The 72,089-nt window shown below is 40.0% G+C and overlaps 1 protein-coding gene across 1 annotated transcript; it reads right to left on the bottom strand.

Moving 5' to 3' along the window:
• Positions 1-42,402: 42,402 nt before the first annotated feature.
• On the bottom strand, positions 42,403-43,023 carry LOC110875660 (DNA-binding protein HEXBP-like). Its single transcript, XM_022123860.1, has one exon. It carries the CDS (start codon positions 43,021-43,023, stop codon positions 42,403-42,405), a length of 621 nt encoding a protein of 206 aa, XP_021979552.1.
• Between the last annotated feature and the right edge of the window lie 29,066 nt (positions 43,024-72,089).

Genomic DNA, 72,089 nt, shown 5'->3' with positions numbered 1-72,089 from the left:
ATCACAGTACACGACAAAGTTGTCGTTACCCTCGGGCAAAGATAAAATAGGTGCATCACAGAGTTTCTGTTTCAAGGTCTGGAAAGCTTCCTCCTGTTTAGATCCCCACTCAAAAGGTTTGTTCTTCTGAGTTAAGGCAGTGAGAGGAACCGCAATCTTGGAGAAGTTTTCAATGAAACGGCGGTAATAACCCACTAGACCAAGAAATGAACGAACCTCGGTAGGAGTAGTAGGAGTATCCCAATCCTTAATCGCACTGATTTTGGCGAGATCTACATGAATACCTTGTTCGTTGACGATGTGCCCCAAAAATTGAACTTCCTTAAGCCAGAATTCGCACTTGGAGAATTTGGCGAAAAGCTGTTCTTTCTTTAGGAGCTCCATTGTAAGACGAAGATGCTGTTCATGATCAGCTCGAGTCTTAGAATAGATCAAAATATCAACAATAAAGACGATGATGAACTTGTCCAAGTAAGGCTTACAAACCCTATTCATCAAGTCCATGAAAACAGCAGGAGCATTAGTTAAACCGAAGGGCATAACTGTGAATTCATAATGACCATAACGTGTACGAAAAGCTGTCTTGGGAATATCTTCTTCGAGAACTCGAAGTTGATGATACCCAGAACGTAGATCAATCTTTGAAAAGCAGGTAGCACCCTGTAGCTGATCAAAGAGATCATCAATGCGAGGTAGGGGATATCGATTCTTGATTGTAAGCTTGTTCAGCTCACGGTAATCGATACACATCCTGAATGATCCATCTTTCTTTTTCACAAATAGGACAGGAGCGCCCCAAGGGGAAAAGCTTGGACGGATAAATCCTTTGTCAGATAGCTCCTGAAGGTGCTTAGATAACTCTTGCATGTTAGACGGTGCAAGACGATAAGGTGACTTAGCAATGGGATTTGCACCAGGCACAAGATCAATGCGGAACTCAACTTGGCGCACAGGGGGTAAACCAGGTAATTCTTCAGGAAATACCTCCGGATAATCCCGAACAACAGGGATATCTTGGATAGTCTTACCCTTGCCTTTATCCTCTACGACATGTGCCAAGAAAGCAACATATTTCTTTCACAGGTATTTGCGGGCTTGGGTAAAAGACATAAGCTTAAGACCACTGACGGGTTTCTCCCCATGAACTTCTAAGATCTCACCAGTCGAAAGCGGTATACGGACCAACTTCTCAAAACATATCACCTCAGCATGGTACTTGGATAACCAATCCATTCCTATTATAACATCAAAGCTCCCGAGTTGCATCGGTGTGAGGTCAATAGGGAAAAGATGGTTATTGAGATTCAACTGGCAATTTCGAAGAACCGAGTCGAGTACAACAGGTTCACCACTAGCTACTTCTACTGTCAATGGCTCTCCTAGTCTTGTTCTAGTTATGGAAAGCAAAGGCTCAAATGCTAAGGATACAAAGCTCTTATCGGCACCCGAATCAAATAGAACAGAAGCAGGATGGTTGTTAACAAGGAATGTACCGTTCACCACTTCGTTATCCGCACACGCCTCGTTTGCATTTAAATTAAAAGCTCTACCACGAGCTGGTGCCTGATTTGCGTTTGCCAACCTCGGGCAGTTATTCCTGTAGTGGGTCAGATCCCCACAGTTGAAACATGAACTAGGCGGAAAGTGAGGTCGTGCAGGATTCTGGGCAGAGTTCTGTGCAACTTGATTCTGAGCTGCCTGATTCTGATTCGGGGCAAAACGGTAGGTGGTGGCAAGATGACCAGACTTGCCACAATTCGTGCAGATGCGGCATTGCGTCTATGGCTGGTGGTGGCTGTTACATCTGTTGCACAGAGGTGCATTCCCAGCATACTTCCTCTTGGCAGCAGGTTGTGCAGCCTGATTCTGTGCTGCCTGATTAGGAGCAGCCTGGTTAGTCCGAGCAGTGATCGCGAAATTCTTGGAAGCCTTACGCTTCCTTGATTTCTTTGAAGACTCAGCAGCCTTCTTGCCCTTACTCTCCTTGGTGCTATCAGACTGTTTCTGCTTATTATCACCCTTCCTGTGGAGTTTACCCTTCTTGATTTGGGATTCAGTAAGGGTAGCAGCTAGCTCAATGGCCTGTCGGACGGTAGTAGGGTGACTGCCAGTGACAATATCCTGAACAGGATCTGGCAAACTGTCTATGTACCTCTCGATTGCCTTATCCAAAGGCGTGACCATTGTAGGACAGATCAAGCTTAACTCCTCATATCTGTCAGTGTAAGCCCGGTGTTCACCACTGACTTGCTTCAGATCATTGAACTCATCTTCTAGTGCCCTCTGCTCATGTCGAGGACAGAATTCTCTCATCATGAGAGCCCTGAGTTCCTCCCAAGTCTGACCCAAAGCTATATCAGCACCTCTATCTCTCATTACCCCATTCCACCAGGTAAGAGCCCTCTTCTGAAATACGCTCGAAGCAAACTCGACCTTACGATTGTTCGGACACTGAACATGGCGAAATGTGCTCTCAAGACTCTCAAACCACTGGAGAAGCCCTGTTGCTCCTTCAGTACCACTAAACTTGAGTGGTTTAGCCGAGTTAAACTGTTTAAAGTTGCACGGAGCAGGTGCATTAACATTGTTATTGGTGGCTTGGTTTATTTGAGTTATGAGACCAGGTAGCATAGCAGCCATCTGCTGTGCTATAATAGCTGCCAGTTCGGCATCAGGTTGAGGAACGTTACGTCGAGGAGGCATTCTAAAAGAGGAAACATGAGAGAAAACGAGTGAGATGATGAGATAACAAATAAAATCGACAAAAAGCAAGGATGGTGGTCCTTTGTTTGTTACCACAAAGCAAACAAACAACACACGGTGACAAATCAAAGTAAATGAGTCATAATAATGTATCGCGAAGACATGCTCGCCTATAAGTGAACACTCACCCCAAGAGTTCCCAGGTAAGAGTGACTGGTCCGATACTGCGGATTTGTACGAACACTCTAGCCTTAGACAAAAAACTCAGGGTACAGGCATTCACTCTTCTAGTTTGCACGTGTTCACATTATTTAGACCCAAACTTTAACGAGATTTTGAAAACTTAGAAGGTACAAGACCAAAAGAAATCATCTAAGGATAGATGATTGATTTCAAAATCATTTTGGAAATTGTGTTCAAGTTTTGGTAATCACCTAAGGATAAGTGACGGGTATTGTTTTAAGATCTAAACACAAGATAACTTGTGTTAGGGTCCTAGAAAGTTATAGTCTAGGTCAAAGCGTTACTAATAACCTAATTCCCAATAACTATTGGCTCTGATACCAACTCTTCTGTCACACCCCGGCCGCGTCAAGACAACAAAACCGCGGCGGAAACGCCGGGGAGTGAGGTGACAGAATTATTGTTTCAACAACCAAGGCAAATAAAGTTTTGTATTATTAAAATTAAAGTTAAATTGTCTTTGAGTTCAACTAAAATAACATAATAACTGTCTTTTAAGTCAATAAGGCCCGAGTCCGCCTAAGTGAAGCACAATCATCACTATGCATTAGCACCTGAAACACATGTAAAAATAGGTACGTCAGCATAAAAATGCCTGTGAGATACATAGGTTTTGTTTATGCAGATTCATGACTTGTATTTGAAAGAAGTGTTTAATAAAATGTAGTAATGAACCTTTTAAAATGTTTTCCTTTGTAAAACCATGTGAAAATCGATATGGAAATCAAATGATAATGAAAGGAGAAATGCATGGTTAAGTGAATAACCAAGTGAAAATGAATTTGTGTAAAACATGTACTTTGTAAAACAATGTCTTGTTTTTGTATAAAATGTTTCATGTCTTGCCCCAAGTGATTTAGATAACGCAACAATGTATAATACGATAAAAGCACTTATATATAGGAAGTACCAGCGGCGTATCCACCATGCTTTTATCATATAACACATAGCCCCGTTACATAAGTCACTTATCAATAACCAACCAAAATGTAATGTTGAATGTCAAAATGTTTATGTATAAACCGTGTATAATGTCATGTGTATAACTGTATCATGTGTAACCAATGTAATGCATAGTAAGTAGGAATTCGTCTACTTAAACTATGTGATGATGCCAATGTAAAACAAATGTCATGTATGGTGAATAACTAGAAGCTACTCAACCCCATAGAAAATGTACAAAACAATGTTTTTGAATAAACCTAAGTTTAAATCAAATGTTATGTTTTGCAAAAAAAATAATGCTTTATGATTACAAACATATATGTAGTGATGTTAATCGCATACATTCAAGCCTTGCGACTGTGGCGACAAACCCTTAAACGAATTAAAGGTTTATCTAAAGTTATGTAGTCGGATTCTGTCATTCCCAACTTCCAAACAAACCTAGGAAGTCGGAAACGGGAGTTGTCAAGTCCTATGGTACCATTACATAAGTCCGAGCGGCGTGATCAATGCTAATGAATGTATTATAGTCCCGATTTAACATACCAAATGTCATAACCAATGTAAGCATGCTATGAAAACCGTGTACTAGGAATGCTAAAAACATGCCTAGTAGAAATGTTCATGTAAAACAATGTGCTAGCATGCTTGACATACATAGCAAAACACAATGGAAACATGTACTATAAGTGTACTACGTGAAACTAGCATGTTTATGTCATAAAAGCATGAAATGCACAAAAGTAACACGTATGTACATGTGTATCACCCCAAAGTATTTGAAAATGGTAAAAGAGGGGAACTATGTACTCACTTGGGATTGCTAATTAGTCTTGAGAATAAGACCAATTTAAGCTCCAAGTATCACGGAATCAACCGGCACCTAGTATAAGTAACTATGTTAATAATCGGCTCCTAAATCGGGAGATAGGATAGAATGAGGTTCTATAAATCAAATGAGTAATTGAAATCATATGGTATGATTTAATAGGCCCTACATTCTGATTGGAAGGTCTAACTAAGTGCTTTTGACCCGTTTCGACACATTATGGTAACATAAGCTACCATAAGGCGTCGTTAGCGTAAAACTATGTTCAGATGGTTATCTATGTGCTATGTCAAGTCTTACATGCCCAATTATCCCTAAACATGCTACTAAATTAGATTATAAGTCAAAAATATGTTCGCATAGTCAAAATACGGATTTATGCTTCAAAAGGGCATTTTGGTCATTTCCTATGGGCATACAAGCTAACAAGCATATGACTAACCAATCCTATGTGATCATAAGGTATAGCCTCTGAGGTTATTCCCTATGTAACTATGATCACTAACTAAGCTTGGTCGGATCCTAAAGATAGACCAAACGGGTCGGGTTCGAAAGTCTAAGCGGTTGTTTAGACCGCTTAACTCACGACCCTAAACAAGCACTAAACTAATAGTGTCGAGTTAAACATGTCAAAACATGTTTAACCTACTAATTTGGTATCAAAACAAAGTGTTTTGATACCCTAAAGTAGTTCCGTTGCAAAATGCGTGCTAAAACGCATTTTGACTGAAACTTTGACTCGACACTACACCTAGCTAACGTGGTAATCAGCGGCTATAATCACGAAGGATTATAACTATCATGATTACAATCACGTTTCAAAGTTCAATTGAACTTTGACTTGACCAATTGATGGTCAAAACCGAAAGTCAAACTGTTGGCCAAACTGTTTGACTTTCTGCACTACATAAGGAAAAAGCAATAAAAAGAATGAAAGAAGCTCACTTAGGGTCCTTGCAATCTTTTCTACAAAGAAGACAAAGTCCCAATCAGCTTGAGAATGCTCCCAAAGCAGATGTGAAGGAGAGAAAAGAAGGAATGAGCAAGGAATGAAGTGAACTTGGATGGCTATTTATACTTGTGGGTGATGAACAAGATCAATCCATGTGTTTGTGTGGCCAAGAAGCATGAAATCCTAGCCATACATTTGTTATGAACTGATTAGAAGCCTTGGTGATCACACAAACTTGCTCAACATTCCAAGAAATTGCACAAACAACCCCTGAAGTTGCAACAGATTGCTGAATTTAAGTTTCTGGAATTGGGCACACTGACACGGCCCACGTAAGATATGGGAGGGGGCTTACGCGGCCCGCCTGACCCCTCCAGTTCAGCACAAGTTTGAATAATGACAGCTTTGGTCCCTGCATGCAATCGAGTCCATTTTTGGCACTTTTGACACCCGTTAAGCCATTTTCTAGGCTCTACAAGGTCAATAAGGTTTAGAGGACTCAAAATATGCTTGGAACACTCTCGGATGTCAGCTCGTTTGGTCGTACGGTCGCGTTGTTCGTTAAATTACGACGAAACTTAAACGGACGTGAAAACGAACCAAATTAAGCGACGAATGGAATTTTTGTATGCCGATCACTAAAATAAAAATATTTTAGTGCGTGCAAAAATTTTGGATGTCCAGATGTGGCCAGAACGTAAGATATGCGCGAAAATGCAAACTTACGCTGTTTTTGACACTTTTAGTCCCGGTAAGATCATATAAGCATATTTTCGCACACCGAACCTATCAAAGCTTATTTCTAAGCCATGTTTAGGTTATATATGGTATGTTTAACTTATGATCAAGTTCCGGACTGTATGTTGTCTTACGAAACGACAGACTTTTGCAAGTTGACGCAAATAGTCCCTGTGAGCGAATAAACTTGTTTTTGCCATACCAAAGCCTTTAAAACTTATTTCTAAGTTACGTAAAGGTTATTTAAGGTATGTTAAGCTTATGATGATGTTCCGGAGTGTTTGTCGCATTATACTGATCGTGTTAACGCATCAGTTTGCGTATAACTTTCCAGAAAGCGATATAGAGTTCAAAATCGATCAAAAATCATCATGGGCATAAAACCAAACATAAATGACAAACATTGGGATCAAAACACACTGTTTTATTAATATTGTATTGTTCAGAGTCTGTATAATGATATCACAAGCAAAGATGTCACAATGAGCATTCATTTTTCTTTGAATAAACCCTGATCTAAACCCCAAACAGGGTCACACACTGTCGAATTGAATTCCAAAATTCTCTTCTCAAAGCAGTTTTCAACCTTTCTTCTTAAATCATTCTTCGATTCTTCTTCATCAAAATGACGAAATCAAAGTCAAAAGCAAAATCAAAATCATCCTCATTTTCTAAAGAGGCCACTCAAATGGCCGAAGAACCCATTGAAATCCCGTACAAATCTCCTCATAATTACTTGGGTCTACTCACAAAACCCACAACCACCAACACCTTCGATTCCATCATCGACACCTTATCTGCATCAAAGTACAAAACTTTGCTAGTAGCAGATGCTCCTATTTATCAACAAACCCAGAGAGAGTTCTGGAAAAATGCTACCCTTGAAAAATAAGGAGACATCGTCATAGCCATTAACTCCTCTATACAGGGTAAAGCGATTCAAATTACTCCACAATCAATCTCAGAAGTCTTTAAACTCGATGATCAGAAAGGTAAAACTTCTTTTTCTAAAACCGAGTTGAAAACTGTTTTCTTGAAAAAGGGGTATGCAGAACAACCAAAAAGAGATACCTTACAAAAAGTTTATTTCCCTTCTGCACCTAGGTTTTTATTTCACACTCTTTTGATGTGTGTTTCAAATAAAACAACTGCATTTAACGAAATACCATTAAAGATTCAATGCCTGGGTTATGCTATTTTAAACAATGAAGATTTTAACTATTCCCAGGAGATCTTTAATGACTTGGTAAAAAATGTTGACAGCAAATCATTTTTGCTCTTTCCAAGGTTTCTAAGCTACTATTTTAAACAAAAATTTGGAAAGGAAAATGAAAATTTGCTCAAACAAGGTGTTTATTTTCAAATAAATGGTTTAAAACCTGAAACATTCTCTAGAATGTTAACACCTTCAAAAACAAAAGCAGGGGTGCCTGAGCAGAATTTAGCAGATAACACTGCTCCTCAGGTATCGGCTGCTGAGCCCACTACTCCAGGTGATCATAGCAGCACAACCACTGTTTTGAAACCCACACCTACCATTACCAAAAAGACCAGAAAGAAAACATCCAGAAAGCCCCCCAAACCCAAATCAAAGGCAACACTGGAAGATGAGATCTCAGAGCCACTGCCAGTGACAACACAAATGTCACCAATAACCACTGCTGCTACTTCCTCACAGCAGATGGAAGAAAGATCTCCACCTTTGCCTCAAACTCCTCCTGCATCCTCACAAAAGGATCAGGTTGTAAACACAGGGACCCCACAATATGAAGCTCTGCATTCAATTGGATCCATCTTCCTTAGTCCTGACCCCAAGGACATATCTCTTTCAACACCTTTATCTTCACCCCTCACATTACCACAATCCATAATACCTTTGTTGCATGCAATTGATATAGCACAGACACAAACCAGATCCTCTCAATCACCTGTCACTGAGGGTATACTCCAACAAGTGACTGGGTCTGATGTTTATACCTCTGCTATCCCAGCAACAACTGAGGAGGTTACACTGCAGGGATTACAAGTAATTCCTGACAGTAGTTCAAGTGGAGCAGCCACTACAAATGTTGAACCCATTGGTTTACATTTGGACAGTAGTTACATTCATAAGACTTCCTTGAAGGCAATTCCTTCCATAGCACCTCTGAGAACCACCAGTGAGTTTGTTATGCCCACTGGTACCTTCAAAAGGCTATCAAGTGCTGAAGGAAGAAGACCCCAGTACCAAGAACAAGGGGCATCAATGAATGGTTTTTGGGATTCATTTCCTAGGTCACACATTGGTACAACCACTGCTGGTGGGGAATCAGATGATCCCATTAACTTGGGTGATGATTTAAAATATCAGGAATAGACGGGCAGAGTTGAAAATCTTGAAACACCAGTTGCTGAAATAAAGGATATGGTGCAACAATTGTTAAAAGCTCAAAAAGCACAATCCACTGCTGTTCCAGATCAAGCACCTGCACAACCTGCACCTACTGCAAATGAGCTATGGAATGTATTTCAACCCCTGCTTGAAAAACAAAAACAAATGGCTGATCAGCAGCATGCAATACATGTACAAATGCTGACAAACATGGTGGAGTCAAGATTTAAAGATACTCAAGCAGATATCAAAGCTATCAAGGCTCACATATAAAGCACCACTGGAAAGGTTCCTCCCACTGTCCTCTTCATGAATAACCCCTTTCCAGATAATGCCAAAAAGGGGGAGAAAATCAAGTGGAAGAAGAAGGGAATTGAGGATGGTGTTTATATTGAACCAGAAAAAGATAGCCAGACTAAAGCTGCCGTATCAACACACACTGTGACAACCCTCACAATTACAGGTTCTGTACAATTATTTAATCTTAATTATGTGCTTGATTACAACGGACAACTCAAACTGCTTTATGATTTCTGCATCATACATACATATGCATCATATGTTATACTGTCACTCCGTATATTACACACAAACTTTAGTGACATACTTGATGCACAAAGCATAGTTAGCACACTGAACGGATAATTCAGAAATATGCTGACAATGCCAGCAATAGACAGACAAAGTCTTTAAGGCCTAGTATGGGCCAGGGATAAGGTACCACACTAGTATGGAGTGTAGGGAAGTGAGGATCATAAAACTGCGTCACTAGGTGCTAGTTACAGTGCTGGGAAGTGCCTAAAACACACTTTAAATGCAGAATTCTACACTCATTAATAAAATTCAGCATTTTAAAACACTAGTAAAGTGCAAAAATATGTCAGAATGGTCCTCTATACTTTCCTAAGTGTCGGGGATTAATTGTGTTACAAAAATATATATAAAAGACGCTTCAAGGAATAATTAAACACTTTAACGGAACAGTATCCAACTGGATAACCGGACATTACCCGGAACACCAAATTTTTGCCAAACACATTGTTTCATTATTTCTTGGCTTGTCGTGATCCCCGAACACCCTAACACTCGCTAAATATCAAAGAAATATCATGTGCAAACATAATACTTGAAAACTAACTATCCATTACCTATTAGTTGAAAAAGTTACAACAACCCCCCTAAACCGATTTCGGTCCCAATGGACCCCACAAATCATCTTAATCATGCTTCCTATCTTCTACTAGATTATGATCTATTATTTTAATAGATTATGGCTTGTGGAAGTAACCAAGATATGTGAAGTAATCTTATAAGAGCATGTCCCCAAGATCACAACCATCATTCCTCATTTCACACTTCCATCTTCACTCTCTCTCCCTCTTTCTCGGCTCACTTCCACCGCCCCCATCACCACCACTTAACCACCATCATCCTCCATCATTCAAGTTCCATTTAAGCTTATAAGGTGATTCAAGGAGGTTGCAAACTTGTGGAGCTTCAAAGGAGCTTTGTTTCTTGCTTCTTCATCATCCTTTCTCATCATCTTCTTCACTAGATTCTACCCTAGCCTTGTGCTAGTAGTAAGTTACTTGTACACCCTTGTTCATCTTGTTTCTTGGTTATAAGTTGTAGTATGTTTAGTATGTTCAAATCACTAAAGAAACAAGAACATTAAAAAAAAGATGAACATGAAACTTTACATGAAGTTCTACATAAAAGATTACTTGAAGATGAATAATGCTACTAGTTGATGTTGTCATGAGTATGTTGTTAGTTTTACGATGATTTTTGGTTTTGTGATGATAATCACCATATGATCTTGTTAAATAATGTTGGGACACGTGATTTAACAAGAAAAGAAAATGGTTATGTGTTATGAAAAATAACCACTTTCTAGTTAGACATGAACTTGATGAAAATGATTTTTCACAAAATATAAATTAACTAGTAAGTTGATGAGTTTGTAAATCCAATAGTTTACAAAGGATTTTTGTAAGAAACCTAGTTAGAAAAGCGGTTTTTGGAAAACCATGACGATTACAAACACTTAAGCTATTTTCAAAGATAAAACAAGTGTGAAGATGTTTTATTTACAAGAAGAGTTCAAGAGTCTATTTTTGTAAAAAATTGTTTACAAGTTGTAAACACCAAATTATTTCATGAGAATGATTTTTAAAGAAATAAATACGTTCCGGAAGGTAACTAAGTCCACTAAAAGTTTTACCAAGTTACTACGCATTTTCGAAGAATATCAAGTTCATGATTAGTGTGAAATACATATATTTTGCTCTTGGTAATGTAAAAATTGTTCAAAGATTGTTGTCGATTGATTTTGAAAAGAAAATGATATGCTTAATAGCATGGACACCTCCGTTTTTAGGGGAAACTCTCGCAAAATTTTCTAAAAATCCCAAGACTTAGAAAATATTTTTCCAAACCAATATTACGAGTATATTTTATGACTTGTGTTTTGAATATAAACTTCGCCATAATTTTTGTAACAAAATAAAAGTATCAGAGGTTGATTTTCGTAATATAAAAATGGACAAGTATATATTAAGAATATATATTTTGCTAAACCGGTTGTGTGATAATTTGTGGACTTGGGAACTAGTTATATTATTTAGAGAAAAATAATATAACTTAACAAAATACCGTTATTGGTATGTTTTGGATGGATAATATTTTGATAACAAGAAATGTGAATTATCACAACGTATAACATATTTTGGGAAACAAGTAGAAAATATATTATTTTGAGAAGAGATACGATATATTTTCCTAGCGTACATGGGAAAAATAGATATTTTTGGGGATAAATAAGTTATTATATTTTTCTAAAGTGGGACTTAGGAATATATAATGGCAGTACTTAAATCACAAAATACATGTATAAATACCCCCATCCTTGGGAAGGAAATACGCGTATAAAATACTTGAGAAATTCGGATACAAAATAGTTTCCTAACTATTATTCCAAAACCCTAACAACAAAACTTAAGTTAAAATAATTATTATTATTTTAACAAGTAGTCAAACTTGGAATAATGTCAAAGTAACGCGACTCAGATTTTAAACCCTAAGCCAAGGCACGACCCATCCGTCTAATAGGCATTAGTACGTGTAGGTCGTTGTGTAGCAGACCGAGTTTGGATTGACGATTCTATTCAGGAGACGCACTTCTGTGAGTTCATGTCCCCCTTTTCTCTTTACTGTTTTCAGTTTTATACTTCGGGGGTGAAATACATGCGACAATTATTACAGACATTTATTTACATGGTATGGTTAGCATAGGGAGGGTTTTTACTACTAGATCATGTGAAGGGTGGGTACAACACTTAAGGCCATCAATCCTTGTTGTTAGGACCGAGGGACATAAGTGATAGATCTATTTGGGTGTAGCGAGCTCACACTCATGAGGCCGGGGCGGCCCATAGAGGTGACTGTGTCTTACAGTCGAAGCCCGGTAACAAATTTGCTAGGTTTGAGTCTTCCTGCACCTTTTCACACATACCAGTGGCTTTGCAACCCATTGGTGATCTCTTTTTTTCCTTATTGCTACATACTAGGGACTTTTATTCATACTTTGAAGGTTTATACATACTCACTTTTACATGAACTCGCTCAACTTTTGTTGATTTTTCAAACTACATGTATTTCAGGAAATTAATGGATCTGGCGAAGTGTGCGACTGTGTCAAGCTACGTGGTGAATAATGATGTCATCCAGGTTTAGGAGGTGTAACCCTTTCCTGGACGGGTTACATGTCTCTAAACCACATTTTTATTTAAGTCTTTTGTGGTGTCATGTGAACACGCTTTGATCATGGCATGTTTGTAACTTGTTTTATGTGTCGACATTTTAAACAATGACGTTGTTGTAACTTTAAATTTAATGAATGGATGATCATCATGTGTTTTATTTTCATATAGCATTGTTATGATTGTTGCTATGGTATTAAGAAGTCACACCAAAATAAACCCACGCTTCCGCAAAAGCCAGGGTGTGACACACACCACTTCACCACACACCACCACAACCACTGCCCTACCACCACCATCATCTATAATCACATCACCACCACCAAAACCAAACTCACCACCATTACCTCCTGCCATAAAGCAGAAGACAACAGATGTTACAACATCTGTTGTAATAACAACAGTGGTTGAAACACTTGTTGTTCAACACCTGTTAGTCAGACACTTTCCACCACTCAAATCATTACCATTTCAACACCTGCTCAAAAGCAGATCAGTAGTTGTAATGACAACAGAGGTTGAGACATCAATTGTTCCAACAGCTGTTAGTCAACAATCCACCACTGCTCTCAACATCTCTACATCACAACCAAAATCCCCTTCACCCAAAAAGCTTTACACAAGGAAAAGAAAATTTCAGAAGAATGCTGATGATATATCAGCACCTATTCCTTTATCCTCTACACCTTACAATGTCATCAATCCACAACCACCCACTCAAATATCCTCCACTAGAATTGAAATATCCACTGGAATTGGAGGCTGTAAATGATGAAATGAAACAATTCTATACAATAGATGATCCTTGGGAAAGAAGATTTCCTTCTCTCATTGGCTTCAGGAATCCATTAAACATGAGTGAGTATCTAAAACTCAAAGCCAGGCAAGCAGATATAAGAACCAGAATTGAATGCAAAGATCAAGGTGATAAAGCCATTTCTAAAAGAATAGAGTTCTTACTCACAAAGGTCAAACAAATGGAAGATTATGCAAAAGACCTGAGCAAAGACATGTCAAAATGCCACCTGATGCTGCCCTACAAAAGGTAATGAGGAAGGAGTTTCTTGAATTCATCATGAAAGAAAAATTTTATCCAGCCAAAGAAGAACAATTCAGTGAATGGCCACTCATTGCACTAAAGCATGAGGTGAACAGAATCAAGAGAATTCAAAATGATCCAAGCAAGAAAAAGACAGCTCCAAACTGGAGTAAATACAAGCAGGCCATTGATAAACTCACTTCAGAATACAAGAGAAAGAAACAGGAGTTAGTGGATGCAAATATGGGAACTGCTAAAGCCATAGCAAAATGGACTAAGCAGTATACAGATGAGGCTTATGAAAGGCTGAAAAGAAGGAAAATAACAGATCCTAATGTACCAAAGAAGCCTGAACAAAAAAAGCCAAAATAGGTCATTGATCCTAAACCACTGTTCACATCAGCAGATACCCCTATCATTGTGATAAACCAAGAAAAAGGGAAACTGCTGAATTGTGAAGAAGAAAAAGAAAAGGAAGCTGAGTACTTTACAGAAGCCATCAAGAAAATGGATCGAAATGAAGATAGCTCAGTGAAACTTTAAAACCTTGTCAAAAAGGTATTGACCAAACCTGCATCACCAAACACTTTAGCAGACATGTCAGCCATTGAGCTTGAACAAAGAAAATGGAAAGAGCTGATTGAACAAGAAGCTGCAGTAGACATAGCTGCAGCAAATGAAATCATAAAAAAAGCCTTCAATCAAATGTCTGCTGAAAACTCAGAAGTAGCAAAAGGTCAGAGTATTGATCATACTGAAAACTCTGAACTATCAAAAGCTCAGAGTGCTGATCATGTTGAAAACTCTGAACCAGCAAATGTACTGAGTACTGATCAACAACCTCTCACAAGGCCACAATCCCCTGACTCATCAGTGAATAAACCTCTCCCAAGAAACCCATTAGGTTCAAAAGTACTAAAATGGATGTCTGATCAAAAGACCCATGTATTGACCCTGATCAGATCTAATGGAGAAGTGAAGCACATATCAAGGAATCAAGCACTAGGCCTGGGTGTTGAAGATCTACAAGATCTCCTTGATCTTACACTGTGTAGGGATGAGGGTGATACAAGTTCTCAGGATTTTGAGCTTCATTTTAAAGAACAAGTTAGGGAACTTCTGATGAGAAATAAAAATCCAGAATAATGAAGGGTTTTGGCATTATATGTTCCTGGGGGAGATTGTTGGGATTGAACCCTACTAAAGGAACAGATAATGAAAGCCAAAACCGGTTCACAACAGTGGATTAGTCATAAGCAGCTGTTTACATTAAGCTTTCCCCTTGACAGTGGTTATCTAGCATCTGATAGATTTCAAAGTACTACTCAATAGAACAACTGCTACTAAAGAACTGATGAAGTTTAAAGGCTGAAGCTCAATCTACTGACGGAATCCAAGCACTGCTGAAGAGTTAAAGCACTGCTCATTCAAGGTCTGATCACCCTTTGAGGAAAGCACTAATGCTCAATCATCAGTGGTTAATCACAACAGTGGAATGAAGAATCAGTGTTTAGAAAGTAATCAGTGCCTGTATGGTCAGTTATTATAGAACAGTAGATAGAGTTTGTTAGTTTGTTAGATGTCGCTTTCATGGTGACGTCAGCTGAGATGCTTCAGTGGTTTGGTTTGCCTATAAATGTAACAGTACCCTGTACTGTTACATTTGATTGACTAAGTGGGTTTTTCTCCTCTAGTCTAATCCTTTCATCTTGTGCAATCAACCATGAGAGCATCAAGCTGGGGGGGAGTTTAGTTTGTAAGCATGCTCTGTAAAACTTTTGCTTTGTATTGTAATCATTCGACTCTATGAAAAACATATGTTTATCAAAACTATCTTCTTCCTGAATTGTGCTTACGAAGTTTGTGTTCATTTCCGCTGCACTTAATGTTAATTTATGCAAACAAGCACAATTATGAGAGCCTCTGATCCAAACACCAAGCATCACGATCAGATATGATATCCAAAGGAACACCATGTCGAGATACAATCTCATCAACATAAATCTTTGCAAGTTTATCAGCAGATAGATCCTCGCGAATCAGAATAAAATGAGCTAGCTTCGTTAATCGATCGATGACAACCCAAATAGCATCAGGACCTTTTGATGTACGCGGTAATTTAGTGATGAGATCCATCGCAATGTTCTCCCACTTCCAAACTGGTATCTCTGGTTGTACAAGCAAACCAGATGGTCGTTGATGTTCAGCCTTGACTTTGAGACAAGTTAGGCATTTCGATACATACAAGGCAATATCCCTCTTCATACCAGGCCACCAGTACTGAGTACGAAGATCCTTGTACATTTTATCAGCACCAGGATGGATAGAATATCGAGACTTATGAGATTCGTCCATTACCAAGGTGCGAAGATTGTCTTGTTTCTGGATCCATAAACGATCCATGAAATAGAGCAACCCATCGTCCTTTGCTTCGAGTTTAAGCTTAAGTTGATGTGGTAATTCCTTACCCATCAAATTTTGTGAAACACAAGATTGTTGAGCTTAAACAACACGAGTTTGAAGATCAGATAGAGTTTGAACAGAATGAAGCTTGACTCGCTCCTTTCGACTAAGCGCATCGGCTACGACATTCGCCTTACCAGGGTGGTAGCGAATCTCACAATCGTAGTCGTTTAAGAGTTCAACCCATCGTCGTTGCCTCATGTTCAGCTCCTTCTGATTAAGAATGTGCTGGAGACTTTTGTGGTCTGTGAAAACCACACACTTCGTGCCATAGAGGTAGTGTCTCTAGATTTTGAGAGCAAAAACCACAGCTCCTAACTCAAGATCATGAGTCGTGTAGTTCTTCTCGTGAACTTTTAACTGTCTAGACACATATGCTATAACTTTACCTCGTTGCATAAGAACACAACTAAGGCCTAAGTTGGACGCATCACAGTAGACAACGAAATCATCGTTTCCCTCGGGCAAAGACAACACAGGAGCATCACATAGCTTTCGCTTTAGCGTTTAAAACGCTTCTTCTTGCTTGGGTCCCCACTCAAAAGGCTTATTCTTCTAAGTCAAAGCAGTGAGTGGAACCATGATCTTCGAGAAATTCGAAATAAACTGTCAATAGTATCCAGCGAGACCAAGAAAAGAACGAACTTCTGTGGGTGTCGTTGGTGTATTCCAATCCTTAATTACGGCAATTTTGGATGGATCCACATGAATACCCTGCTCGTTGACTATATGTCCCAAAAACTGAACTTCTTTAAGCCAAAATTCACACTTGGAGAATTTAGCAAAAAGTTGTTCCTTCTTCAGGAGTTCTAGTGTCAAACGAAGGTGTTGCTCGTGATCGGCTCGAGACTTCGAATAAACAAGAATATCGTCGATAAACACAATGATGAACTTGTCTAAATAAGGCTTACATACCCTTTTCATTAAGTCCGTGAAGATAGCTGGGGCATTCGTCAAACCAAAAGGCATGACAGTGAACTCGTAATGCCCATATCTTGTACGGAATGCAGTTTTGGGAATATCTTCTTCGAGTACACGAAGCTGATGATACCCAGAACGCAGATCAATCTTGGAAAAACAGGTAGCACCTTGCAGCTGATCAAAGAGAACATCGATTCGAGGTAGGGGATATTTATTCTTGATGGTAAGCTTATTAAGCTCACGATAATCGATACACATTCGAAAAGATCCATCTTTCTTTTTCACAAAGAGGACAGGAGCACCCCAGGGCAAAAAGCTCGGACGGATGAATCCTTTATCAGATAACTCTTGAAGCTGTTTCGATAACTCTTGCATCTCAGACGATGCAAGTCGATAAGGTGCTTTTGCAATCGGGTTGGCATTGGGTACAAGGTCAATATGAAACTCGACTTGACGAACTGGAGGCGAACCAGGCAGTTCATCAGGAAACACCTCTGGATAATCTCGAACAATCGGGATATCCTGAATACTCTTGCTCTTGCCTTTCTCCCCAGTGACATGTGCTAGAAAAGCAACATATCCTTTTTGTAAATAACGTTGGGCCTTCGTACACGACATGAGTTTCAAACCACCAGAAGGTTTCTCGCTATGAACTTCCAGAACATCGCCAGATGAAAGAGGAATACGAACAATCTTATCGAAACAAACCACCTCAGCATGATGTTTAGTTAACCAATCCATCCCCACAATAATATCGAAACTCCCAAGTTGCATCGATGTGAGGTCAATAGGAAAAAGATGGTTATCAAGGTTCAACTGACAATCACGAATAACAGAATTGAGAACAAGAGGTTTACCAGTAGTAACTTCGACAGATAAGGGTTTCCTCAGTTTAGTTCTAGGTATCGCAAGTAAAGGCTCAAAAGATAACGAAACAAAACTCCTATCGGCACCAAAATCGAAAAGAACATATGCAAGTTGATTGTTAACAAGAAACATACGTTAACAACCTCGTTGTCAGCTTGAGCCTCGTTTGCATTCTGATTGAATGCTCGTCCACGAGCGGGATTCACATTCGCGTTCGCATTTGCATTCGGATTGACATTTGCATTTACCAACCTCGGGCAGTTGTTGCGGAAATGACCCATTTCTTCGCAATTGTAACACGAACCTGGTTGGAATCTCGCAGCATTCCCCTGAACCTACGCTGGAACCTGAGTAGCTTGATTCTGACCCAGACGACAAATGTTGGCCAGATGCCCAAGTTTACCACACGTAGTACACTGCTTACATGCCTGTTGGGTAGCATGATGACCATTGCACCGAGTGCAGTGAGGTGCAGTACCAGCATGCTGTTTCTTCGTAGGAGGTAGTGCTAGTGGGTTCAGAGGGTTCTGCGCAGTAACTACAAAATTCTGGGAAGCTTTGCGCTTCCTCGACTTTTTAGAAGATTCCCCCTTCTTCTTCTTACCCTTACCCTTTTCTTGTGTGGAATCGGTTGTCTTCTTCTTGTCACCCTTATGGGTCAGTTTACCTTTTCTGACCTGAGACTCGGTCAGAGTAGCTGCTAATTCAATCGCTTGACGAACAGTAGTAGGATTACTGCAAGTCACAATGTCTTGCACAGAATCGGGTAAACCATCGATATACCTCTCCATCGCTTTCTCCAACGGGGTGACCATAGTAGGACAGAACAAACTCAGCTCTTCATAACGATCCGTGTAAGCACGGTGTTCTCCCCCATCTTGTTTCAGATCGTCAAATTCTCGCTCCAAAGCTTGAATCTCGTGACGGGGATAGAACTCTCTCACCATAAGAGCTCGAAGCTCTTCCCATGGTTGTGCCATAGCCACATCGGCACCCCTATCACGCATCACACTGTTCCACCATGTAAGAGCACGCTTCTCGAACACACTTGATGCAAATTCAACCTTACGTTCGGACACTGCACATGTCTGAATGTGCTCTCCAAACTTTCTAACCATTGAAGGAGCGCAGTTGCTCCTTGCAACCCAAAAAACTTCAATGGTTTTGCCGAATTGAAGGTTTTGAAACTACACTGTGCATTATTATTGTTGTATAACTGATGGATCTGGGTTACTACATTCGGAAGTACTGCAGCCATTTGTTGAGCGACAAGGGCTGTGACTTCTTCATTAGTTACAGGTTGTGCATCACGTCGAGGAGGCATTGTCTAAAAAGAACAAGAAAACATGAGAAATGAGTGAGGTCAATAATTGGAAAAATAAAAGAGGTATTGAAAACATCGACAAAACACAAGGAAGGCGATCATTCATTCGTTACCTCGAACAAACAAACGACACGCAGTGACTAATCAAAGTAAATGGGTCAATATAATGTATCACCGAAGACATGCTCGCCGATAAGTGAACACTCACCCCAAGAGTTCCCAGGTAAGAGTGACTGGTCTGATACTGCAGATTTGTACGAACACTCTAGCCTTAGGCAGAAAACTCAGGGTACAGGCATTCACCCTTCTAGTTTGCACGTGTTCACATTATAAGACCCAAACTTTGACGAGATTTTTGAAAACTAAGAGGAATCAAAACTTAGTAATCAATCATCCAGGAATAGATGATTAATTTTCGAAGCGGATTCGGAATTTGTGTTCTCATTGTGGTTATCACCTAAGGATAGGTGACGGTTTTGTTTTAAAATCTAAACGCAAGAAAACTCGCGTTGGGGTCCTAGAAAGTTATAGTCTAGGTCAAAGCATTACTAATAACCTAATTCCCTATAACCATTGGCTCTGATACCAACTCTTCTGTCAAACCCCGACCGCGTTAAAACAACGAAACCACGGCGGAAACATCAGGGAGTGTTGTAACAGAATTATTGTTTCACAACCATGGATACAAAAAGTTTCCTTTTTTTGATTTATTAAATAATGTACATTGTCTTTAAAGCAAAACAAACAAGCTAAACATCGTCTATCATTGTTTTTATGTCACTAAGGCCTCATCCAGATCCTATGTGACTCAAGCATCCTAGCAATCAACATCATGCAACACCACCTGAAACATATGTAAAAACAAAGTCAGCAAAGAAATGCTGACGAGCACATAGGTTTTAGGTGTGACACCCGGCTTTTCAGGCCGAACCGTACAATTATAGCACGTATTGTGAATAGGTAACAGGACTATATTTGACTAATTATAGTGTTTTTATGTGAAATTTAGTGTATTGATAAAATTAAACTTTGATAAAAATTATGTTGGCAACGGTAAGATAGACGCTTATCGCGTAACGGTTAAAATGCGAAACGAACACCAGTGACCACCCGGACAGTGTTAAAATCCTAAAAATAGTCTGTTATGATTAAAATAATAATTTTAATCCTATTCATGAGGAAAATAAATTAAAACGCTAAGAAACCCTATTTTTCGAGTTTAAGCGCGTACCGCGCGATGCAGCACGTATACCGACAAAATACTGTCAACGCAGCCCATCTGTCACACCCTGGCTTTGCGAAAGCGTGGTTAATTTGGTGTGACTTCTTAATACCATAGCTTAATCATAACAAAGCTATATGAATTTAAAAATATGCAAGAATCATCCATTAAGTTTTTAAAAAAAAAAAAAAACCAAATACCATAACATTGTTTCAACGGAAAACACCCTAACAACCATAATCTTGTTCAACAGACAATACAAACTCAAACATATCATAAACACAGTTTAAGGACTGTGACTTGTCCAGGAAAGAGTCAGATTCCCTAAACCCCGGATGATCTTGGGAACTATTGCAGCGGGAAAACGTGCCATACCGTGCCAGATCTTTTAATTCCCTGAAATACATGTAAGTTGAAAAGTCAACAATAATCTTGAGCGAGTTCATGTGTAAGTGAGTAAGTAAACCTTTGTATTTATCAAAAATCCTAGTATGTAGCAAATAAGGAAAAAGAGATCACCAATGGTTTGCAAGGCCATTGATATGTGTGAAATGCAAGTAGGAAGGCTCAAACCTAGCAGATTTATGCGTCGGGTACAAAGTCATCCCAAGGTCCGTTATGCTGGGCCTGGGACTGGGCTCGCTACACCCAAATAGATCTATCGCTCCTGCCCCTCGGTCCTACCCTGAGGACTAATGACCTCAAGTTTCCGCCTACCCATTCACATGATCTAAGTAACAAACCTCCTTACGCTAACCATACCATGTATAAACTTATTCATAATCATAGTAACATGTATTTCACCCCCGCAGTTTAGAAAACTGAAAATAGTTAAGAGAAAAGGGGGACATGAACTCACAGTCAGTGCGTCTCTAACAAGTACTCCGGGTATCTGCTGTGCGACGACCTACATGTACTAATTCTATTAGACAGATGGCCGTGCCTTAGCTTTATAGTATAGGTTTTTGGGAAATAGTTAGACAACTATTTCGTGTTTACATTTTGCATGTACTTGGTAGTTAATCTCCTTCCCAAGGATGGGGGATTTAATACATGTGCGTTCAATTTATAATATTAAGTCTCACTTAATATATCTTCATTCCAAATATAAATATTTTTCTCAAAAATATTATATTTCCATTTCACATAATTTTTCCCCAAAAATAATACATTGATAAAATATACGTTCATAATCATTTCCGTATAATGCGTAAGTTACGTTTTAGTAATCGTGTGGTAATAATAATTACCGTTGTAACTTATATGTTTATCGTGAAAGCGTTTGTATTATTTTGGATCTGTTATCTTTCGAAATATTATTTTTACTCTAAAATAATATTTGGGTATTTTCACAAAATAATCATAAACAGTGTTGTGAAAAATTATATTTACCAAATATATATTTATCACGTTTAGTTTTGTGAAAATCGCACCTCCGAATATTTGTAAATAAAGTCGTGGCGAAATATATTTTGAAAACATGTCGAAAATAATTCTAACACTTGTAAATAATTCTAAGTGTTAGGTTTTAGAAAAATTTCGCCAGAGTTTCCTCTGTAACTGGAGGTGGCCACGCTTTCAAGCGTATCATTTTCTTTTACCAAATCATTTCAACAACTTCTTGATTCAACCAAACAATTTCTGACACATCAAACTAGTCGACAAGCATGTAAATCGCATAATCACATGAACTTGTGGTTTTTCCGAAAACTATAGTGTAGATCCCGTTATATTTTGTGGATCTTTGTATAAAGTAACTCAATCTTGTAAAAACCTCATTTTTAGAATAAATCCATCTTTACAACTTCCCGTCATCTTTCACAAAGATTGTTATTTTGTCGGATCTTTCATTTCACAAGTGTTTATACGCTTGTGGTTTGTAAAAATCACACTTGTTAGTGTGTTATCCGTCTTTTAGAAAGCATGATTTTCTCGACACTTGGTCCTTTGAAAATACCACTTGCAGATACGTAGATCCGCTAGTTTTAAACATTATTTTACAAGTAAAAATACTTTTACACAAGTTCATGTTTCTCGTGTGGTAGAGTTTCACCTTTTAACCCTTGTACCGTCCGAAACAAGCTTATGTCAAGATCCATGATCTTAACCAAACCGGGTTAAATGGTGATCCGAGCTACCACATCATAGATCGGGCCTCAATATTCACAACTTTCAAATACTACAACTTTTACACAAGTATTAAGTTTTTATCCAACAATATTCATGTTTTAGTAGCCTTTAAAGCTTCAAAAGATAAGTTTCCGCATTTTAACCGTTATAAATCTTATTAACCACCTTAGAATGATTCGAGTATGAGTTTCAAGTGTTATACCTCTAGCTCGGGGCTAGGGAAGAATCTATGCGAAAAGGTGGTGGATAAAAGCAAGATATCGAGGTCCTTTGCCTTCCGCTTGCGAGATCCCTAACTCTTGTATGATGTTGAAATGGAGAGATGAGAGCTCGAAAATGGTTGTAGTGAGGGAGGGGGGTTCGGCCGAGAGGAAGCAAGGAGGGAGAGAGTGTGTGTGTGGTGAGTTGTGGAGTGTGAAAGTCTCTAGTGTTTAGTGAGGTACTTATAGACAATTAGAGAAGGTTTAGTCCAATGGATTCAATGTTCCCTAGATATTATGCACAACAATATTTTAATCAAGTCTTGTACTCTTGTTGTCCCCTCTAGTTAGGCCGATTACATGGGGGGGGGTCTTGGTTCGATTTCAAGTAGATAGTTGGAGTTTAGTTACGTTAAACCAAGTTAGATTAGGGGTTAACTTAGTTAGTCACATGTTGTGCTTTAACGCGGGTGTTAGGGTATTCAGGGACCCTAACTGGCTCAGAAAAAGACCAATAATATTATTGTCAATATTTTTATGTTCCGGGTATAGTCCGGTTGTTCGGTTGGATAGTAATCCGTTAAAGTGCTTAAGTAAGCTTTTAAGTGTCGTAAATAATATTTTTAGTGACACAACTCATTCTGCAAAGTGTCAGGAATATTTTCCTCATGTTTTGGCACTTTATTAGTTAGCCAGAAGTTAGTATGTTAATAGAAGTGCTGTGTTTCGTGCTTAGAGTACGTTTTAGGCACATCCAGTCATTATATCTTATTCCTAGAGACGCAATTCTACAACCCTTGTATCCCTACACTCACTATGGGTGTAGTAAAATAATTCTGGCTCATACAGGCCCTTAGAGGCAGTGTCTGCCTGATGCTGGCTTTATCAGCATGTTCAATAGGTTATCCGTTCTAATGCTAATGTGCTTTAGTGCATCATGTTTGTCACTAAGGTTCAACTTGTAAATAATGTAGTAACGGAAATCAAAGTATGATGCAAGAATATACAAGTACTAGAAATCAAGTAGCAGTTCGTCAGCAATTTCAGTTAAGCACAGTAATTAAGCAGCAATTAATTATTAATTAAATCGTACGGATACCTGGTTTAGTGAGGGTTGTCACATTCTCCCCCCGTTAAAGAAATTTCGTCCCGAAATTTTAAGTTCTGCTTGTAGAAGCAGGGTTCTCAGGAAATAGGTGGGGGTATCTCTCTTTCATTCGGTCCTCACGCTCCCAGGTGAATTCAGGACCATGTCTAGCATTCCAACGAACTTTGACGAGTTTGACACTGCTCCGGCGGGTCTTGTTTACTTTCCAATCCGTGACCTCAACAGGTTCTTCAACGAAATGGAGCGTGTCGTCAACATGAATTTCGTCGGTGGGAATGGCAACGGTAACTTGAGTTGGACTCTTCTTCAGATTGGATACATGGAATGTATCTTGAACACCATTCAGTTCAGCAGTTAAATCCAACTTGTAAGCTACTAACCCGATTCTCTCCAAGATCTTGAATGGTCCAATATACCTCGGGTTCAACTTTCCACGTTTCCCAAAGCATGCCACACCCTTCCAGGGTGATACCTTCAACAAAACCATCTCACCAACCTCAAACTCTAGAGGTTTCCTGCTTCGATCCGCGTAGGCTTTCTGCCTGTCACGAGCCGCACTGATGCGATCTCGGATTTGTGCGATCTTGTCGGTGGTTTCCTGGACTACTTCAGGACCAACCAATTGTCTATCATCTGCGTCAGCCCAACAAAGCGGTGATCTGCACTTGCGCCCATATAAAGCTTCGAATGGCGCGGCACCAATACTGGTGTGGTAGCTGTTGTTGTATGAGAACTCAACCAAAGGCAAATGCTTATCCCAGCTACCGCCCAAATCCATCACACATGCTCTCAGCATATCTTCTAATGTCTGTATCGTCCGCTCGCTTTGGCCGTCAGTCTGCGGGTGAAAAGCAGTGCTCAGATTCAACTTTGAGACAAAAGCTTCCTGGAAGGATTGCCATATCCTTGACACGAACCTTCCATCTCTATCAGAGATAATCGAGAGAGGTACTCCATGGCGTGTAACAATCTCTCTCATGTAAATTTCGGCCAGTTTGCTCGTATTATCCTTCTCTCGGATAGGTAGGAAGTGTGCTGACTTCGTTAAGCGGTCCACTATTACCCAAATAGTGTCATGGCCTCTTGGCGTTCTTGGCAACTTCGTAATAAAATCCATAGAGATTTGTTCCCATTTCCACTTGGGAATCTCTGGTTGCTGCAGAAGTCCCGAAGGCTTCTGGTATTCCGCTTTAACCTTAGCGCAAGTTAAGCATTTGCTCACATAAACAGCCACATCGCCTTTCATCCTAGGCCACCAATAATAATCTTTAAGAACCTGGTACATCTTATCCGCTCCAGGATGGATAGAGTACCGCGACTTGTGAGCTTCATCGAAAATAACCTTCCTTAAACCACCAAACAGAGGAACCCAAATCCTTTTCTCAAAACACATCGTTCCTTCCCTGTTTGGTACCAATATCTTCTCCATCCCACGGAGATACTCTTCCTCAAGTTTTTTCCCCTTGAGGGCTTCCTTCTGCGCGGCACGAATGCGCAGAGGAAAGTTGGTTCGAATAACCATCTCCAAAGCCCTAACCCTTATGGGCTTGATCCTCTCTTTTCGACTTAGGGCATCGGCGACCACATTCGCCTTCCCTGGATGATACTTAATCTCGCAGTCGTAGTCATTCAACAGTTCTACCCATCGTCTTTGCCTCATGTTCAACTCCTTCTGGTTGAATATATGTTGAAGGCTCTTGTGATCTGTGAAGATTGTGCACTTCGTACCATAAAGGTAGTGTCTCCAGATCTTTAAAGCAAAAACTATTGCGCTGAGTTCCAAATTGTGTGTGGTATAGTTCTTTTCATGTATCTTCAGTTGGCATGATGCGTAGGCAATAACCTTTTGGCGTTGCATCAACACACAACCCAATCCTTGACGCGATGCGTCGCAGTATACCACAAAATCATCTGTACCCTCTGGTAGGGCTAAGATTGGTGCGTTGCAAAGCTTATCTTTCAATACCCGAAACGCTTCTTCCTGTTTGATTCCCCAATCAAACTTCTTGTCCTTCTGCGTGAGGAGCGTCAATGGTTGAGCGATCTTTGAAAAATCCTCAATGAATCTGCGGTAATAGCCAGCCAAACCCAAGAATTGCCGAATCTCGGTTGGCGTCTTTGGCATTTCCCAATCCTTGATCGCCTCGATCTTGGTGGGATCCACGTGGATTCCATCTCCATTCACCACGTGCCCAAGGAATTGCACTTCTCTTAGCCAAAACTCGCACTTAGAGAATTTGGCGTATAGCTGTTCCTTCTTTAGTAGCTCCAGAATGGCTCTTAAATGCTGCTCGTGCTCAACATTAGTCTTTGAATAAATCAAAATATCATCGATGAACACAATCACGAACTTATCCAAGTACGGATTACAAACTCAATTCATCAAATCCATGAACACTGCAGGTGTGTTTGTCAAACCAAACGGCATAACGAGAAACTCGTAGTGTCCATATCGAGTTCTGAAGGCTGTCTTTGGGATACTCTCCTCCTGTATCCGTAGCTGATGGTATCCAGATCGAAGATTGATCTTTGAATAAAAGCTTGAACCTTGTAGTTGGTCAAACAGATCATCGATTCTTGGCAGGGGATACCTATTCTTGATCGTCAGCTTGTTCAACTCTCTGTAGTCAATGCACATACGGAAACTTCCGTCCTTCTTCTTGACAAACAAAACTGGAGCTCCCCAAGGCGAGAAGCTCGGTCGGATGAATCCCTTGTCTAACAACTCTTGAAGTTGGGTCGACAGTTCCTGCATCTCAGACGGAGCAAGTCTGTATGGTGCCTTAGCCACAGGTGCGGCGCCTGGAACTAAGTCAATGCGGAATTCCACTTGCCTTTGAGGCGGCAAGCCAGGCAAATCTTCTGGGAAGACTTCTGGGTACTCCCTCACGACAGGGATGTCTTCGATCTTCGGTTCTTCAGCTTTCTTATCTACAATGTGTGCCAGAAAGGCAGCACATCCCTTCTGCAAACACTTTCTTGCCTTCAGGCAGCTAATAATCCTCAACGGCATCTCACGCTTCTCTCCGTGAACAACAATGGTCTCACCATCATCGGTCGGGATACGAACGACCTTCTCATGACAAACTATCTCGGCCTTGTTACTCGATAACCAATCCATCCCTACTACCACATCGAAGCTTCCCAACTGGACTGGTAGTAGATCTAGAGCGAACTCACGCTCTCCTAACTCGATTACGCAACCTCGAATCACCTCATTAGCATCTACTAACTTCCCATTCGCCAATTCAATCGAGTATGGAATATCTAACTTACTAGCGGCTAAACCAAGCATATTCTTAAATTCTAACGACACGAAGCTATAATCGGCGCCAGTATCAAATAAAACGGATGCATAGCGTTGGCTTACAAGGAACGTACCAGTGACAACATTGGGATCCTGGCGTGCTTCCCTTGCTTCTATGTTGAAAACCCTTCCGCGGGCTTGGTTCAATTCCGGGAAATTCCTCTTGTAATGCCCAATATCACCGCAGTTGAAACATCCGGGCCTCTGCCCGTTCCCACCATTGTTTCCCGCTTGGTTGTTTCTCTGATTACGATTCATGGCGCCCGCTTGGTTTGCGTTGTTGACCCGAGTTCCATCACCTCCATTGTTCCCTTGGGGGCGATTTCCATTTCCGCCCCGGTTGGTGTTTCTGTTTCCAAATCCTCTCTGGCCTCCCTGGCCAGCAGTGGCCCAACAAGACTCCTTCAGGTGGCCAGTCTTTCCACATGCTTCACAAACCTTCAGCCCACAACGGCCAGAATGATGGCGCTGGCAGTCATTACACTTGGGCTGGGTGCCCATGTATCCCTTTCCTTTCTTCCTACTACCAGTTGTATCCTGTGCTGGTGCGTTTTGCTCTCCTTTCTTAACCACCACCCCGGTGCCCTGCTTGAAGTTTGAAAACTTCCGCTTGTTTCCTCCAGATGACTCCACATGAGTCTCCTTCTTCTTTGGCTCAACTTCATCAAACTTGTTCAAACGAATCGCCTCCTCGGTGAGAGCCACGCTCAAATCAATGGCTTCAGTGATAGTCGCAGGTTTGGAGGAGGTCACCATACTTATGATTTGAGGAGCTAGTCCCCAAATGAAGCGTTCAATTCTCTTGAACTCAGGAGTGACCATGTAAGGTACCACATGCGACAAGTCGTGGAATCTCTGAACATACTCTGCTATCTTTGGGCCTTCCATTTTCAGATGCCAGAACTCGGTCTCCAATCTCTGGATTTCAGCGCGGGAACAGTACTTTTTGCGCATGAGTTCCTTCAATTCGGTCCATGTCAGCGCGTAAGCAGCAGCTTCGCCAAGTGTCTGTACTTGCAAGTTCCACCAGGATAGGGCTCCATCCAAAAATAGCCCAGAGATATAAGTGACTTGCTGATCCAAAGCAAATTTGCTCATGCGAAGAACGGATTCTGTTTTCTCAGCCCAGCGGACAAAAGCGACAGCACCTCCTGTGCCATCAAAGTTTAAGGGCTTGCAGTCCAAGAACTGTTTGTAGGTGCACCCTGCACATACATTATAACATACGATTGGCATTAGCATTCTTGCTAAGGGAATCCATTTAGGTCATGGTATGTCTTAATGACTTAGGGTTACCATGAGGTGGATTGTTGTTGTTGCCAGTGTTGCCAGAGTTGCTTCCACTCATTCCTCCTTGAGAGGCAGCATATTGAGCAATGGCGGCGGCAATGACTTGCTGTAGTTCGGCCTGGGTTGTAGGCATTTGCTGTTGTTGACGTCTTGGCGGCATCTTCTAAAGATGTGTTTACGTCGGTCAGGCCATAGTAAAGCGTACGTATATAGTAATAGTAATAGCACATAACATCTCATGTTATCAATACTTCACAAATACTAATCACACAACATCCCATGTCACAAATATTATACACACAACATCCCATGTCATAAATATTGTACACACAACATCCCATGTCATAAAAATATAAATAAGCAATCAAGCGAATCAAATATGATGAGAATACTGCGATTGCCATATATATCGAGACCACAACGTAAGTGTGTCAGTACATCACTGTGTCATACAATTATCAATCAACTAGGGGCTACATCACCCCTGTCCAAAAGCTATATCAAATCAGTGTCAAATACATCAAATACATCAAGTATGTGTCAAAAGTCAGTATCATCATGTAGTCTCCAAAATGCTATGCAACCAAAAGCAATCGTGGTCCTCTCACCAACGTCTATACAAGCAGCACTGATGAGCTCTATACAGATGGCGGTGGAGGAGGAGGAAAGTAAGTGTAAAGCAAGCGACGTAACTGGAGCCAGTCCTCCTCCATAGCTTGCTGAGTACGGATGACAGAAGCAACCTGCTGCTCTAGTGTAAAGAGACGAGCAGCATAATCTGGGGGTAATGATCGACATGGCTGAAGAGGAGAGTGTATCTGACCATGGCATGAACATGGTGGCAGCTGAGCTCTCTCAAGCTCCTGGAGACGCTGCGTGTGTGACTCGTGCTGATGAACGAAGGACATCATAACGTCCTCTATGGTGTGTCCCACATGAAATGAATGGTAAGGATCAGTAGGTGGCATGACTGGTGGTGCCGACCAAAGCAAAGGCTCACTGGTGGGGTCAAACGGTGCCACATGAACCGGTGTAATAGAGGATGGAACAGATGACATATGGGGCATGAAGGGAATAGACATCGGTACGTGCCCAAAAGGATAGGCTGAAGAACCCTCTCCAGGCCTCGCTGGAGGTACAATCTGAGGAACCTGAAAGGAAAAATCAACATGTCGTGAAACAGGGATCTGAGGGGGCAAAGGTGGAACATCCTCATCAGCAGGTATCCAACCGTGTTGTGCATGCTCATCCGGTGGATCCATGTGGTCTGCAAACAGTGCGTGCTCAGGCTCAAGTGGAACGGGATCAAATGGGGGAGCAACAATAGGATCAACTGGTGCAATGTGCTCAACAGGTATATCAACAATAGGTGGGGGAACAACAGGATCGACAGCAACAACGGCATGATCGCCCTCCAAATGATCATCAACGGGCGGGTCAGCTAGAACAGGCTCAACTTGGATGCCAGCATGTACGGGGTCATGCTCGGGCATAGGATCTAGAGCAGCTGCCTGCTCAGGAGCCAAGGCAGGCTCATGGTCATCAAAAGCCATCTCGAAATCGAACTCGGGATCAATAGGATCGACTGGATCAGCGGGATCCTCCATGGGCTGGTCCATCGGGATAAACTCAATATCATGATCCGGGTCGAATCCCGGAGGAAAGATGGGATCAGAATCCTCTATGTCATCATGGTCAAATGCAAAGCTAGGAATAGGTGCGGCAGAGGATGCCTGGTCAGGATCCGAATCGTGTGCAAAGTGCTGTGCGCTCACCTCGTGAGAAGGTGCGGATGCCACAGACTCAAAGGAGTCTGGGACCGGTGAATGTGCGGGTGAGTCCTCGGCAGGGGCATCAGCGATCATCAGAAGATCGCCAGCAGGAAGTAGGGCTGCGTCCGGGATCTCATCCTCGATAGGCTCATCCTCAAACAGATCGATATCGTCGTCAGCCTCGGCGTCAAGTAGTAAGTCATATGCAGGATAAACGGCTAAAGGTATAGGAGCCGGAATCACTACTAGGGGTAGGTACTCAGCAGGAGGGCCATCTGCAGGCTCATCAGCACCCTCGGGTAGTGCGAAGGGCTGGAAATCGTCGTCGTCCGTGCTGGTGGAATCAGATGTATGCACCTCATGCTCCGAAGATGGGAGGTCATCAGATACGATAGGCCTGGGTCCGGTGGTGTCCGAGTCACCAGTACCGGCTGAGTCCATGAGTCTGTAACATAGACACAAGTATGCACAAATAATCAGTCATTCAATCAAATAATCACATAAGTTACCAAGTAAGATATCACATAATTCTCCTAGTCCCACTAGCCTCCCAGCCTCCCAGACTGCTCTTCCTAGTCCCACTAGCCAATTCTCCCAGCCTTCCAGACTGACTCCCTAGTCCCACTAGCCAATTCTCTCAGCCTCCCAGACTGACTCCCTAGTCCCACTAGCCAATTCTCCCAGCCTCCCAGACTGACTCCCTAGTCCCACTAGACAACTACCTCGACCTATTAGATCGAGCCTCGGCCTCCCAGACCGAGCCTCAGCCTCCCAGACTGAGCCTAAAAATAATAAATAAAATGTGCTCAACATTTGTTTGTAAAAATGTTTTGGATCTGGACTTAAGTGGTATGCAGTAAAAATGTTTTCGTGAGAGCCCTAGTGATCATAGTCTAGACTCGAGAAGGAATCCTAGTTCGCTATGATCAGAGCTCTGATGCCAAGCTGTCACACCCTAGCTTTGCGGAAGTGTGGTTAATTTGGTGTGACTTCTTAATACCATAGCTTAATCATAACAAAGCTATATGAATTTAAAAATATGCAAGAATCATCCATTAAGTTTAAAAAAAAAAAAACCAAATACCATAACATTGTTTTAACGGAAAACACCCTAACAACCATAATCTTGTTCAACAGACAATACAAACTCAAACATATCATAAACACAGTTTAAGGACTGTGACTTGTCCAGGAAAGAGTCACATTCCCTAAACCCCGGATGATCTTGGGAACTAGTGCAGCGGGAAAACGTGCCATACCGTGCCAGATCTTTTAATTCCCTGAAATACATGTAAGTTGAAAAGTCAACAATAATGTTGAGCGAGTTCATGTGTAAGTGAGTAAGTAAACATTTGTATTTATCAAAAATCCTGGTATGTAGCAAATAAGGAAAAAGAGATCACCAATGGTTTGCAAGGCCATTGATATGTGTGAAATGCAAGTAGGAAGGCTCAAACCTAGCAGATTTATGCGTCGGGTACAAAGTCATCCCAAGGTTCGTTATGTTGGGCCTGGGACTGGGCTCGCTACACCCAAATAGATCTATCACTCCTGCCCCTCGGTCCTACCCTGAGGACTAATGACCTCAAGTTTCCGCCTACCCATTCACATGATCTAAGTAACAAACCTCCTTACGCTAACCATACCATGTATAAACTTATTCATAATCATAGTAACATGTATTTCACCCCCGCAGTTTAGAAAACTGAAAATAGTTAAGAGAAAAGGGGGACATGAACTCACAGTCAGTGCGTCTCTACCAAGTACTCCGGGTATCTGCTGTGCGACGACCTACATGTACTAATTCTATTAGACAGATGGCCGTGCCTTAGCTTTATAGTTTAGGTTTTTGGGAAATAGTTAGACAACTATTTCGTGTTTACATTTTGCATGTACTTGGTAGTTAATCTCCTTCCCAAGGATGGGGGATTTAATACATGTGCGTTCAATTTATAATATTAAGTCTCACTTAATATATCTTCATTCCAAATATAAATATTTTTCTCAAAAATATTATATTTCCATTTCACATAATTTTTCCCCAAAAATAATACATTGATAAAATATACGTTCATAATCATTTCCGTATAATGCGTAAGTTACGTTTTAGTAATCGTGTGGTAATAATAATTACCGTTGTAACTTATATGTTTATCATGAAAGCGTTTGTATTATTTTGGATCTGTTATCTTTCGAAATATTATTTTTACTCTAAAATAATATTTGTGTATTTTCACAAAATAATCATAAACAGTGTTGTGAAAAATTATATTTACCAAATATATATTTATCACGTTTAGTTTTGTGAAAATCCCACCTCCGAATATTTGTAAATAAAGTCGTGGCGAAATATATTTTGAAAACATGTCGAAAATAATTCGAACACTTGTAAATAATTCTAAGTGTTAGGTTTTAGAAAAGTTTCGCCAGAGTTTCCTCTGTAACTGGAGGTGGCCACGCTTTCAAGCGTATCATTCTCTTTTACCAAATCATTTCAAGAACTTCTTGATTCAACCAAACAATTTCTGACACATCAAACTAGTCGACAAGCATGTAAATCGCATAATCACATGAACTTGTGGTTTTTCCGAAAACTATAGTGTAGATCCCGTTATATTTTGTGGATCTTTGTATAAAGTAACTCAATCTTGTAAAAACCTCGTTTTTAGAATAAATCCATCTTTACAACTTCCCATCATCTTTCACAAAGATTGTTATTTTGTCGGATCTTTCATTTCACAAGTGTTTATACGCTTGTGGTTTGTAAAAATCACACTTGTTAGTGTGTTATCCGTCTTTTAGAAAACATGATTTTCTCGACACTTGGTCCTTTGAAAATACCACTTGCAGATACGTAGATCCGCTAGTTTTAAACACTATTTTACAAGTAAAAATACTTTTACACAAGTTCATGTTTCTCGTGTGGTAGAGTTTCACCTTTTAACCCTTGTACCGTCCGAAACAAGCTTATGTCAAGATCCATGATCTTAACCAAACCGGGTTAAATGGTGATCCGAGCTACCACATCATAGATCGGGCCTCAATATTCACAACTTTCAAATACTACAACTTTTACACAAGTATTAAGTTTTTATCCAACAATATTCATGTTTTAGTAGCCTTTAAAGCTTCAAAAGATAAGTTTCCGCATTTTAACCGTTATAAATCTTATTAACCACCTTAGAATGATTCGAGTATTAGTTTCAAGTGTTATACCTCTAGCTCGGGGCTAGGGAAGAATCTATGCGAAAAGGTGGTGGATAAAAGCAAGATATCGAGGTCCTTTGCCTTCCGCTTGCGAGATCCCTAACTCTTGTATGATGTTGAAATGGAGAGATGAGAGCTCGAAAATGGTTGTAGTGAGGGAGGGGGTTCGGCCGAGAGGAAGCAAGGAGGGAGAGAGTGTGTGTATGGTGAGTTGTGGAGTGTGAAAGTCTCTAGTGTTTAGTGAGGTACTTATAGACAATTAGGGAAGGTTTAGTCCAATGGATTCAATGTTCCCTAGATATTATGCACAACAATATTTTAATCAAGTCTTGTACTCTTGTTGTCCCCTCTAGTTACGCCGATTACATGGGGGGGGTCTTGGTTCGATTTCAAGTAGATAGTTGGAGTTTAGTTACGTTAAACCAAGTTAGATTAGGGGTTAACTTAGTTAGTCACATGTTGTGCTTTAACGCGGGTGTTAGGGTATTCAGGGACCCTAACTGGCTCAGAAAAAGACCAATAATATTATTGTCAATATTTTTATGTTCCGGGTATAGTCCGGTTGTTCGGTTGGATAGTAATCCGTTAAAGTGCTTAAGTAAGCTTTTAAGTGTCGTAAATAATATTTTTAGTGACACAACTCATTCTGCAAAGTGTCAGGAATATTTTCCTCATGTTTTGGCACTTTATTAGTTAGCCAGAAGCTAGTATGTTAATAAAAGTGTTGTGTTTCGTGCTTAGAGTATGTTTTAGGCACATCCAGTCATTATATCTTATTCCTAGAGACGCAATTCTGCAACCCTTGTATCCCTACACTCACTATGGGTGTAGTAAAATAATTCTGGCTCATACAGGCCCTTAGAGGCAGTGTCTGCCTGATGCTGGCTTTATCAGCATGTTCAATAGGTTATCCGTTCTAATGCTACTGTGCTTTAGTGCATCATGTTTGTCACTAAGGTTCAACTTGTAAATAATGTAGTGACGGAAATCAAAGTATGATGCAGGAATACACAAGTACTAGAAATCAAGTAGCAGTTCGTCAGCAATTTCAGTTAAGCACAGTAATTAAGCAGCAATTAATTATTAATTAAATCGTACGGATACCTGGTTTAGTGAGGGTTGTCACACCGTCAAGACAACTGAAAATCATTTTAGGAATAATTTGATAAGTTTATTCTTATAGAATGACAACAATAAATAAAAACACTTAAATTCCTATTTTTGCGATTTTTAACGTGTACCGCGCAGCACAACGCGCATACTACCAAATACCGACAACGTAGCCAGTCGAGGCAATTGGTAATTATTTCAGTAATAATTTTAAGTGATTATTTTTATAGAATGATAAAAATAATTTAAAACGCATTAAAACGGGATTAAAATGCTAAATAAAATACCCGGTATCCAGTAAAATACAAGTTTATACTCTAATTTACATACATATATGTATGTATATATGATGAATGTGAGTGGGGTGAGAGGTGGCGGCCCATAGGGGCGCCCATCTATTCTTGATTCTTCCAATGTGACACTTGTAGGAACTAGAGAAATATGTGTAATGATTATAACTTTACATACCATCCATAATCACACCATAATCCAAGAAATATTTTCAAAAATCACTCTCTCTTCCTCTCTCATACACTGGGCTGAACACCCCTCTAAACAACCACATTCAACAATTTCAAACTATTTTCATGAAGATTCAAGGTTCTTTCAAGGTAATTTCAAGATAAAAAGGGTGTTTGGAAGTGATTTCTGTGACACCTGTGTCACTTCAACCATCAAACAAATACCGAACCAATGAAATATTGTATTTCATACTTGGGATTTGTAAAAATATGTGTATCATTTGCACATATCAATTCTTGTTCAATTTCGGGCTCTAAATCGCTTTCTAGAAGGTTATACGCGTACTGATGCGTAAATATAACTAGTTTAATGCAGCAAACACTCCGGAATAGTGACATAGGCTTAACATACCCTAAATAACCTTTACATAACTTAGAAATAGGTTTTGGAAGGTTTGGTGTGCCGAAATCAAGTTTATTCGCTTACAGGGACTAAATATGACAAACTGCGAAAGTATGCCAATTTGAACTGTAACGAACATTCCGGAACATGATCATAAGTTAAACACACCATAAATGTCCTTTACATAGCTTAGAAATAGGCTTTGAGGTGTTCGGTGTGCTAAAATAAACTTTCTAGTCATTCAGGGACTAAAAGCGTCAAAAAATGCATAAGTTTGCATTTTCGCGCATATCTTACGTTCTGAATACATCCGGACATCCAAAAATTTATGTAAGCATTAAAATATTTTATTTTAGTGTTTGGCATAAGAAAAATCCATTCGTCGCACAATTTAGATCGTTTTTCGCGCTTATGCGCATTCCGTCGTAATTAAGCAAACATCGCGATCGTACGACCAAACGAACCGACATCCGGCATATTTTTGAGCATGTTTCATGTCCATAATGTTTAGGCATCATTTTAGGGCCTTAAAGTTGGCTTATCGGGCTTTAAACGTGTCAAAAATGGACTGAAACATGTGCAGGGACCTATTCTGCCAATTCTGTTTGAAACTGCAGAAGGGAGGCTAGGTGTGACGCGAGGGTACCTAGGCGTCACGCGAGGCCCCCATCTGGGTAGAAAGTGGTTTCCAGCTATTTTCCAGCTTTTTTCCACCTTTGCACATGGTTTTTTGGGTTTTTATGGGCTGGTTTGGAGGCTCCAATGGTTTTCTAAAACTATGGGCTCGATGTGTACGGCTAGGATTGAATCTCGGATAACGAGGAACGATCTTAACGGTTCTACTACACCTATAAATACCCCTCACCATTCACATGCAAAACCCACTTGATTTCTTGAGATTTCTCTATGTTGGAATGCTAAACCACTTCATACCTGAGAATACTTGGGAAATCAAAGCTTGCGGGGACCCTTTGTAAGTATTCCTTCGTTCTTTTCATTCGTTTTTATCGTAAAAGTCAAACTGCGTTTGACTTTCTGCATTGACCAGTTTATGGTCAATGCAAAGTTCGTTTGAACTTCATAACGTGAGCGTAATCACCATGGTTATAGTCCCTAGTGACTATACCTACTGATTACCACGTTATCTAGGCTCAGTGACGAGTCGTAGTTTCGGCCAAAATGCGTTTTCTCGCGTAGTTTGTAACCAAACTACTCTAGGGTATTAAAACCATTTGTTTTAATACCAAACCTGTTTTCTAACTTTACTAAACATGTTCTAGCATGTTTAGCTCGTCACTTTTAGATTTGTGCTTGTCTAGGGTCGTAAGGTAAGCAATCTAAACAATCGCTTATACTTTCGAACCCGACCCATTTGGTCGATCTTTAGGATCCAACCAAATACTTTAGGTGACCATAGTTGTATAGGGAATAACCTTCCGAGGTTATACCTTATGGTCACGTCGTTTAAGTAGTTGTATGATAAGTAGTTCCTATGCCTTAGGAAAATTACCAAAATACCCTTTTTACGCATAAATTCATTTTAAGCATATGTAACCTAAATTTTGACATCTAAACTGATTAGGTAACTATATTAGACATGTTAAGGCATATGTTACTTTTCATAGGACTAGTTAAACGGTCTGAATGCGTTTTACGCAAACCACGCGTTAAAGTAGCATAAGCTACCTAAACGGGTCGTAATGGGTCGTAAGCACTTAGGTTAGGTTTCGTTTTAGTAGGTAGGCTTTGTTAAACCATATTACATAAAGTTCCCACACTTATTTGGTTTACGAACCCTTGTACTACCCGATCCTCCGATAGGTCCGGTTATTTATGTAGTTATCTATATAGGGTGCCGTTTGATTCCGTGATCCCTCTAGCTTTGCTTGGTTGTTGTTCAAGACTTCTAAGCACCCTCAAATGAGTACATAGTCCCCTCTTTTACCATTTTTCAAATGTTTTGGGGTGAAACACATGTGCCTACTTGTTACTTTCGTGCTTTCCATGTTTTCATATCATATACTTGCTATGTTCGCTAGTACACTATTAGTACATGATTTCATTATGTTTTTGCTATGTATGTCCTTTGTTGCATACTTAGTACATTTGATTTACATTACATTTCACGCTATGTATGTCCATTTAGTGCATACCTAGTGCATTGTTTTACATCACATGCTATGTATGTTCATCATACTTAGTACTTTCACATCACATCACATGCTTACATTTGGTATAACATTTGGTTTGTTTAACGGTTCTTTATTACATTCATTAACATTAGCTACGCCGCTCGGTAGTAAGTAATGGTACCATAGAACTTGACAAATCCCGTTCCTAAAATCCTAGGTTTGTTTGGATGGATGGAATGACCGAATCCGAATACATTTCTTTTAATAACTTTTACTCTAAGGTTATCCTGCTGTCTCAAGGCTTGAATGTATGCGTTTCACAATACCACATAAGTGTTTGTATCAGTATATCATGCATTTCCACAAAACATAACTTTGATTTAAACTAAGTTTTACCTCAATACTTTGTTTTGTGCATTTTACCTATGGTTTAGTTAATGCATTTCACTAGCCATACTTCTGATTTATTTTACAAAACATAACTTTTGATTTATTTCAAATACTTGTTTTGTTCATTTTTACTCATGGTTTAAGTAGTCTCATTTTTACTTACCATATATAACTTTTGTTTACACATTACATGACTTACGCTTAACTTGGGTAATTGACTTTTGGTTTAAACATGAACATTATACATTGGTGGTTTGATTGGGTAAAGTGATTTAAGTAACGAGGCGTGTGTAATATGATACAAGCATGGTGGATACGCCGCTGGTACTTCCTATATATAAGTGTTTGTATGATATTACATATCGCAGCGTTGTTTAAATCATTTCAGTTTAGACATATAACATATTTTTCACAAGACATTGTTTTACAAACAACTTATTTTATACAAACTCATTTTTACTTGGTTATTCATTTAACCTTACATTACTCTTTTACATATCATCTACCTTATTATCGCTTTTCAAACATTTTATAAATGCAAACACTTAAACTGGATTCATGACAAGTTTTCATTAAACGTTTTCTTAAACCTAAGTCATGAATCCTATTTTCACAAAACCTATGTACTCGCCGGCATTTTTATGCTGATATATTTTCACATGTGTTTCAGGTACAATAGTTGATGAAATTTGATGATGATATTGATGCATGCTCACGTAGGATTGGACGAGGCCTTAGTGACATTAAAAGATGCAAGACTAGTTAAATTTTGTATTACTTCTTTGTTTGTTAAGACATTGTAACTCTTAAATCAATAAAACAACATTTCAATTTCCCATGTGTTATGAAACAATGATTCTGTTACAACACTCCCCGACGATTCTGCCAAGTTTTGTTGTTTTACTTGGTCGGGGTGTGACAATTTCAAGCAAGAACAACCTCCATCTCATCATCTATTCTCAAAAACCCATCTAAAATCTTGAAGGTATAAAGTTCATTTCACAAATCTTGTTTTGATTCTTGATGATCTAAAATAATGATGGAAGTTTCTCTTGTTTTTAGATTTAAACACTAACTTGAAAACAAACGACAAATGGGTTTTTAAAGAGATTTAAAAATGGATGTATGTACATATGTGTGTGGCCGTAACTTGTATATATATATGGGCATTTAGTTGTGTTTTGATTTTGTTAAATGATTCTTACTTGATTTGATTATGAAAAGATGATTACATGCATGTGTTGTAAAAGAGTCATAAAAGAAAGTTCTTGAAAAGGTTCCATGATGTGAAGTAGATGTGTTAAAAAGTGAGGTTTTGGAAGTTTATGCATGTGTATATGTGTGTATGTCGTGTATGTATGTATGTATATGTAAGTGTATACACTAAAATTTTGTCATATGTAAATAAAGATAGAATGATGCATTTATGTGAAATGATCTAATGATTGTGAGATGAACATGTTATGATTTATAAGAACATGAAGTAAATGTATCCTTAGATGCATTTAAGGTTATGTAAGATGATGATGATATGATATATATGCATTAAGTGCTTGTACATAGTCATGCATGTGGGTGTATGTACATAAAATGATGGATAAATGATGTTAAGATAAAAATAGTTTTAGATCAGATTATAAACTTTAAAATAAAGTTATTTTGAAGTGTTTAATGATATGTAACTTTGTCATAATGTCTGCTAGTTTTGTAAGTGGTACTTGGTGCATTAAAAGTTGAAAAATATGTGAAACCGCATGAGTTATGTGACTTAAATAAAAACTGCACTAATCTGAATATAATCACTATCTTAATCATTAAATAACATGTATTGTGTTAAAATATCAAGTCATTTCGAGTTGGGATGGTTACGGTAACATTTAACGCAAAACTATGCGTTAAAACGGTCAAAACTCGGCTTTTCGGATGATTTTTATAAAACAGATTTAGATCAGTAAATAAACTAATATTTTTAGTTTAAAAATAAGTATTTCAACTAATTTCAAGCTTACTTGGTGTTCGGTTTGTCATACGTGACTTCCGACGCCCAAAAACGTTACCGAATCGCTAACATACGCATTTTTCAGTGAACATTAGTATGGGTGAATTTTGAGTAAATCTTTTGTGATAAAATGTGATAAGTGATTTTGACATATAAATGTGATAATATGTGAAGTGTAAAGCTAATAATAGGAAATTTAGATTCTTGCATGTATGCACGTACGTATTGTGCGGTAAAAACGGTAAAAGTGCGTTAAATGTGTAACTTATTTGTCGAGCATGAAATTTGATATATATAGGATATTTCATGTGTATTAGCTTTGAAAATGACAAAGTAGATAAATTAACAAGATTTCGTGAGTCTCGGTGTTAAATTATATGAACGTTTGTGTTTAAATACTATGACGTGTAAATCGTAGGTATATCACGTATAAACGGGAGAGTTAAGGGAATTACACAATAATGGTCACCAATAAAATCGTTCAGAACGCAAAATCATAATAAATATATAAATATATATGGACTCATATATACATATATTTTATCGAGCCAACATAATAAAAAATGACAACTTTTTGAGAAAATCTCAAAGTTATGTGATAATTCTAAGAAACTAAGAAACTTAGGATTTTTGTGATTAAATGTTGTTTTGATTTAGAATTGTTCCCATATTAGGATGTATATAATCAAATTCTGGGATTGCGGTATTAAAATACGCACCCAAAGGTGAGTGTCACTAAACCCCTCTTTTTACTGTTTTATATATATTTTGGGGGTGGAACACGTTGTTAAAAATGTTTAATAATGTTTTCGAAATAAAACATACCTTTTAATATAAAATATATATATTTTCGCTGAAAATATATGAATTTGATAAGTCACACGTTTCGGAGTAAAACGATTTTGAAGAATGAATATAGTAAGTGTGGTATTTCTTAAGAGAAATGAGACCGTACGAAATGGCAATGAATTCCGGACTGAATCTCAACACTTGAGTGCCAGGGGAATTCGTAAGTCGTAGTATATTAAATTGTCATATTAGTAGGATATATATATATTGTACGTGAGGCAGACATCTTATTGTTCTTCGAGAAAGAACCCTGCGCCCATGATGTCGTTTAATCAGTTAAGTATGGTACACAAGGAATTGTTGGTAGATCTATCGGGTTGACAACCCCATCGTGACCGGTCCCCCCGAGTCAATGTCAAACGACGAATTAAGATTCTGTTTATTGTCTAGCATTGATTATCCCTACATGGTTAATATATAGTTCGTATATTAGAGAACTTGGCATACAGCTTTTCTTCCTTCAGCAACTCCCAATTCTTTATTGCTTCGATCTTAGATGGATCTACATGTATACCTTTCTCATTTATGACATGTCCGAGAAAATGAACTTCTCGAATCCAAAACTCACATTTAGAGAACTTGGCATACAGCTTCTCTTCCTTCAGCAACTCCAAAATTAACCTCAAATGATGCTCATGATCTTCTTTGGTTCGTGAATAAATAATTATATCGTCGATGAATACTATCACGAATTTGTCCAAGGAGGGTTTGCATACCCTGTTCATGAGATCCATGAACACAGCTGGCGCATTAGTTAGACCGAAGGGCATGACCTGGAATTCATAATGGCCTTGTCGTGTTTGAAAGGCTGTCTTTGGAATGTCTTCGACAACAACATTCAACTGATGATAGCCTGAACGCAGATCTATCTTCGAGTAGTAGCTGGATCCCTGAAGCTGGTCAAACAAATCATCAATCCTCGGAAAAGGATACCGATTCTTGATAGTTAACTTGTTCAGCTCCCTGTAATCTATACACATCCTAAAGGATCCATCTTTCTTCTTCACGAACAGAACAGGCGCACTCCAAGGAAAAAAACTCGGTCGAATGAAACCTTTGTCTAGTAGCTCTTGAAGTTGGTTCGACATTTCTTTCATTTTAGATGGTGCTAATCTATAAGGAGATTTTGCAATTGGTGCAGCACCAGGTACCAGATCGATTCGGAACTCGATCTGTCTCGCAGGGGGTAATCCAGGTAATTCTTCAGGAAAAACTTCTGGATAATCACGAACAATAGGAATCTCCTCGATCTTCCTACATTCAGCCTTTGTATCCATCACGTTAACTAAGAATGCAGGATAACCTTTCCGCAACATCTTGTGCATTTTCGTAACACTGACAACACTCGACACACGACTCGAACGATCTCCCTAGATAACTATCACTTCACCACCATCGGAACGAGGTATCTGCACTTGCTTCTTCGAGCAAACAATCTCTGCTTTGTTCTTGGACAGTCAGTCCATTCCCACAGCTACGTCGAAGCTTCCCAATTCCACTGGTAGTAAATCAGTACTATATTTACGATCGCCTAACTGAATACTACAGTCGCGTACGACTTCGCTAGTCTCTATCAGTTTACCATTTGCTAGTTCTATCGAGTACTTCTTATTCAGCTTACTTGTAGGTGAACACAAGAATGGTTCAAAGTTTTTCGAGACAAAACTCAAGTCACCCCAGTATCAAAAAGTACAAACGCAGAATGGTTATTGATCAAAAACATACCAGTGACAACAGCAGGATCGTCACGTGCCTTCCCAGCGTTTAGCTCGAACGCTCTACCTCTGGCATTCTGACCTCCCGCCTTAGGACAATCCTTCTTGAAATGTCCTTGTTCCCCGCAATGGAAGCATCCTTCAAGCTTCGTTCCCTCCGTAGTATATTTGGCAAAGCATTCGTGGGTAGCATGCCCATCTCGTCCGCATCGGTTACATTTCTTCTGTCCTTCTTCGCGAGTCTTTCTCTCAGACCCACCTCGACTATCTCTGGTGCCATCCCTTCTAGTACCACTAGTACTTGCTGCATATGCCTTCTTCGAACTACGTTTCCTGTCGCGCTTCTCTTCAGTTTCCTTCCTCGAGCTCTCGGACTTGCGCTTCTTCGTAACTTCTATCTTGGTCTCAGAACACCCCGACCGTTCAGATTTCGTGTCTGCTTTAGCCTTGCCCGATAACTTCCCGGTTTCCTCCTTTTTATCAAGACTACCTTTGCGAGCAGCGTCATCGGCTAATGATTTTGTCAATATAGTAGCCTCTAGATAGGTGGTAGGTTTCGCGGATGTAACCATACTGCGAATTCGTGGCGACAATCCCTAGATATACCTCTCTACCTTTACATATTCAGGAGTAACCATTCGTGCAACTAACCTCACCAAGTCGTTAAAACGAGAGGTGTAAGCTCTGACATTCAGACCTTCCATGGTTAGGTTCCAGAAGTCTGTCTCGATTTTCTGAATTTCACTGCGCGGGCAGTACTCTTTCAGGAGCATCTCTTTAAGTTTGTTCAAGGTCAGACCGTAGGCAGCGTCTTCACCCAAAATTTGAACTTGCGAGTTCCACCAGGACAGTGCTTCATCAAGAAAAGAGCAAGAAGCATATCTCACCCATTGATCAGCAGCACAACCACTGATTGCCATGATAGATTCCATCTTCTCAATCCATCGGGTGATATCTAAGGGTCCTTCAGCACTGGTAAATGATCGTGGGTTACAGCCTTGGAAGGTTTTATATGTACATCCGTGCGCTACTCAATAATGTTAATAGAAATCAGGAATTCATTCCAATGATAACATAACATATGAACTACTAAAACTTTCCGATCACATTTTACCTGGAGGATTTCCATTATGTGCCCCACCAAAACCTTGCCCGTGTGCACCACGTCCACGTCCCTGACCATCATTTTGGTTAACATTGAGCTGTTCCATGGCAGTATTAACGTGTTGGGCTATGAGTTGAGCCAACTCTTCCGGTGTGGTAGGTAATCTAGTACCCTGTCTAGCTTTTGGCGGCATTTCGTCGTTTCTATTATCATAACAATAATATCCACATAAGACGATAACCAAAAATAATTCAATCATTAAATGTTAGTGGACCAAACATTGCGCATGTACAATATCCACATTTTAATGAGAAAATTTTAAACCAAAAGTACATCATTGGTATTTATTATAGAAATTATTTAAACTCGTTTTTAGTACAAAGACTATTCTTGGCATGTCTACATCGACACCCATAAACAAGTTCGCACAAAATTCCCAAATAATATCCAAAATGAAACTGGCACGCAGGCCGCAAACAAAAATAACATCAAAAAGAAATGTCTAACAGTACAACCCATCAAGCAACAAAACAAACAAATGGACAAACAACTATCATCGTTGCCTCAAACCTAAATCCACTACCCTCCAATGCATACCATCTCTCGCGTTGTCGTCTATAACCTTCAACTCCTCGTGGTCGTCCATCTGTCCCTCAAGATACTTTACCTTTCCTTTGGCTATGTCTAGGTCTTTGCGCAAGGCAGCAAGCTGTCGATCACAATGGCAATATCGATCTACTCTATCTCCAGCAGGCCTAATCCTCTTCCTACGACGATAATAAACTTACAGCGGCTTAGAAGAAGTGCGTGACTCTAAAACAGGCAAAGAAGGCTCAGACAAAACAAGCGGAGGGATCTCAGTAGCAGGCTCAATCGCTGCAGCAGGTGGGACGACTGATGGCTCTAAGGATCGAGTCGTGACGATAGTGGCGTCCACCACTGGTGTGATGCTAGAAGATCCTCCGACAGTAGGGACACTCCTGATCACGTCATCGATAACTGGTACAGTGCCAGATGATCGTCCCGTCTCATGGATTGAGAGAGGTACATCATCATCATCATCATCATCATCTATCCACCCGTTGCTAGTGAAAGCGCATCGGTGGTCTCCCTGGCTGGAAAAAGCAGCAGGATTGACGTGGAAAGATGAGGTAAGATCGGTAGTACCAACCATCTGTGGAGTCGTGATAGGTGTCTCTGGCAGCGTAGGTCTGGGTGAAGTCTCGAAATCTGGCTCGTAACCTGAGTCGTGGATCTTGATGACCTCGTGTTCGTGCGACATCTGTGACACACATATAACCGTACAAGTAAGTGCGTAATCAACATAAACAGTAACAAATAAGGTCAAATAAACAGAAAATCACGTATGCACATAAAACACATAATGGTTTTCATACATGATAAAATACTTTCTATATTTATTTAAAAAAAAATCTTGGCTTAGAGAATTTTGGACTTTACATTTCAAAATTCTCCGGTTGAAGTCTAGTGTTTTCCCTAAAACATCTAGTTCACTAACAACCAATGGCTCTGATACCAACTTCTGTCACACCCCAAAAACGTTGCAGGGGAATATAAAACATAGTGGTGACGGAAGTTGGTGCCCATTTATACCTTGTCGGACGATGCACTCATTTGTTGGACATTTTGACATGTTTTAAAACATAAGTAATAAACATTACATATTAAAGGTCACGACACAACCACATAAGTTAAGTTGTTTTGATCCTCGCGGATCTTATTATAAACGTCCCAGATAGTTTAAAAGTTGTCCAACATATTTAAACATAACAACATGCATCATCAAACACAAGATACGCCATGATTTCCCGAAGCCGAACTCAAGTACCTGTAGAACACGTTAAAATCAAGTGTCAACACAAAGGAAGGTGAGTTCACATATTCGTTTATTAACAAATTTTATTCCAAGGAAAACTTTCTGTTTAGGTGTTTATTTGAAAACATCCATATAATTTTTTGAAAGTCCATTTTACTTCCTAAATAAAATCCATGGGCCTTCCGTCGCAGTTTCAAGAACCCGACAATATTGTTACTACCCAGGTTTTGTATATTAAATTATCGCGTTAATTTTCAGACTCGTAAAGTTAGCTAGACGATACGAACTATATATTAACCAGGCAGGGATAATCAATGCTAGACAATAAACAGAATCAAAATTCGTCGCTTGACTTGACCCGGGGCGATCGGTCACGACGGGGTTGTCAACCCGATAGATCTACCAACAATTCCTCGCGTACATTACTTAAATGATTAAACGACATCATGGGCGCAAGGTTCTTTCTGGAAGAACAACATGATGTCTGCCTCACGTACAATATATATATATATATATATATATATATATATATATCCTATCAATATGACAATTTAATACACGATGTTGTACGAATCCCCTGATCCCCTCCCTTGAGATCAGGCCGGCATTCGTCCCAACTTTACGGTCTATTTCTCTTCGGAAACACCGTACCAACTACATGGTCGTTTTTCCCCCAAACACCGTGCATAATCCCGTTTCTACCCGAAACGTATTTATTCTCCAAAACCATTTCATCCCGAAATATATATAATTCCCAAAAATCCATATATTTTCAATGAAAATATATAATTTATATCAAAAGGTATGTTTTATTTCCAAAAACATTAATAAACCCTTTTTAGCGTGTTCTACCCTCAAAATATATATAAAACAGTAAAAAAGAGGGGTTTAGTGACACTCACCTTTGGGTGCGTATTTTTAAATAGCGCAATCCCAGAGATTGATTTCTACACGTCCTATTATATATATATATATAGGAATGATTTTAAATCAATAACACAAAAATCCTAAGTTTCTCTGTTTTCTTAGAATTATCATATAACTTTAGGATTATGTTGGCTCGTTAATATATACATGGGTTCATATATATATATATATATATATATATATATATATATATATATATATATATATATATATATATATATATATTATGATTTTGCGACTTGAACGATTTTATTGGTGACCATTGTTGTGTAAATCCGTTAATTCTCTCCCGTTTATACGCAATATATCTATGATTTGCGCGTCGTAATATATATACATAAAAGTTCATATAATTTAACACCGTAACATGTGAAATATTGTTAACTTATCTATTTTGTCATTTTTAAAGCAATTATACATAAAATATCTCATATGTAGCAAATTTCATGCTCGACAAACAAGTTACACATTTAACGCAATTTTTACCGTTTCTAACGCACAAAACGCACAAGTATACATGCATAGTCTAAATTTCCCACTATTAAGTTAACACTTAACATTTTATCACATTTACCTGTTTAAATAACTTAACATATTTTATCATATATGGTTCACTCAAAATTTACCCATACTAGTGTTTATCGAAAAAATGCGTATTTTAGCGATTCGGTAAGGTTTTCGGGCGTCGGAAGTCACGTATGACCAACCAAACACCAAGTAAACTTAAAATTAGTTAAAATACTTATTTTTAAACTAAAAACATTAGTTTATTTACTGATCTAAATCAGTTTTACAAAAATCACTCGAAAAGCCGATTTTTGACCGTTTTAACGCATAGTTTTGCGTTAAACGTTACTATAACCATCCCAACTCGAAACAATTCGATATTTTAACACAATACATGTTATTTAATGATTAAAATAATAGTTATAATCAGATTAATGCAGTTTTTGTATATGTCACATAAATCATGCGATTTCACTTATTTTACAACTTTTAATGCACAATGTACAACATGCAAAGCTAGCAAACATTATGACAAAGTTATAAGTCACTAAACACTTTAAAAGAACTTCATTTTAGTGTTTATAATCTGCTCATAACTGATTTTTACTCAATCACACTCAAATCATCTTTTTAAGATCATATATCATCATGCATGTCTAAGTATATGCATCTAGTATGCTCATATCATAATTTTATCATCTAATATGATCTTAATACATCAAAATCTCACTAACATCTTATTCTTTCAAATATCATACATAACACCTTAGATCCTCCAATCATTTATGTTCATTCGTACTCAAATCTTTCACTTTTATCATTACACATCAACTTTAACACACATGCATACACATATGCATACATATATACAGATTACATACACACACAAACTTACAAAATTTCACTTTTTAATATATCGCTTTCAAATCTCTAATCACTTTAGAACACTCTTATTTGACAACTAACACTTTCTTTAATCATCTTATTTTTCAAGAAATCAAACAACCAAGAAATCTTTTATCAAAAATTTGAATTACAATATACACATATATACACACCATTCTCGGCCATATATACATACATGCATACACCCATTTTTATTTTATTCAAAACTCATTTGTTTGAAATTTTCAAGTTTATGTTTAGATTTCAAGAATCAAGAGAAACTTTTACTATCTTCTTTATCATTATGAATCAAGAATCATGTTGAATGGAATATATTATACCTTCAAGATTTTAGATGGGTTTTTTATAGAAGATGATGATGATGATATGGGTCTTGTTCTTGATTGAAATCACTCCCAAACTTCTTTATGAGCTTCAAATCACCAAGTAAAGACCTTGATTCTTCATGATTTGGATTTGAAAATGAAATGTTGAAGTGGGAAGGGGTATTTAGCCGTGAGCTTGAAGGGGAGAGAGAGTGAAAAGATTTTGAATCTTGTCTTGGAATATGGATGTATATGGTGCATGCATCCATGGATTAATCATCCCCACCATTTTTCAAGAATAGACAAGTGTCCAAATTCCATCATTCAAGAGACTGTGGCAGCCCACATTGCCGCCCACATGTTCCCCCTCTCACGAATATATATATATATATATATATATATATATATACACATACACATATTATATGTAATTTGTGTCACACCCCCAGAATCCACCTGCGGAGTATCACCGCTTGGGAGCATGACTGACCAGGATCAAGCCACCAATCATATTGAACATGTAATTAATATTAAGTAAAATAAATGTAAACCATCCATCCAATACGATAGGTGTTCAAAACATAACCATAGTTTCAAAGTGTAGCGGAAGCATAGTAAATAATCCAACAATAGTTAATAGTTTTAAATGTCATAATAGTTCAACGTAGAAACCACGATCCTTGTCCACAACGACCCGCTTCTCCAGTGCAAGCTCCAAGTACCTAACGATCTGCAAGGCATGTAACAGAATGATCAACAAACTAGTTGAGCGAGTTCACAGTAAGTAAATGCGTAACAGTAAGTAACGGGTGGCTCTACAGGGCCATTAGTAAGTTATACAGGTGGGGGCTTCCCATGTTATGTGACCACTAGACTATTCGTATCATCCCTGTTCTTCGTCCGAGAACAGTAGCGCGTATGGGGTGTGCGTAGGTTTTACGCACGTATCCTTCATAACCGAGGATAGAAGTAAGTAATGCGTACACGTAGGTTTTACGTGCGTGCCTGACATCCGAGGCAGTAATTGGCATGTGACCACGTAGGTGTTATCCCAACCTACGGAACCGTCCTGACATCCGAGGACCATGATAGGTGATAGTCTAGGAAAAGCATATATACGTTCTTAGTCAATGATAACCTTTAACCCATTCCCACGACCCGGGAATCCCATGCCTTAGTAGAAGTGTGAACTCACCTTGGTTTGCTCGGTATGCTAGGTTATGCACTCACAAGTAATTAATCACGTCCTATTGTATGCACGTATAACAAATCAGCTCATGTTCGCAATGATACGCATGCAATCTAATGTCACATAGTGCTTGATAGCCAATATGATGCATCAATCATGTATCACATAACAGTCAGTTTGCATATCGGCACAACACGTATCATTTCACATTTATTCATCAGCTAGTGTACACGAATACAAATGTTAACATTCATCACCAAGCATGGCATGCCAAATAAATCAAGCATACATTCCATCATTCAAAGTATGTTTATAACCCCCCATTATCTTTCGACCCAACTGTTATCTTTCGACACAACAGTTATCTTTCGGACCAATTGTTATGTTTCGAACCAAATGTCATCTTTCGACCAAATGTCATCTTTCGACCACGCTGTTATCTTTCGGTCAACATAACTATGTTTCGGTCAATGCTATCCTTCGGTCAACACTACTATGGTTCGAAGGACAAGTATCTTTCGGTCACAACAACTATGTTTCGACTAACAAGTATCTTTCGGTCACAACTATGTTTCGAATAACTAATATCTTTCGGTCACAACTATGTTTCGAATAACTAATATCTTTCGATAAATATCAGTTACGTTTACTCAAAGTTTCCAAGTTTATCCGTGATTATCAATTAACACAAATTCAAGTATTCGGTTACCTCAGAATCGATCAAACAGGGAGTTTCATATTAAACCTCATGAACCCTAATTTAACCACATGAACAATAATAACACTTAATCATATTATGTTCCGGTTCCATGAACAATAAAAATTCCGAATTGCATAATATCACAGCCGATCCACAAAACATTATCATTAAACATCATCACAACAGATCCGATTAACATACACATCCGATTAACATCCATATCCGATTAACATACATATCCGGTTAACATACAAACAACATATTGCAAGACAATTGATAAATCATGAAATCATATACACTCAAAGCATCATCTATTAACATAAACAACATCACACACTAACCGGGAAATCTGAATTACGGAACGAGATCTTCGAACAGAGAATGGGTCTGCTATGCCGTCACACACACACAATGGAACTAGGGTTTTTGAAATAACTGTCGACTTACATGCATTCACGTATATAAAACGTATCACAGGAATGGGCCAAGCCCATTAGAAAGACTGGGCCGAAAGATGTCGAAGGATCCTATCTTTGCTCGAAGGATAGAGTCCTTGGTCGAAGGATATGTTTCGCGATCCTTCGAACCGAAAGTTGATCCTTCGAATCGAAGGTTATCTTTCGTGATCCTTCGATCTGTAAGTCATGTTTCGTGATCCTTCGAAGGTTGGACCTATCCTTCGAAGGATCTTTGTGTTTCACACTAACAAGTTCACACATTTGACAAGTTTCACAAATACAACCAAACAATCAAACCATAAATAACTTCATGGCAATCAATACATGATCGTGCAATAAATACGAAATAGAAATTTTGGAAATTTGAGTTGTCACATTATCCCCAACTTAAAAGAAATTTCGTCCCGAAATTTGGTACGCACTCACTGAGGAAGCTGGGTAAGTTACATCGTTCACTGGTTTTCCTGGGGTGTCACATTATCCCCCCGTTGATTTGGAATTTCGTCCCGAAATTCAGTAGTAGTAGCTTCAGCCTCAGAAGTGGATGCATTGGTTTCGAATAGCTGGGGGTACTTTTCTTTCATCTGGTCTTCGCGTTCCCAGGTATACTCTGGGCCACGCTGGGAGTTCCAACGAACTCGAACAAGAGGGATTCTCTTGTGTTTGAGGACCTTAACATCCCGGTCCGTGATTTCAATTGGTTCCTCGACGAACTGCAACCGCTCGTCGATAGTGAGTTCCTTAAAAGGAATGATGAGGGTTTCATCTGATAAGCACTTCTTTAAGTTCGACACATGAAAGACATTGTGAACTGCTCCGAGTTCAGCTGGTAAGTTCAACTTGTAGGCTACTTTGCCAATCTTTTCTAAGATTTCGAATGGTCCGACGTACCGCGGATTCAGTTTGCCCCTTTTGCCAAAACGTACCACACCCTTCCAGGGTGAAACTTTCAATAAAACCCGGTCCCCGACCTCAAATTCCAATGGCTTTCTACGCTTGTCCGCGTAGGCCTTCTGACGGTCGCGTGCTGCCGCCATGCGTTGTCGTATCTGCGCAATCTTTTCTGTGGCGTCCACTACAATCTCTGGACCCGTAATTTGACTATCCCCCACCTCTGCCCAACAGAGAGGTGACCGGCATTTACGTCCGTACAATGCCTCGAATGGAGCGGCTTGAATGCTGGTATGATAGCTGTTATTGTATGAAAACTCCACTAAAGGGAGGTGCTTTTCCCAGCCGTTGCCGAAATCGATGACACACGCTCGAAGCATGTCTTCTAGAGTTTGGATAGTTCGCTCAGACTGCCCATCCGTTTGAGGATGATATGCTGTGCTCATGTCTAATCGTGAGCCGAAGGATTTGTGCATCGCTTGCCAAAGCTCTGACGTGAATCGTGCATCGCGATCCGAAATAATAGAGGTGGGCACTCCGTGCCTCGAAACAACTTCTTTAAAATAGACGTCTGCGAGAGTGGAGAACTTGTCCGTTTCCTTGATCGGCAGGAAGTGTGCAGACTTGGTGAGTCGATCAACTATGACCCATATTGTATCGTTCCCACGCTGAGATCTAGGTAGACCTGTAACAAAATCCATGGAAATTTCTTCCCATTTCCATTGCGGTATCTTAGGCTGCTGAAGTAGACCAGCTGGTTTCTGATATTCAACCTTGACTCTCGCACAGGTTAAGCATTTTCCAACGTACGTAGCGATGTGAGCCTTCATACTAGGCCACCAATAAGTAGTGCTGATGTCGTGGTACATTTTATCCGACCCTGGATGTACCGAATAGCGAGACTTGTGAGCTTCATCCATTACAAGTTCGCGTAGACCGCCATAAAGTGGGACCCAAATACGCCCCGTTACATAGTAGGCGCCGTCTTCCTTTTGTTCCATGCGTTGCCTTGAGCCGCGTAAGGCTTCAGCTTTGACGTTTTCGGGTTTCAGTGCTTCTAACTGAGCAGCTCGTATCTGTGCAGGAAGACTGGACAGAATAGTAAGCTGTAGCGCTCGCACGCGCTTAGGTAGAGTGTCTTTCCGACTGAGGGCATCAGCCACAACATTGGCCTTGCCTGGATGATACTTGATGGCGCATTCATAGTCGTTTAGAAGTTCAACCCATCTCCGTTGACGCATATTCAAATCCTTCTGCTTAAGAATATGCTCGAGACTCCTGTGATCGGTGTAAATCGTGCACTTGGTACCGTACAGGTAGTGTCGCCATATCTTAAGCGCGAAAACAACAGCTCCCAGCTCTAAATCGTGCGTCGTGTAGTTCCGTTCATGAACCTTGAGTTGCCGCGAAGCGTAGGCAATAACTTTATCCCGCTGCATCAATACACAACCAAGCCCCTGTATCGATGCGTCACAATAAACCACGAAGTCATCCGTGCCCTCTGGCAATGAGAGAATAGGTGCGCTGCAAAGCCTATCCTTTAAGTACTGAAAAGCGGTCTCTTGCGTATTACCCCATCTGTAAACGACACCTTTCTGTGTTAGCATGGTAAGTGGTTGCGCGATCTTTGAGAAGTCTTTAATAAATCGCCTGTAGTAACCCGCCAAACCCAAGAATTGGCGTATTTCTGTCGGTGTACGTGGTGCTGGCCAGTTTCTGATCGAATCAACCTTGGATGGATCGACATGAATCCCATCCTTGTTCACCACATGGCCTAAGAAGTGGACTTCACGAAGCCAGAAGTCGCATTTTGAAAACTTTGCGTACAGTTGCTCCTTTCGAAGAAGTTCCAAGATAAGACGTAGGTGTCGCTCGTGCTCTTCCTGACTCTTGGAGTAAATCAGGATGTCGTCGATGAAAACAATGACGAACTTGTCGAGATAGGGTTTGCACACCCTGTTCATAAGATCCATGAAGACTGCAGGCGCGTTCGTAAGCCCGAATGGCATGACAAGAAACTCGTAATGACCGTAGCGAGTTCTGAAAGCGGTTTTGGAGACGTCCTCATCCCGGACTCTCAGCTGATGATACCCTGACCTTAAATCAATCTTGGAATAGTAACACGACCCTTGCAACTGGTCGAATAGGTCATCTATGCGCGGAAGAGGATAACGGTTCTTCACCGTCACCTTATTGAGTTCGCGGTAGTCGATGCACATCCTGAACGTACCGTCTTTCTTCTTCACAAATAACACTGGAGCTCCCCAAGGCGAAGAGCTTGGACGAATAAAGCCCTTTTCCAAGAGCTCTTGTAGCTGCTTCGACAGTTCTTCCAGTTCGGTTGGAGCTAAACGATACGGTGCGCGGGCTATTGGTGCTGCTCCAGGAGCTAACTCAATCTGAAACTCGACTTGACGATGAGGAGGTAAACCAGGTAAATCTTCAGGAAACACTTGAGGAAAATCACGCACAACTGGTATATCCTCCAGCTTCTTTTCCTTTGCTGATGCGTCAGTGACAAGTGCCAGAATGGCAGTATGTCCCTTTCGTAAACATTTCTGCGCCTTTAAGTAAGAGATGATGCCAACCACAGCACCACTCTTGTCACCTTGTACTTCGAGAGGTTCTTGACTGGAGCGAGGAATACGAATAACTTTTTCTTTGCATAAGATCTCCGCGTGATGTTGGGATAACCAATCCATACCGATGACGACGTCGAAACTACCCAAGACTATGGGTATGAGATCAATCGAGAAAGTCTGACCCGCTAGAACAATACTACAACCCTTGACTACCTGTGCGGCTTCTACACTTTTACCATTGGCTAGTTCTACGACGTGTTTGGTGTCTAGGGGTGTTGGTGTACGTTTTAATAATTTACTCATTTTCAATGACATATAGCTTGTATCAGCACCCGAATCAAATAAGACAGTAACATAAATATCGTCGAGAAGAAACTTACCCATAACCACATTGGGATCATTCACTGCGTCACCCCGACCTAGCACAAAAGCACGACCCCGAGCTTCGTTGCCATTGTTGTTGTTGTTTCCCCCGTTATTGTTGTTATTGTTCCCGTTGCCCTGATTGTTGTTGTTGTTCTGGTTCCTGTTTAGCTGAGGGCAGTGTCTCTTGATGTGACCTTCAGCACCACAATTATAGCACCCCTTGTTGCCCTGTTGCTGATTCTGATGTGCCGGTGGCTGCTGCTGATCCTGATTCGCAGGACGAGGGCTTCTACAGTCTTTGGCCTCGTGACCCATCTTGAGGCATCTTTGACAACGGCCCCTGTTACACTGGCCGATGTGGTGCCTGTTGCAGTTGTTACACTTTGGAAGGTTTCCGCGATATCCACCCTGCCTGTGGCTACCTGACGACTGCTGGTTAGGGCTTTGATAGTTGCCAGTCTTTCGCTGCTGATTCTGGGACTGAACCGAAATTGATGCTTTGCTTGAATCCCCCTCCCATTTCCTCTTGTTGTCACTGAGGGTAACGGGAGTAGCTGAAGGAGTGACTGTAGCAGTAGCGCTGACGCGCTTAGGCAGTTTATTCTGATCCACTGCCTGATCGGTGATGCGATGAGCGAGACGCTGGATTTCCTGGATGTTGTTGAGGTTAGCCGAGGTAACGTGGCTCTGTATTTCTGGTGCCAAACCTTTGAGATACAACTCAATACGCTTGTATGGAGGGTCCACCATAGTTGGACATAACACAGCCAACTCATTTGATCTCTTGGTGTAAGCTTCGATTTCCGAACCAACCATTTTCAAGTTATACAACTCGTCCTCCAACTTGTGAATGTCTTCTCTAGTGCAGTATTCCCTCTTGATCAGTTCTTTGAAATCATTCCAGGGTGTGGCGTTAGCAGCTGCCAACCCTAAGATCTGCACTTGTGCGTTCCACCAAGTGAGCGCAATCCCTTGAAGTGTGCCAGTGGCGAACTTCACCCTGCGAGCCTCAGGGCATTCACACATTTCGAAAACCGACTCGAGCTTTTCAAACCAGTGGAGGAGTCCAACTGCTCCCTCCGTGCCACTGAACGAGCTAGGACGACAATCCATGAAATTCTTGAAGGTGCACCCAGGTTGTTGCTGAGCGGGTTGACCTATTGTGTACGAATAGGGCAAAGTTAAGTACGAGAATTAATGTAGGATCTAAAGATCCTAGTGTCTATACTGCAGGGTATACTACCTGCTTGGGCGGCTGCAACTGCCGCAGCAACGAGAGCCTCTAGCTGGGCTTGAGTCATGTTAATTCGTGCGGCCATTGATCTTCACATCAAAGGCAACATAAGTGAGAAAGGTTCGCGAATAGTGCGATGACAGAAGAGTGTAAGCACATAAGTATTCTCATGCAATGACAAGTTGTGAGCAAGGTAATGTAAGCATACTACGAGCAAAGTTCTATGCAAATTCTAGCATGTAGGCAATAAACATAAACCTTATTACCTAGGAAGTTGAGTCTTGCACGTGGAGCGAAGCGTCGTTGTGGATCGTTGAGAGCACTGTTCTGGTTATAGTCTGGTTTTAATAAAAACGTTTTTCCATATTAAAACCAAGTTCTCTATAACCAATGGCTCTGATACCAATCTGTCACACCCCCAGAATCCACCTGCGGAGTATCACCGCTTGGGAGCGTGACTGGCCAGGATCAAGCCACCAATCATATTGAACATGTAATTAATATTAAGTAAAATAAATGTAAACCATCCATCCAATACGATAGGTGTTCAAAACATAACCATAGTTTCAAAGTGTAGCGGAAGCATAGTAAATAATCCAACAATAGTTAATAGTTTTAAATGTCATAATAGTTCAACGTAGAAACCACGATCCTTGTCCACAACGACCCGCTTCTCCAGTGCAAGCTCCAAGTACCTAACGATCTGCAAGGCATGTAACAGAATGATCAACAAACTAGTTGAGCGAGTTCACAGTAAGTAAATGCGTAACAGTAAGTAACGGGTGGCTCTACAGGGCCATTAGTAAGTTATACAGGTGGGGGCTTCCCATGTTATGTGACCACTAGACTATTCGTATCATCCCTGTTCTTCGTCCGAGAACAGTAGCGCGTATGGGGTGTGCGTAGGTTTTACGCACGTATCCTTCATAACCGAGGATAGAAGTAAGCAATGCGTACACGTAGGTTTTACGTGCGTGCCTGACATCCGAGGCAGTAATTGGCATGTGACCACGTAGGTGTTATCCCAACCTACGGAACCGTCCTGACATCCGAGGACCATGATAGGTGATAGTCTAGGAAAAGCATATATACGTTCTTAGTCAATGATAACCTTTAACCCATTCCCACGACCCGGGAATCCCATGCCTTAGTAGAAGTGTGAACTCACCTTGGTTTGCTCGGTATGCTAGGTTATGCACTCACAAGTAATTAATCACGTCCTATTGTATGCACGTATAACAAATCAGCTCATGTTCGCAATGATACGCATGCAATCTAATGTCACATAGTGCTTGATAGCCAATATGATGCATCAATCATGTATCACATAACAGTCAGTTTGCATATCGGCACAACACGTATCATTTCACATTTATTCATCAGCTAGTGTACACGAATACAAATGTTAACATTCATCACCAAGCATGGCATGCCAAATAAATCAAGCATACATTCCATCATTCAAAGTATGTTTATAACCCCCCATTATCTTTCGACCCAACTGTTATCTTTCGACACAACAGTTATCTTTCGGACCAATTGTTATGTTTCGAACCAAATGTCATCTTTCGACCAAATGTCATCTTTCGACCACGCTGTTATCTTTCGGTCAACATAACTATGTTTCGGTCAATGCTATCCTTCGGTCAACACTACTATGGTTCGAAGGACAAGTATCTTTCGGTCACAACAACTATGTTTCGACTAACAAGTATCTTTCGGTCACAACTATGTTTCGAATAACTAATATCTTTCGGTCACAACTATGTTTCGAATAACTAATATCTTTCGATAAATATCAGTTACGTTTACTCAAAGTTTCCAAGTTTATCCGTGATTATCAATTAACACAAATTCAAGTATTCGGTTACCTCAGAATCGATCAAACAGGGAGTTTCATATTAAACCTCATGAACCCTAATTTAACCACATGAACAATAATAACACTTAATCATATTATGTTCCGGTTCCATGAACAATAAAAATTCCGAATTGCATAATATCACAGCCGATCCACAAAACATTATCATTAAACATCATCACAACAGATCCGATTAACATACACATCCGATTAACATCCATATCCGATTAACATACATATCCGGTTAACATACAAACAACATATTGCAAGACAATTGATAAATCATGAAATCATATACACTCAAAGCATCATCTATTAACATAAACAACATCACACACTAACCGGGAAATCTGAATTACGGAACGAGATCTTCGAACAGAGAATGGGTCTGCTATGCCGTCACACACACACAATGGAACTAGGGTTTTTGAAATAACTGTCGACTTACATGCATTCACGTATATAAAACGTATCACAGGAATGGGCCAAGCCCATTAGAAAGACTGGGCCGAAAGATGTCGAAGGATCCTATCTTTGCTCGAAGGATAGAGTCCTTGGTCGAAGGATATGTTTCGCGATCCTTCGAACCGAAAGTTGATCCTTCGAATCGAAGGTTATCTTTCGTGATCCTTCGATCTGTAAGTCATGTTTCATGATCCTTCGAAGGTTGGACCTATCCTTCGAAGGATCTTTGTGTTTCACACTAACAAGTTCACACATTTGACAAGTTTCACAAATACAACCAAACAATCAAACCATAAATAACTTCATGGCAATCAATACATGATCGTGCAATAAATACGAAATAGAAATTTTGGAAATTTGAGTTGTCACATTATCCCCAACTTAAAAGAAATTTCGTCCCGAAATTTGGTACGCACTCACTGAGGAAGCTGGGTAAGTTACATCGTTCACTGGTTTTCCTGGGGTGTCACAATTTGGCTCAAAAACAGGTATTTTACTGATTACCGGGTATTTTATCTAGCGTTTTAACCCTGTTTTAGTGCGTTTTAAATTATTTTTATCGTCTATAAAAATAATCACTCAAAATTATTACTGAAATAATTACCAGTTGCCTTGACTGGCTGTGTTGACCGTATTTTGTTTAATTCGCGCGGTACGCGCTCAAACTCGAGAAATAGAGTTTCTTAGCGTTTTAAATTATTTTTCCACACGGATATGATTAAAATTATTATTCTAATCATAACAGTCTAATTTTAGGATTTTAAAACTGATCGGTTGGTCATCGATGTTCGTTTCGCATTTTATACGTTACGCGATAAGCGTTAGTTTTATCGTTGCCAACATGATTTTTATGCACATCTAAATTTACCAACATATCAATACCATATATTAACATCATAGTTAGTCACAAATAGTCATGTTAAATGTCTACTACACAGATTACTATTGTCCGGTACGGCCTGAGAGGCCGGGTGTCACAACCCTACCACAGTTCGTCAGGCAATCTAGTTAGCTGCAACTTTGATTGGGTCGTAGATCAGGAAGGGTAAGCTACACAGGAAAGGTGACAAGGATAAGAAATAGTCGTTTGTTAAGGGCGAGAACAAGAAGGGTAAGAAAGCTGGGTCTACGAAGAAGTCTAGGAAGCGCAAGGCTTTACAAAACTTCGTTATTATTGCACCACCAAACCAGGCAGCCCCCAATCAGCCTGCACCACCACCAGCAAAGAAACTGAATGCGAGGAATGCACCGTTGTGCAACAGATGCATTGTAGGATCGGTTTCAGACCCGAACGAGTCAATCAGAAGAGTTTATCTCTAAACGAACGGCGGAAACAGACGTGTAGAGTTCAATTCAGCTAGATTTACTCTTTAAACTGTTGTATGATTGATTTAATAGCGTTTTACAACATGACAACACTTCGGCAGCACTTCGTTGCTCTAGCCGGAAAGTTACAAATGTGAAAGTTTGAAACCTATTTATACTAATTGACCCTTCCGTTTGAAACACTTTCAAACGGACAGGAACTTTCAAACGGACAGGACATTTCAAACTTTCAGCTGTTTCAAACTTTCAGCTTCAAACTTTCAGCTTCAAGTTAGTAAACCGAGACTTGATATAAGACGTAGACAACAGATGAATACACCAACAGACTCCCCCTCAGATGTTGACGGAGTCTTCAGTTTCGAGTCTCTGCATCTTCAATCTTTATCAGTCCTCTCGAGCTCTTTGAAGCATATGACGTTGTTAGAATCCTCAAATCAATTTCTTACTCTTTCTCGAAATCTTCAGAATCTGAATCTGGCTCTACTATCTTCAGACTCCCTCTCGATGTCTTCAGACTCCCCCTTTCGCTAGAGATCGTAGTCTAGAATTCTTAAAATCATGATCATGTCCTGGCTCGCATCCTGCTCTGGATCGAAATCTGGCCAACCTGCATAAACTCTACCCAACAGTAAATTTCCAAAATTTTTATCCTGACAAATTTAGAAATTACTGGTAGATTTCTTTTAGCAACACCATTTTTAAACTCTGATGACTTACTTTGTAAAAATAATATTCTTCATTTCAAAAATTATTTCTCCCAAACCTATTGTTCATCATGTTTAGCACTCGGAATTTTGAAATTTAGCTCTTCAATACCAGTTGTCGAAAAACTTTTTGAATTTTTCAAAATTTATGCTAAAACACACCAAAAATCTTTTTGAATTTTTGAATAAAAGTAAATGCAGAAACGAAATATTTACAGAAAATATTTTTTGTGAGTTCGTGCAAGAGGATCATATCAGTTTTTTAGACATATCACAAACACCGTTAAGCTTGATTACATTTTAAGTTCTAAACAATTTACCTAGATTGTCAGTATGTTTGTCCTCTTAAATTTTCACACAGATTTCAACTATTTCGAGATACGCAATTAGTGTTTTAGATACTTAAACTTATCCGTGTGTCCCACTATTTGAATATACTCCCGTATCCAGATCCCAATATTCAGTCTTACAGGTGAGTATACCACAGCTGATATGTAACATCTGTGCCTGTAATCATTGTGAACAGTTCAATTATCAATAAAATAATGTTATTTGATCCCAATGTTTGTTTCGTCGTGCTTTACATTTTTCGTGTTTTGACTTTTGTTCAATTTCAAACTCTACATCGCTTTCTAGAGAATTATACGCAAACTGGTGCGAAAACGTACTCAGTTTAATGCGACAAATACTCCGGAACATCAACATATACTCAACATACCTAAAATAACCTTTACATAACTTAGAAATAAGTTTTGAAGGCTTTGGTATGGCAAAAACAAGTTAATTCGCTTACAGGGACTAAACTTGACAAACTGCGAAAGTATGCCAATTTGAACTGTAACGAACATTCCGGAACATGTCCATAAGTTAAACATACCATAAATATCCTTTACATGGCTTAGAAATAGGCTTTGAGGGGTTTGGTATGCTAAAACAAACTTTTGGATCATTCAGGGGCCAAAAATGTCAAAAAGTGCACAAGTTTGCACTTTCGCGCATAACTGACGTTCTGAATACATCCGGACATCCAGAAATTTATGTAAGCATCCTTATATTATGCCTAAGTGTTTGGCATAAGAAAAATCCATTCGTCGCGTCATTTGGATCGTCTTTCGCGCTTATGCGCACTCCGTCGTAATTAACCGAACATCGTGACCGTACGGCTAAACGAACCGACATCCGACATATTTTTGAGCACATTTTAGGTCCCCTATACTTTAACTTCATTTTAGAGCTTTGAAATGGGGTTAACGGAGCTTAAACGTGCCAAAAACGCATCAAATACCAAGTTTTGGCGCTGCAGGGACTAAAGTTGTAATTCTGCCAAACTAGGTCCTTACGGACCGTAAGGCAAAACCCATACGGTCCGTAAAGGGTCCCCAGATCAGCAGAATCAACATTTAATGCTGATTGGCTCTTCAGATTGCGAAAGGGTCGAATGCCTTTTCACCCAATGAAAGGCCAAGGGCCAAATTCAGTGTATTTAACCCCTGGACACATGTACGCACGAGATCAAGGCACGATATTCGATAAAACGATCCTAACGGTTCCACTTTTCCTATAAATACCCCCCCCCTTTTGTGTAAAAACCCACAAAATCAGATCTAAATGCTCTAAGTTGATGCCTTTGCTTCATGCCTGAGCTATTTGATCTTGATTAGCACTCGGGGACCCTCCGTAAGTCTTCTTTCGCTCTTTTATTCGCTTTTCGAGTCCGAAAGTCGACGTTTAGTTGACTTTCTGCATTGACCAGCTTATGGTCGATGCGAAGTTCATGGAACTTCATAACGTGAGCGTGATCACGATGGTTATGGTCCATAGTGACCATACCTACTGATCACCACGTTATCTAGGCTCAGTGACGAGTCGTAGTTTCGGCCCAAAATGTGCATTTTTGCATGTTTTGTAACCAAACTACTCGTGAGCATCAAAGCCGTTTGTTTTGATGCCAAACCTGTTTTTCTAAGCTTAGTTAAGCATGTTCAAACATGCTTAGCTCGTCACTTTTAGTTTAGTGCTTATATAGGGTCGTAAGGTAAGCGATCTAAACCATCGCTTATGCTTTCGAACCCGACCCATTTGGTCGGTCATTAGGACCTGACCAAACACATTAGGTGACCATAGCTATAACCTTCCGAGGTTATACCTTGTGGTCACGATGTTAGGCGTTCCAGACGCGTTCTACGCGAACGACGCATAAGGTAGCATAAGCTACCTAAACGGGTCGTGATGGACCGTAAGCACTTAGGTTAAGTTTCATTTTAGTATGTAGGCTTTGTTGAACCATATTACACGAGTCTCCATACTCATTTGGTTTACGAACCCGCGTACTATCCGACTTTCCGATTTGGTCCGGTATATTAACATAGCTACCTATTAGGTGCCGTTGATATTCCGTGACCTCTCGCATTACCTGGTTATTTCACAAGAACAACAAAGCAACCTCAAGTGAGTACATTGAACCCCTCTTTTACTGTTTTCCAAACTGTTTTGGGGTGAAACACATGTGCCTATCTGTTACTTTCATGCTTTCCATGTTTTCACATCATATGCCTGCTATGTTGTTAGTACATTAGAGTACACGATTTCATTACATTTCATGCTATGTATGCCCATTGTGTGCGTACTTAGTACATTGATTTACATTACATTTCTGTTGCATATGTTTACTCAGCATATGGACACATTGATTTACATGAACATTTCTGTTGCATATGTTTACTCAGCATATGGACACATTGATTTACATGAACATTTCTGTTGCATATGTTTACTCAACATATGGACACATTGATTTACATGAACATTTCTGCTGCATATGTTTACTCAGCATATGGACACATTGATTTACATGAACATTTCTGCTTCGTATGTTTACTCAGCATACTTAGTACAATTGTTTACATCACATGCCTTCATTTTGTTATGACATTTGGTTTGTTTAACATGGGACAATACATTCATTAACATTAGCTACGCCGTTCGTTAGTAGGTAGTGGTACCATAGGAATTGACAACTCCCATTCCTGAAGTCCTGGGTTGATAGGACTGGAAGGAATGACCGAATTCGATATACATAACTTAGATAAACCTTTAATTTGTTTAAGGGTTTGTCGCCGCAGTCTCAAGGCTTGGATGTATGCATAGTTTACAGTACCGCATAAATGTTAATATCAATAGAGCATGCATTTTCCGCAGAACATAACGTTGATTTAAACCACGTTTTACTTCAACGACTTGTTTTGTGTATATGGTTTAAGTTGATACATTTCGCTTACCATACATGATACATTTTGGGATGCACATTACATGATTTACATTGAACATAAACACGTCGACATTGACATACACATTTGGTGGTTTACATTTGAACATAAACATTTGACATGGTTTACAATAACACTTGACATTTGGTTTACACATGAACAATTTACATGGTGGATTGTTTTGGGTAAATGATTTAAGTAACGTGGCGTATGTAATATGATACAAACATGGTGGATACGCCGCTGGTACTTCCTATATATAAATGTTTGTATAATATTACATATCGTGGCGTTATCTAAGTCATTTCAGTTTAGACACATTACACTTTACATAAGTAACATATTCTTCACAAGACATTATTTTCACAAACAACTTATCTTATTCAACTCATTTTACTTGGTTATTCGTTTAACCTTGCACTTATCTATACATATCGTTTGATGTTATCGTTTTTCAAATGATTTACAAAGCAAAACAAATTACAAGGTTCATGACTGACTGTTATTAAACATTCTTTAAAACTCAAGTCATGAATCCCATTTTCACAAAACCTATGTATCTCACAGGCATTTTTATGCTGACGTACCTACTTTCACATGTGTTTTCAGGAGCTATTCCATAGGGCGATGATCATGATTCTAGGGCGGACCTGTGCCTTAGAGCCTAAAAATGAAGTTAAACTAGCATAATTATGTTTTGATTTCCGTACTCTCTTTCTAAGACAATGTAACACCTTTGTTTATAAATAAAATACAACTTGTATGCCATGGTTATGGAACAATTTAATTCTGTCCACAACACTCCCCGACGTTTTCCGCCGCGGTTGCATGTTATACGCGGTCGGGGTGTGACAGAAGAGTTGGTATCAGAGCCATTGGTTATAGGGAATTAGGTTATTAGTAATGCTTTGACCTAGACTATAACTTTAGGATCCTAACACAAGTTATCTTGTGTTTAGAGTTTAAAACATGCACATCACCTATCCTTAGGTGATAACCACAACGGGAACTTCGGTTCCGAATTCGCTTTGAAAATTAATCATCTGTTCTAGGATGATTTATTACTAGGTTTTGAACCCTCTATTATAAGGTTTTGAACCCCTTTGGATTTTCAAAAATCCCGTCAAAGTGTTGGGTTAATAGTGTGAACACGTGCGAACTGGAAGGGTGAATGCCTGTACCCTGAGTTTTTTGTCTAAGGCTAGAGTGTTCGTACAAATCCACATAATCGGACCAGTCACTCTTACCTGGGAACTCTTGGGGTGAGTGTTCACTTATAGGCGAGCATGTCTTCGCGATACACTAATTCTAACCCATTTACTTTGACTAGACATTTCATATCGCTTGTTTGCATTGCGATGCATAACCACCATCTTTGCTTTTATTGATTCTGTTTCATCTCGTTCTCTACACCCAATCATCTCACTCGTTTCCTTTCATGTTTTTCTCTTCTAGAATGCCTCCTCGACGCGACAACCAGATAGCTACTGCCGAGCTGGCGGAGATTATTGCGCAGCAGATGGCTGCTCAATTTCCGAATCTCTTTGCTCAATGGAACCAGGCCAACAACAACAATGGTACATGCAAATACAAAGATTTTAACTCGGCTAAGCCACTCAAGTTTAGTGGTTCTGAGGGAGCAACTGGGCTTCTTCAGTGGTTCGAGAGCATCGAGAACACTTTCCGTCATGTGCAGTGTCCTGACAATCGCAAAGTCGAGTTTTCTTCAAGCGTGTTTCAGAAGAGGGCTCTTACATGGTGGAATGGGGTTATGAGAGATCAAGGTGCAGAAGTTGCTCTAGCTCAAACATGGGCTGAACTGAGAGCTCTTATGATGAGGGAGTTTTGTCCTCGTCATGAGCAACAAGCGTTGGAGAAAGAATTTGATGTGTTGAAGCAAGATAGTGGCGAGCACAGGGCTTATACAGATAGGTTTGAGGAGCTGAGTCTTCTTTGCCCGACTATGGTTACCCCACTCGATAAGGCCATCGAAAGATACATCGACGGCCTACCTGACTCAGTACAAGATATCCTTACTGGTAGCAACCCTACCACACTCCGTCAGGCAATCGAGTTATCAGCGACACTGACTGAGTCGCAGATCCGAAAGAATAAACTACACAGGAAGGGCGACAAGGGCAAGAAACAGTCGTCTGACAAGGAGGATAGTAAGAAAGGTCAGAACAATAAGGGAAAGGACTCTGGTTCCTCAAGGGGGTCAAGGAAGCGTAAGGCTTCCCAAAATTTTGCTGTGACTGCCCAAGCTAACCAGGCAGCTCCCAACCAGCCTCCAGCAAAGAAACCCTATTCAGGAAGTGCACCTTTGTGCAATCAATGCAACAGTCACCATCAGCCGCAATATCAGTGCCGTTTCTGTACTAACTGTGGGAAATCAGGTCATCTTGCCAATGTTTGTCGGTTTGCTCAGAATCACGCAGTCCAGAACCCTGCTCAACAGGTTGCTCAACAACAGGGTCAGGCTGCACGACCAAACTACCCACCAGGTGCATGTTATAATTGTGGGGATCTGACCCACTACAGAAATCGGTGTCCAAGACTAGTCAATCAAAACCAGAATGCAAACCAGAATCCGGCACCGGCTCGAGGTCGAGTCTTTAACACGAATGCACAAGAAGCACAAGCAGACAACGAGGTGGTGAACGGTACGTTCTTTATTAATAATCAGCCAGCATCTGTTCTTTTTGATTCGGGTGCCGACAAGAGCTTTGTGTCATTGTCTTTTGAGACAATGCTTCACGTGTCTAGAACGAAACTAGGTAAACCTTTGACAGTAGAGGTTGCCAGTGGTGAACCCATTGTTCTTAATTCTGTTCTACGCAACTGCCAGTTAAACCTTAACGACCACATTTTTCCTATTGACCTCACGCCAATGCAACTTGGAAGCTTCGACGTTATTGTGGGAATGGATTGGTTATCTAAGCATCACGCAGAGATAATATGTTCTGAGAAGATTGTTCGTATACCGCTGTCGACAGGCGAGATCCTACAAGTTCGTGGTGAGAAGCCTGCCGGTGGTCTCAAACTCATGTCTTGTTTTAAAGCACGGAAGTATCTGCGAAAGCACTATGTGGCTTTCTTAGCACATGTTACAGCAGATAAAGGCAAGGGTAAGTCTATTTCAGATATTCCTGTCGTTCGGGATTATTCCGAAGTATTCCCTGAAGACTTACCTGGTCTACCTCCAGCACGCCAAGTCGAGTTCCGTATTGATCTCGTACCTGGTGCAAATCCTGTTGCCAGAGCTCCATATCGTCTTGCACCGTCCGAGATGCAAGAGTTATCTAAACAGCTGCAGGAACTCTCCGACAAAGGTTTTATCCGTCCTAGCTTTTCACCTTGGGGTGCTCCCGTTCTTTTTGTAAAGAAGAAGGATGGATCTTTTAGGATGTGTATTGATTATCGTGAGCTTAACAAGCTTACCATCAAGAATCGATATCCCCTACCTCGCATTGATGATCTCTTTGATCAATTGCAAGGTGCTTCATACTTTTCAAAGATTGATCTACGATCTGGATATCATCAGCTTCGTGTACATGAAGAAGACATTCCCAAGACAGCGTTCCGTACTCGTTATGGACATTATGAGTTCACAGTCATGCCATTCGGTTTGACTAATGCTCCTGCTGTTTTCATGGACTTAATGAATAGGGTCTGCAAGCCTTATTTAGATAAGTTCATCATCGTTTTCATTGACGACATTTTGATATATTCTAAGACGCGAGCTGATCATGAGCAACATCTTCGTCTTACATTGGAACTCCTAAAGAAAGAACAACTTTTCGCCAAATTCTCCAAGTGTGGATTCTGGCTTAAAGAGGTTCAATTCTTAGGACATATTGTCAACGAACAAGGTATTCATGTAGATCCCTCCAAGATCAGTGCGATTAAGGATTGGGATACACCTACTACCCCTACTGAAGTTCGTTCTTTTCTTGGTCTAGCGGGTTATTACCGCCGCTTCATAGAAAATTTCTCGAAGATAGCAGTTCCTCTAACTGCTCTAACTCAGAAGAACAAGCCATTTGATTGGGGAGTCAAACAAGAGGAAGCGTTTCAGACTTTGAAACAAAAGCTTTGCGACGCGCCTGTCCTAACATTGCCTGAGGGCAACGATGATTTCGTCGTTTATTGCGACGCATCTAAATTAGGACTTGGCTGCATCCTGATGCAAAGAAACAAAGTCATAGCATACGCATCAAGGCAGTTGAAGATACATGAGAAGAACTACACCACTCATGATCTTGAGTTGGGTGCAGTTGTCTTCGCTCTCAAAATCTGGAGACACTACTTGTATGGTACAAAATGCGTGGTTTTCACAGACCACAAAAGTCTCCAGCATATCTTCAATCAAAAAGAGCTCAACATGAGACAACGACGTTGGGTTGAACTTCTAAACGACTACGACTGCGAGATTCGCTACCATCCTGGTAAGGCGAATGTCGTAGCCGATGCTTTAAGTCGCAAGGAACGTACTAAGCTTCATTGTGTACGTGTCCAATCTGTTATTCAAACCGATATCCAAGCTCGTATATCTCAGGCTCAACAAGCTTGTGTTTCGCAAGGTTTGATGGATAAGGAGTTTCCTTATCACATAACTCCTGCTCTTGAACTGAAGGACAATGGATCGTACTATTTCATGGACCGTTTGTGGGTCCCAAGCCAAGATGATCTTCGTACCTTGCTTATGGATGAAGCCCATAAGTCTCGTTATTCTATTCATCCTGGCTCAGATAAGATGTATAAGGATCTCCGTATTCAGTATTGGTGGCCTGGTATGAAGAAAGACATTGCCTTATACGTATCAAAATGCCTTACTTGCCTTAAGGTTAAGGCTGAACATCAGCGTCCTTCCGGATTATTGGAGCAACCAGAGATCCCAGTTTGGAAATGGGAAAACATTATGATGGATCTCATTACTAAACTCCCACGCACAAAGAAAGGTCACGATGCCATCTGGGTAGTCGTTGATCGTCTTACCAAGTCAGCACATTTCTTACCAATCCGTGAGGATTATTCAGCTGACAGACTTGCTCAAATCTACGTGGATGAAATCGTAGCTCGACATGGTGTTCCTTTGAACATCATTTCTGACAGGGATGCTCGTTTCACTTCTCATTTTTGGAGAACCATGCAATCTGCTATGGGGTCCCAACTTAATTTGAGCACAGCTTATCATCCGCAAACGGATGGTCAATCTGAAAGAACAATCCTGACACTGGAGGATATGCTTAGAGCTTGTGTGATCGACTTTGGTGGTAGTTGGGATTCACATCTTCCATTGATTGAATTCTCCTACAACAACAGTTATCACTCCAGCATCAACATGGCTCCTTTCGAGGCTCTCTATGGTCGAAAATGTCGTTCACCAGTCTGCTGGAATGAGATTGGCGAGGCTCAGCTTACTGGACCTGCCCTCATTTTAGAGACAACAGAAAAGGTAAAGAAAGTTCGTGATAACCTTCAGACAGCTAGAAACCGTCAGAAGAGTTACGCGGACCTAAAACGCAAACCCTTGGATTTTCAAGTCGGTGATCGTGTATTACTTAAGGTCTCACCTTGGAAAGGTGTGATCAGATTTGGAAAGAAAGGAAAACTTGCACCTAGATACGTTGGACCATTCAGGATCGTCGAAAGAATCGGTAAGGTAGCCTACAGACTTGAGTTACCTCCTGAACTTGGAAATGTTCATCCAACCTTTCACGTGTCCAATCTCAAGAGGTGTTTAGCTGATGAAAACCTCCACATACCGCTTGACGAAATTCGTGTTGATAAAACACTGAAGTTTGTTGAGAAACCGGTAGAAATCATGGAACGTGAAGTCAAGTGGCTCAAGCGCAAGCGCATTCCTTTGGTCAAGGTTCGTTGGGAATCTAAACGTGGACCCGAGTTTACTTGGGAACGTGAAGATCAAATGAAGGCAAAGTATCCTCATCTTTTTCCACGAGTTTCCTCTAAATAAATTTCGGGACGAAATTTCCACAAGTAGGGGAGACTGTAACATCTGTGCCTGTAATCATTGTGAACAGTTCAATTATCAATAAAATAATGTTATTTGATCCCAATGTTTGTTTCGTCGTGCTTTACATTTTTCGTGTTTTGACTTTTGTTCAATTTCAAACTCTACATCGCTTTCTAGAGAATTATACGCAAACTGGTGCGAAAACGTACTCAGTTTAATGCGACAAATACTCCGGAACATCAACATATACTCAACATACCTTAAATAACCTTTACATAACTTAGAAATAAGTTTTGAAGGCTTTGGTATGGCAAAAACAAGTTAATTCGCTTACAGGGACTAAACTTGACAAACTGCGAAAGTATGCCAATTTGAACTGTAACGAACATTCTGGAACATGTCCATAAGTTAAACATACCATAAATATCCTTTACATGGCTTAGAAATAGGCTTTGAGGGGTTTGGTATGCTAAAACAAACTTTTGGATCATTCAGGGGCCAAAAATGTCAAAAAGTGCACAAGTTTGCACTTTCGCGCATAACTGACGTTCTGAATACATCCGGACATCCAGAAATTTATGTAAGCATCCTTATATTATGCCTAAGTGTTTGGCATAAGAAAAATCCATTCGTCGCGTCATTTGGATCGTCTTTCGCGCTTATGCGCACTCCGTCGTAATTAACCGAACATCGCGACCGTACGGCTAAACGAACCGACATCCGACATATTTTTGAGCACATTTTAGGTCCCCTATACTTTAACTTCATTTTAGAGCTTTGAAATGGGGTTAACGGAGCTTAAACGTGCCAAAAACGCATCAAATACCAAGTTTTGGCGCTGCAGGGACTAAAGTTGTAATTCTGCCAAACTAGGTCCTTACGGACCGTAAGGCAAAACCCATACGGTCCGTAAAGGGTCCCCAGATCAGCAGAATCAACATTTAATGCTGATTGGCTCTTCAGATTGCGAAAGGGTCGAATGCCTTTTCACCCAATGAAAGGCCAAGGGCCAAATTCAGTGTATTTAACCCCTGGACACATGTACGCACGAGATCAAGGCACGATATTCGATAAAACGATCCTAACGGTTCCACTTTTCCTATAAATACCCCCCCCCCTTTTGTGTAAAAACCCACAAAATCAGATCTAAATGCTCTAAGTTGATGCCTTTGCTTCATGCCTGAGCTATTTGATCTTGATTAGCACTCGGGGACCCTCCGTAAGTCTTCTTTCGCTCTTTTATTCGCTTTTCGAGTCCGAAAGTCGACGTTTAGTTGACTTTCTGCATTGACCAGCTTATGGTCGATGCGAAGTTCATGGAACTTCATAACGTGAGCGTGATCACGATGGTTATGGTCCATAGTGACCATACCTACTGATCACCACGTTATCTAGGCTCAGTGACGAGTCGTAGTTTCGGCCCAAAATGTGCATTTTTGCATGTTTTGTAACCAAACTACTCGTGAGCATCAAAGCCGTTTGTTTTGATGCCAAACCTGTTTTTCTAAGCTTAGTTAAGCATGTTCAAACATGCTTAGCTCGTCACTTTTAGTTTAGTGCTTATATAGGGTCGTAAGGTAAGCGATCTAAACCATCGCTTATGCTTTCGAACCCGACCCATTTGGTCGGTCATTAGGACCTGACCAAACACATTAGGTGACCATAGCTATAACCTTCCGAGGTTATACCTTGTGGTCACGATGTTAGGCGTTCCAGACGCGTTCTACGCGAACGACGCATAAGGTAGCATAAGCTACCTAAACGGGTCGTGATGGACCGTAAGCACTTAGGTTAAGTTTCATTTTAGTATGTAGGCTTTGTTGAACCATATTACACGAGTCTCCATACTCGTTTGGTTTACGAACCCGCGTACTATCCGACTTTCCGATTTGGTCCGGTATATTAACATAGCTACCTATTAGGTGCCGTTGATATTCCGTGACCTCTCGCATTACCTGGTTATTTCACAAGAACAACAAAGCAACCTCAAGTGAGTACATTGAACCCCTCTTTTACTGTTTTCCAAACTGTTTTGGGGTGAAACACATGTGCCTATCTGTTACTTTCATGCTTTCCATGTTTTCACATCATATGCCTGCTATGTTGTTAGTACATTAGAGTACACGATTTCATTACATTTCATGCTATGTATGCCCATTGTGTGCGTACTTAGTACATTGATTTACATTACATTTCTGTTGCATATGTTTACTCAGCATATGGACACATTGATTTACATGAACATTTCTGTTGCATATGTTTACTCAGCATATGGATACATTGATTTACATGAACATTTCTGTTGCATATGTTTACTCAACATATGGACACATTGATTTACATGAACATTTCTGCTGCATATGTTTACTCAGCATATGGACACATTGATTTACATGAACACTTCTGCTTCGTATGTTTACTCAGCATACTTAGTACAATTGTTTACATCACATGCCTTCATTTTGTTATGACATTTGGTTTGTTTAACATGGGACAATACATTCATTAACATTAGCTACGCCGTTCGTTAGTAGGTAGTGGTACCATAGGAATTGACAACTCCCATTCCTGAAGTCCTGGGTTGATAGGACTGGAAGGAATGACCGAATTCGATATACATAACTTAGATAAACCTTTAATTTGTTTAAGGGTTTGTCGCCGCAGTCTCAAGGCTTGGATGTATGCATAGTTTACAGTACCGCATAAATGTTAATATCAATAGAGCATGCATTTTCCGCAGAACATAACGTTGATTTAAACCACGTTTTACTTCAACGACTTGTTTTGTGTATATGGTTTAAGTTGATACATTTCGCTTACCATACATGATACATTTTGGGATGCACATTACATGATTTACATTGAACATAAACACGTCGACATTGACATACACATTTGGTGGTTTACATTTGAACATAAACATTTGAACATAAACATTTGACATGGTTTACAATAACACTTGACATTTGGTTTACACATGAACAATTTACATGGTGGATTGTTTTGGGTAAATGATTTAAGTAACGTGG

This window comes from Helianthus annuus, chromosome 9 (genome assembly GCF_002127325.2).
Source record: "Helianthus annuus cultivar XRQ/B chromosome 9, HanXRQr2.0-SUNRISE, whole genome shotgun sequence".
Classification (NCBI taxonomy): Eukaryota; Viridiplantae; Streptophyta; class Magnoliopsida; order Asterales; family Asteraceae; genus Helianthus; species Helianthus annuus.
This window is presented reverse-complemented; position numbering and strand designations above follow the sequence as displayed.

Bases quoted from the DNA above. Each gene is read 5' to 3' on its own strand.
- LOC110875660 (XM_022123860.1), bottom strand. From the start codon at position 43,023: ATGGTTACATCCGCGAAACCTACCACCTATCTAGAGGCTACTATATTG.